We start from the raw sequence: 72,089 nt of genomic DNA, 5'->3' as shown, positions 1-72,089 counted from the left end.
ACACTATCTCCAGCATTTATTGTTTGTAGACTTTTTTTTTTTTTTTTTGCGGTATGCGGGCCTCTCACTGTTGTGGCCTCTCCCGCTGCAGAGCACAGGCTCTGGACACACAGGCTCAGCGGCCATGGCTCACGGGCCCAGCCGCTCCGCGGCATGTGGGATCCTCCCGGACCGGGGCACGAATCCGTGTCCCCTGCATCGGCAGGCAGACTCTCAACCACTGCGTCACCAGGGAATCCCTGTTTGTAGACTTTTTGACGATGGCATTCTGACTGCTATGAGGTGATACTTCACTGTAGTTTTGATTTGCATTTCTCTAATAATTAGTGACGTTGAGCATCTTTTCATGTGCCTCATGGACACCTGTATGTCTTCTTTGGAGAAATGTCTATTTAGATCTTCTGCCTATTTTTTTGCTCGTTTTTCTCATATTGAGCCATATGAGCTATTTGCAAAATTTGGAGATTAATCTCTTGTTGGTTGCAAATATTTTCTCCCATTCTGTGGGTTGTCTTTTCATTTTGTTTATGGTTTCCTTTGCTGTGCAAAAGCTTTTGAAATTAATTAGGTCCCATTTATGTTTCTTTTTACTTCCATTACTCTAGGAGACGGATCGAAAAAGATATTGCTGCAATTTATGTCAAACAGTGTTCTGCCTTTGCTTTCCTCTAAGAGTTTTTATAGTATTCAGTCTTATATTCGGGTCTTTAATCCATTTTGAGTTTATTTTTGTGCATGGTGTTAGAGAATGTTCTAATTTCATTCTTTTACATGCAGCTGTCCAATTTTCCCAGCTCCATTTATTGCAGAGACTGTCTTTTCTCCATTGTATAGTCTTGCCTCCTTTGTTGTAGATTAATTGACCATAGGTGCATGGGTTTATTTCTGGGCTTTCTATCCTGTTCCATTGATCTATATTTCTGGTTTTGTGCCAGGACCATACTGTTTTGATGACTGTAGCTTTGTAGTACAGTCTGAAGTCAGGGAGCCTGATTCCTCCAGCTCCATTTTTCTTTCTCAAGATTGATTTGGCTACTCAGGGCCTTTTGTCTTTCCATTCAAGTTAAATTTTTTTTAATTCTAGTTCTGTGAAAAATGCCATTGGTAATTTGATAGAGATTGCATTGAATCTGTAGATTGCCTTTGGTAGTGTAGTCATTTTTACAATATTGATTCTCCCAATCCAAGAACATCAGTATATCATAGTTTTCAGAGTACAGGTCTTTTGCCTCCTTAGATAGGTTTATTCCTAGGTGTTTTTTATTTTTCTGATGCAATGGTAAATGGGATTGTTTCCCTAATTTCCTGCTCTTTCATTGTTATAGTATAGAAATGCAACAGATTTCTGTGTATTAATTTTGTATCCTGCAACTTTACCAAATTCCTGGATTAGCTCTAGTAGTTTTCTGGTAGTGTCTTTAGGATTTTCTATGTATAGTATCATGTCATCTGCAAACAGTGACAGTTATATTTCTTTTCCAACTTGGATCCTTTTTTTTAATTTTCTTCTCTGATTGCTGCTGTGGCTAGGACTTCCAAAAGTTTGTTGACTAAAAGTGGTGAGAGTGGGCACCCTTGTCTTGTTCTTGATCTTAAAGAAAATGCTTTCAGCTTTTCACCATTGAGTATGATGTTTGTTGTGGGTTTGTCATATATGGCCTTTATTATATTGAGGCAGGTTCCCTCTATAACCATTTTCTGGAGAGTTTTTATCATAAATGGTGTTGAATTTTGTCAAAAGCTTTTTCTGCATCTATTGAGATGATCATATGGGTTTTATTCTTCAATTTGTTAATGTGATGAATCACAATGATTGATTTGAAGACATTGAAAAGTCCTGGTATCCCTGGGATAAATCCCACTTGATCATGGTGTATGCTCCTTTTAATGTATTGTTGGACTTGGTTTGCTAGTATTTTCTTGAGGATTTTTGTATCTATGTTCACCAGTGATATTGGCCTGTAATTTGTGTGTGTGTGTGTGGTATCTTTGGTTTTTGTAATAGGGATGGTGGGCTCACAGAATGAGTTTGGGAGTGTTCCTTTCTCTGCAATTTTTTGGAATAGTTTCAGAAGGATAGATGTTAACTCTTCTCCAAACATTTGAAAGAATTCGCCTGTGAAGCCATCTGGTCTTGGACTTTTGTTTGTTGTGAGTTTTTAAAGCACAGTGGCAATTTCACTACTTGTGATTAGCCTGTTCATATTTCTATTTCTTCCTGGTTTAGTCTTGGGAGATTGTACCTTTCTAAGAATTTATCCATTTCTTCTAGGTTGTCCATTTTATTGGCATGTAGCTGCTTGTAGTAGTCTCTTATGGTCCTTTGTATTTCTGTGGTGTTGGCTATAACTTCCCCTTTATCATTGCTAATTTTATTGATTTGAGTCCTCTCCCTTTTCTTCTTGATGAGTCTGGCTACAAGTTTATCAATTTTGTTTTTCTTTTCAAAGAACCAGCTTTTAGTTTCATTGATCTTTTCTGTTGTTTTCTTCATCTCTTTCATTTATTTCTCCTCTGATCTTTATGATTTCTTTCCTTCTACTAACTTTGGGTTTTGTTTGTTCTACTTTTTCTGTTTGCTTTAGGTGTAAGGTTAGGCTATTTGAGATTTTTCTTGTTTCCTGCAGTAAGCTCGTATCACTATAAATTTACCTCTTAGACTTGTTTTTGCTGCATCCCACTGGTTTTGGATCATCCTATTTTTGTTTTCATTTGTCTCTAGGTATTTTTTTATTTCTACTTTGATTTCTTCATTGACCAGTTGGTTGTTTAATAGCATATTGTTTAACCTCCACGTGTTTGTGTACTTTGCATTTTTCTTGTAGTTGATTTCTAATCTCATAGTATTTTGGTCAGAAAAGATGCTTCATATTATTTCAATTAAATTTACTTAGGCTTGTTTTGTGGCCCAGCATGTGATCTATCCTGGAGAATGTTCCATGTGTAGTTGAAAAGAATGTGTATTCTGTAGCTAGCAGATAGAACTCTGTATAGATATCAATTAAGTTGACATGGTCTAATGTATCATTTAAGTCCTGTGTATCCTTATTGATTTCCTGTCTGATCTCCATTGATGTAAGTGGGGCATTAAAGTCCCTCACTATTACTGTGTTACTGTCAATTTCTCCTTTTATATCTGTTAACATGTGCCTTATATATTGAGTTGTTCCCGTGTTGGGTGCATATATATTTAAAATTGGCATATCTTCTTCTTGGATTGATCACTTGATCATTATGTAGTGTCCTTCCTTGTCTCTTTTAACAGTCTTTATTTTAAAGTCTATTTTATCTTATATGAGCATTGTTACTCTGCTTTCTTTTGATTTCCATTTGCATGGAATACCTTTTTCTATCCCCACACTTTCACTCTCTATGTGTCTCTGTGTCTGAAGTGGATCCCTTGTAGACAGCATGTGTACAGGTCTTGTTTTTGTATACATTCAGCCAGTCTATGTCTTTTGGTTGGAGCATTTAATCCATTTATATTTAAGGTAATTATTAATATGCATGTTATTATTGTCATTTTGTTAACTGTTTTGGATTTGTTTCTGTAGGTCTTTTTTCTTCCTCTCTTTTGTTCTCTTCTCTCATGAATTGATGATTGTCTTTAGTGTTGTTTTTGGATTCCTTTTTTTTTTTCATGTGTATATCTATTATAGATTTTTCATTTGCGGTTACCATGAGGTTTTGGTACAGCAGTCTATATATAAACAAGATTGTTTTAAGTTGCTGGCTTGTTCGTTTCAAATGCATTTCAAATATCCTGCACTTGTACTCTCCTCTCATAATTACTAGTTTTGATATCATATTTGTGTGTGGATGATTTCCTACCTTTACTGTATATTTGCCTTTACAAGTGAGCTTTCCCATTTCATAATTTTCCACTTTCTAGTTGCAGCCTTTTCTTTTATGCCTAGAGAAGTTCCTGTAGCATTTGTTGTAAAGCTGGTTTGGTGGTGCTGAATTCTTACAGCTTTTGCTTATCTGTAAAGCTTTTGATTTCTCTGTCAAATCTGAGTGAGAGCCTTTCTGGGTAGAGTATTCTTGGTTGTAGGTATTTTCCTTTCATCAGCTTAAATATATTGTGTCACTCCCTTCTGGCCTGCAGAGTTTCTGCTGAAAAATCAGCTGATAACCTTATGGCTTTGATCTATGCCCTCATCTGCTCTCACCGCTACGTGGACTTTAATTACTTTTCCTGATTTCCATTGCTTACACTCTCTCTGTTTCTCGCCTATGGCAACATTTATTTTAGCCATTTTTTCTGCCCTTGCAGTAAAGCATCAGAACTAAGAAGGCTTCATGTGACAGAGGTTGTGGTAGGCAGTGTTAATGGTCAATAAAAAAAATTTCCCAAACCATTCTTTCTTTGCTGACTTGCAATTTAAAGCTGGAAAAGCACCTATTTATCTTCTCAATTGCTTGGGCAGTTAGAATTGGCCATGTGATACAATTCTGCTCAATGAGACTTGAAAGGAAGTCTGTTAAAAGGGTTTTGGAAAATAATACTATCTATCTCCCTGATAAGCAGAAAAGCTCCTCTTCCTCTAAATTCCATCCCACTCCCCATTCCTGACTTTCTGCCCCTGACTTACCATGCCCCTGGCATTGTAAGTGTCTGTTAACAACTTGGGACCCTGGGGTGAAAAGCAAGAATAAATTTAGCAAACAAGCATAGAAGCGCTTATGGAGGGAAAGGGACCAGGTCCTTTATGATACTGTTGGACAGCCAAGCAAAAGCCAAATATTTACACTTTTTTTTTTTAACTTTTGGGGCTTCGTTGCTGTGTGGGGGCCCTCTTCTAGTTGCCACCAGCAGGGGCTGCTCCTCATTGTGGTGTGTGGGTGTTTCATTGCACTGGCTTCTCTTGTTGCAGAGCACAGGCTCTAGGCGCATGGGCTACAGTAGTTGTGGCGCACAGGCTCAACAGTTGTGGCCTGTGGGCTTAGTTGCTCTGTGGCATGTGGGATCTTCCCGGACCAGGGCTCAAACCCTTGTCCCTTGCATTCGCAGGTGGATTCCCAACCACTGCACCACGAGTGAAGCCCTACACAGTTCTTTTAACGGGGGAATTATGTAGCGGAGAAACCCATTACATAGCCTTTATGGGGGAAGGGTTTAGCTTCCTTAAACAGAGAGAAATTGGCACCAAATATGGTCCTTTCAGCTTTAGCATATTTCTTTCTCTTTTGTTGCACAGAACATTTCACCCAAAAGTGGGGTTGGAAGGTGGGAGATGCCAGTGCAGTTTGACATTTTTCCAGGAACCACTCCTTGCTTCCAATCTGTAAGCTCTGACCCTTGAGTGTGGTCCATATAAAAATGCTCCTTCACATTATGAAAGTTTCTTCCTGAAAAGTTTTCTGAGACCTGTTATTTTTCCATCCAAAATGTCTTAAACCAGGTATAGCAGTATGTGTCTGAACCTTTAGAATAGCGTTTAAGCTCTTTTCCTTGAAATTGTGGGTCCCAGATGAATCAGAGCATGTGATTATACACGTACTGATTTTTCCAGTGATATATGATTATTAAATAAATGGCAACAGGACAGTATAGGTCAAACATTTGAAGTACAGAAGATACTTATGAACTATTAATTTTTGGTATAAATGAGTATTTTGAACATTATCTGATCAAGAGAGGAAGAAACTAGTAAGTTCAAATTACTCAGAAAAAAATGAGGGAAGTGTCTTGTGATTTTTCATTACAGAGAGAGATTGATCTATTAAGTTATTAAGAAGATGATAATCCAAAATAATAGACAAATAGGTTCAAGAAGGATCATTGGTGTGTTCTGATTTCAAGGAAGTTAGGAGACATAACTGCCATGCATTTATTTGAAAACAAACACTTACATATTACTTTCTTTCAAAAACTTTTCCCAAAAACTTTTAGACATACTCTTTGGGAACAAAAACAAAAGATTGAACCACCATCTTTTTCTGGGAGAATACTTTTTTGAAGCATTTTGGCCTATTCTAAAAATGCATAAAGCTATCTTTGATACTGAAGGAAGTTATGTATTAAAACTGAGAGAGATTGCATATAACATTTTATCAAGCATTATAAAATGTAATAATCCAGGAACATTTAATTTATATGTTTGAACAGTGAACCTAATGTCCTCAGTAATTTCTCAAATATATGAGGAAATGCCTGCATCCTACATATGGAACCACTAAAACATTCTTTAGAATTTAATTTTTCAATAAGCAGTTTTTTTGAAGTGGACTTACAAAGTAGGGAGAAGAAACCAATACATTTTGGCAGTAGCCCAAAAATGTAGTTAACATCATGGACTCCAGACCAAGAGAGAACTGCTAATAATTCTTGGCAGTTAGTCTGTTGGCAAATTTCCAAACTTCTAAACATCTCAGTTCCCTTATTTGAGGTAAGTAAGACTGATAATAGTTTCTGTTTCCCAATGTCATTGCAATGGTTAGGGCTTAGCACAGTGCCTGATAAGTGCATATAACAGAGCACTACCTAATGCCTATAGCATCTCATTTAAACTCCACAGGAACGCTATTAAAAAACTCTTATTTAGAACACATATTTTGGTGAAGAAAATGTTTTCCCAACAGAGCTATAGATATGCTTTTTTTTTAATTGAAGTATAGTTGATGTACAATAGTATATAAGCTACAGGTGTACAAATACAGTGATTCACAATTTTTAAGGTTATACTCCATTTATAATTATTATAAACATTGGCTATATTCCCTGTTATATATATATATATATATATATATATATATATATATATATATATATATATATCCCTGTAGCTTATTTTATGCATAATGGTTTGTACCACTTACACATATTGCCCTTGCCCCCTTCCCTCTCCTCACTGGTAACCACTAGTTTGTTCTCTAAATCTATGAGTCTGCTTCTTTTTTGGTTTTTTCCCTAGTTAGTTGTATTTTTTAGATTTCATATATGAGTGCTATCATACAGTATTTATCTTTCTCTGAGTTATTTCACTTATAATAATGCCCTTCAACTCCATCCATGTTGCTTCAAATGGCATTATTTCATTCTTTTTTAAGGCTGAGTAGTATTCCATTGTATATGTATATATATACACCACATCTTTTTCATCTGTTTATGGACACTTAGGCTGCTTCCATACCTTAGCAATTATAAATAATGTTGCTATGAACATTGGGGTGCATGTATCTTTTAGACTTAGTGTTTTTGGTTTTTTTGGATATATACTCAAGCGTGGAATTGCTGGGTCATATGGTAATTCTATTTTTAGTTTTTTGAGAAGTCTCCATACTGTTTTTCATAGTGGTTGCACCTATTTACATTCCCACCAACAGTGTTGGAGGGTTCCCTTTTCTCCACATCCTCACCAAAATTGTGTTGTTTGATGGTATCTCATTGTGGTTTTGATTTGCATTTCCCTTAGGACTAGTGATGTTGAGCATCTTTTCATGTGCCTGTTGCCCATCTGCATTTACTTTTGGAAAAATATCTATTCAGGTCTTCTGCCCATTTTTTAATTGACTTGTTTGTTTTTCTGATGTTGACTTTTATGAGCTGTTTACAAATGTTGGATTTGTAACCCCTTATCAGTCATATCATTTGCAAATATTTTCTCCCATTCAGTAGGTTGTCTTTTGTGGATGGTTTCCTTTGCTGTATCAAAGCTTTTAACTTTAAAAAGTTTTCTTTGTAGGCTCAACAGGAGACTCTGTTCCACATGTTTGCCATACTCTTTCTGGGACTGTCAGGCCACCTGAATATGTAATTCTTTTATCAATGGCAAAGTACAAGAGGGGAAGCACAATGATGTAAGAATTTTGCAAGTTTATGAACACGTCAGGCCCGCTAACATTATATTGGCTTAAGCATATTCCATGCCTAAACCCAAAGTTAAAGGGCAGAGAATACTCTGCAATTTCTAGATAATAATTTAATCCACACAGTTGTATTTTGAATTTACATCATCTTCCCCAAAGGAATTGCCCTCCCATGCATTCTAATGGATATCTGAGGTATTTAAGCACTGTGTTAATATCATAGTAACAGTAATTCTCCCTGTATCAAGAGAGAAGCTAGTATATCTTAGATTTCTATACTAGTTTTTGTAGAGTCATGTGATCATTTAGAGATATCAAGAAATGTTAAAGTAAGCTCTTTTTAAGTAAGCTCTGTTACTTAAAAAGGATTTTGCCAAAGGAGGTTATAGAGTCTTTTCAGATCCAACAAACATGTACTATACACCTATTGAATAACAGATTTTTGAAAACTTTATCTCGCTTAGTCATCATAACCATGTGGTCATTATAATTTCCATTGTATCAGTGAAGAATCCATAGTATCACAGTTTAATTGACATGAACAGAGCTGAAATCCAGGAATTACTCTTCTAAGTCTAATATTCTTTCCCTTGTACCAATCCCACTGCCCCATAAAGACCAATATGCCTTACTTTTTATATAACCTTTTTATATGAAGACTAAAATTTGAGGCTATAACTCAGCCTTGCTGATTCTTTTGGAAAGGGAGTTTGGCAGATTTACAGTGTATTCATTTAGTGAACAAATATTTGTTGAAAGCCTCAAATATTTGTTGAAAGCCTATTATTTGACAGACATTGTTCTACTTGCTGAGGATTTGGCAGCAAACAAAAAAATCCTCTTCCTCAAGGGTATTACATTCTAGTGCAGAAGGCAGATTATATGCAAATAAATGAACAAAAAAGTTCTATATTTATGTAATATACAATCTACTTACAAAAAGTAAATAAATACATAGTGTTCAAAAGAGACAGATACATACAGAGTAAAGTTCCATGTAAGAAAATAAAGCAGGATAAAAGAAAATAAAGGAGGGTAGCGTCACAGGAGTGCTACTTTAGATAGGCCATTTGTCAGGAAATTTCTCTCCTAAGATGTGACACCTGAGTATAAACCTGAATAGTATCAAGGAAATGTATCTAGGGGAAGGGTTTTCCAGGTGGAGGAAATAGGAAGAGGAAGTGAGAAAGGCCTGAGGTGGAAAGCAGTTTCCATTGTTTGAGCAGGTGTTTACAAAGTGGGGTCCTTGAACAAGCAGTGTCGCCATCATCAAGGAACGCGTTAGGCAAATTTTTGGCCTCAACCTACTAAACCAGAAACTCTGGAATTGGGCATTGCAATCTGTGGCCTAGGTGATCCTAATGTTACCTAATGTTTGTTGAGAAATACTGTGTTTGAAGAACAACAGGAAGCAAAGGTGCTGAAGCATGACAAGTGAATGGGAAAGTTTTAAGAAATGAAGTCTGGGCTAAATAATGGAGGACTTTGCAAGGCTCTTGTAAGTCCTTTGGATTTTACAAATTATCATACATTTTCCAATCATACTACAATAGCATATTCATCCTATAAAGATAATGTAAAGATAATCACATTCTTAGATGGCAACCCACATAGTGTGTGTATATATATATATACACACACACATACACACATATATAAGCAAAATTTGTAATGAAACATTATAACTGACTATTTGCATAATTTGAAAATAAGTTATGTCTGCTGAATTTATGATAAATACAGCTGATAAAAATTCTATATAAAGGGTTGAGTTGTAGGGAAAATATTTACGAAGAGTTAACATGTAATATAAAAACTTATATCATGGATACAAGCAAACTGACCATGGATAAATATTTGTGCATGAGGGTCAGCCTAAGAACGTACACTAAATTCTTGGATCTGGCATGGGATTTGTGTAGTTTAAAAGCACATTAAACAGAGTGAATGAGCACATGAGCCCTGGGGACCTCAGCTTACAACCGACAGCTTTAACTAGAACTTACATAAATCATCCAGTGTCAAGACAACCCTTTCTTATATGGTTGCACCTGCTGGCTGCCTAAAGAAGCAACTAATCTTTTCCTTTGTTTCTAAGCAAAAGCTAGTACCTTATAATTTCATAAGTGCAAGTTTATTTCCTAAAGTATGCCATCAATGAGTGTCTCCCAGGAAAGAAAGTAAAGAACACTGAAGCCACCCTGACAGTGTGAGAAAGGATTGATCTAAGTTCCATCACAGTAACATGATTTGGGGTTCTGTTGGTTTTGAACCGAATGCCAGAAATTACTAAACAGGTAACATAACAGCTATTTTAATGTCTCAAATTCCACCCTCTCTACTCCTTCATTTTATATAAGGGACTTGAGCATCTATGGATTTTGGTAGGGGGAGTGGGGTATCCTGGAACCAATCCCCTACCACCACCCCCTGTATACAGAGAGAAAATGATATTTTGGAATATCCATGACCCCATCTCTCTAGTAAAAAGGTAACACTAATTTAACTGCTATACCAGGACTGGGTAAAGTCCCTTTTGATAATAACTAAAAAAAAAAGTGCTTCTTCCAATAAATGTAAAGGGAATAGAAACCAGTTTTCATGCATAGACTGGCAACTACATATGATTTTTTCATTTGTATAGGGAGACATTACATTCTGTATCAATTTTTTAAACATGTTCCTTAGGAAATAGTTACTCTGAATTTTACTTTCCAAATAGACAGTTCTTAATACATTAAATATAACCTTTTTATTGTGCAAATGCATCACTTAAAAGGGGACTCTCAATCAGTCAAACTTTCCTTTCCAGGAAGAGAGGAATGAAAATGGAAGAAGAAAGAGCATGTAACAACACATTAACTACAGTAATAGTTACAGTGAAACAAACATAAGAAAACAGAGAAAAAGCTGAAGAAATCTTAAGTAGACATCTACACATGGAACAAATCCTACAGAGCACCTACTGAACGCTGGCAGAAGACCTCAGACCTCCCAAAAGGCAAGAAACCCCCCACGTACCTGGGTAGGGCAAAAGAAAAAAGAATAAACAGAGACAAAAGGATAAGGACGGGTCCTGCACCAGCGGAAGGGAGCTGTGAAGGAGGAAAAGCGTCCACACACTAGGAAGCCCCTTCGCGGGCGGAGACTGCGGGTGGCGGCGGGGAGGGGGGAGCTTCAGAGCCGCGGAGGAGAGCATAGCAACAGGGGTGCGGAGGACAAAGCGGAGAGATTCCAGCACAGAGGGTCAAGGCCGACCGGCACTCACCAGCCTGAGAGGCTTGTCTGCTCCCCCGCCAGAGCGGGTGGGGCTTCGGTCAGAGTGCAGGGAGAGGACTGGGGTTGGCAGTGTGAACACAGCCTGCAGGGGGTTAGTGCATCACGGCTGGCTGGGAGGGAGTCCGGGGAAAAGTCTGGACCTGCCAAAGAGGCAAGAGACTTTTTCCTCCCTCTTTATTTCCTGGTGCTCGAGGAGAGGGGATTAAGAACACTGCTTAAAGGAGCTCCAGAGACGGGCGCGAGCCGCGGCTGAAAGCGCGGACCCCAGAGACAGACGTGAGATGCTAAGGCTGCTTTTGCCGCCACCAAGAAGCCTGTGTGCGAACACAGGTCACTATCCACACCCCTCTTCTGGGGAGCCTGTGCAGCCCGCCACTGCCAGGCTCCCAGGATCCAGGGACAACTCCCCCAGGAGAACGCACGGCGCACCTCAGGCTGGTGCAACGTCATGCTGGCCTCTGCCGCCGCAGGCTCGCCCAGCACTCCGTGACCAGCTGCACATAATATCAAACGGCAAAAATCTCCCAGAGATCTCCATCTCGACACCAGCACCCAGCTTCACTCAACGACCAGCAAGCTACAGTGCTGGACATCCTATGCCGAACACTAGCAAGACAGGAACACAACCCCACCCATTAGCAGAGAGGCTGCCCAAAATCATAATAAGTCTACAGACACCCCAAAACACACCACCAGACGTGGACCAGCCCACCAGAAAGACAAGATCCAGCCTCATCCACCAGAACACAGGCATTAGTCCCCTCCACCAGGAAGCCTACAGAACCCACTGAACCAACCTTAGCCACTGGGGACAAACACCAAAAGCAACAGGAACTATGAACCTGCAGCCTGCAAAAAGGAGACCCCAAACACAGTAAGATAAGCAAAATGAAAAGACAGAAAAACACACAGCAGATGAAGGAGCAAGATAAAAACCCACCAGACCTAACAAATGAAGAGTAAATAGGCAGTCTACCTGAAAAAGAAGTCAGAATAATGATAGTAAAGATGATCCAAAATCTTGGAAATAGAATAGACAAAATGCAAGAAACATTTAACAAGGACCTAGAAGAACTAAAGATAAAACAAGCAATGATGAACAACACAATAAATCAAATTAAAAATACTCTAGATGGGATCAATAGCAGAATAACTGAGGCAGAAGAACGGATAAGTGACCTGGAAGATAAAATAGTGGAAATAACTAATGCAGAGCAGAATAAAGAAAAAAGAATGAAAAGACTGAGGACAGTCTCAGAGACCTCTGGGACAACATTAAACACACCAACATTCGAATTATAGGGGTTCCAGAAGAAGAAGAGAAAAAGAAAGGGACTGAGAAAATATTTGAAGAGATTATAGTTGAAAACTTCCCTAATATGGGAAAGTAAATAGTTAATCAAGTCCAGGAAGCACAGAGAGTCCCATACAGGATAAATCCAAGGAGAAATATGCCAAGACACATATTATTCAAACTGTCAAAAATTAAATACAAAGAAAACATATTAAAAGCAGCAAGGGAAAAACAATAAATAACACACAAGGGAATCCCCATAAGGTTGACAGCTGATCTTTCAGCAGAAACTCTGCAAGCCAGAAGGGAGTGGCAGAACATACTGAAAGTGATGAAGGAGAAAAACCTGCAACCAAGATTACTCTACCCAGCAAGGAACTCATTCAGATTTGATGGAGAAATTAAAACCTTTACAGACAAGCAAAAGCTGACAGAGTTCAGCACCACAAAACCAGCTCTACAACAACTGCTAAAGGAACTTCTCTAGGCAAGAAACACAAGAGAAGGAGAAGATTTACAATAACGAACCCAAAACAATTAAGAAAATGGGAATAGGAACATACATATTGAAAAAAGAGCTAACACCTGTCCTTCTCAAACTCTTCCAAAATATAGCAGAGGGAGGAACACTCCCCAACTCATCCTACAAGGCCACCATCAACCTGATACCAAAACCAGACAAGGATGTCACAAAGAAAGAAAACTACACGCCAATATCACTGACAAACATAGATGCAAAAATCCTCAACAAAATATTAGCAACCAGGATCCAACAGCACATAAAACAGATCATACACCATGATCAAGTGGGGTTTATTCCAGGAATGCAAGGATTCTTCAATATATGCAAATCAATCAACGTGATACACCATATTAACAAACTGAAGGAGAAAAACCATATGATCATCTCAATAGCTGCAGAGAAAGCTTTTGACAAAATTCAACACCCATTTATGATAAAAACCCTGCAGAAAGTAGGCATAGAGGGAAATTTCCTCAACATAATCAAGGCCATATATGACAAACCCACAGCCAACATTGTCCTCAATGGTGAAAAACTGCAAGCATTTCCACTAAGATCAGGAATAAGACAAGGTTGCCCACTCTCACCACTCTTATTCAACATAGTTTTGGAAGTTATAGCCACAGCAATCAGAGAAGAAAAGGAAATAAAAGGAATCCAAATCAGAAAAGAAAAAGTAAAGCTGTCACTATCTGCAGATGACATGATACTATACATAGAGAATCCTAAAGATGCTACCAGAAAACTACTAGAGCTAATCAATGAATTTGGTAAAGTGGCAGGATACAAAATTAATGCACAGAAATCTCTGGCATTCCTATACACTAATGATGAAAAATCTGAAAGTGAAATCAAGAAAACACTCCCATTTACCATTGCAACAAAAATAATAAAATATCTAGGAATAAACCTACCTAAGGAGACAAAAGACCTGTATGCAGAAAATTATAAGACACTGATGAAAGAAATTAAAGATGATACAAATAGATGGAGAGATATACCATGTTCTTGGATTGGAAGAATCAACATTGTGAAAATGACTCTACTACCCAAAGCAATCTATAGATTCAATGCAATCCCTGTCAAACTATCACTGGCATTTTTCACAGAACTAGAACAAAAAAATTCACAATTTGTATGGAAACACAAAAGACCCCGAATAGCCAAAGCAATCTTGAGAACGAAAAACAGAGCTGGAGGAATCAGGCTTCCTGACTTCAGACTATACTACAAAGCTACAGTAATCAAGACAGTATGGTACTGGCACAAAAACAGAAATATAGATCAATGGAACAGGATAGAAAGCCCAGAGATAAACCCACGCACATATGGTCACCTTATCTTTGATAAAGGAGGCAGGAATGTACAGTGGAGAAAGGACAGCCTCTTCAATAAGTGGTGCTGGGAAAACTGGACAGCTACATGTAGAAGTATGAGATTAGATCACTCCCTAACACCATACACAAAAATAAACTCAAAATGGATTAAAGACCTAAATGTAAGGCCAGAAACTATCAAACTCTTAGAGGAAAACATAGGCAGGACACTCTATGACATAAATCACAGCAAGGTCCTTTTTGAGCAACCTCTTAGAGAAATGGAAATAAAAACAAAAATAAACAAATGGGACCTAATGAAACTTAAAAGCTTTTGCACAGCAAAGGAAACCATAAAGAAGACCAAAAGACAACCCTCAGAATGGGAGAAAATATTTGCAAATGAAACAACTGACAAAGGATTAATCTCCAAACTTTATAAGCAGCTCATGCAGCTCAATAACAAAAAAAAACAACCCAATCCAAAAATGGGCAGAAGACCTAAATAGACATTTCTCCAAACAAGATATACAGACTGCCAACAAACACATGAAAGAATGCTCAACATCATTAATCATTAGAGAAATGCAAATCAAAACTACAATGAGATACCATCTCACACCAGTCAGAATGGCCATCATCAAAGAATCTAGAAACAATAAATGCTGGAGAGGGTGTGGAGAAAAGGGAACCCTCCTGCACTGTTGGTGGGAATGTAAATTGATACAGTCACTGTGGAGAACAGTATGGAGGTTCCTTAAAAAACTACAAATAGAACTACCATATGACCCAGAAATCCCACTACTAGGCATATACCCTGAGAAAACCATAATTCAAAAAGAATCATGTACCAAAATATTCATTGCAGTTCTATTTACAATAGCCCGGAGATGGAAACAACCTAAGTGTCCATCATCAAATGAATGGATAAAGAAGATGTGGCACATATATACAATGGAATATTACTCAGCCATAAAAAGAAACGAAATTGAGCTATTTGTAAGGAGGTGGATAGACCTAGAGTCTGTCATACAGAGTGAAGTAAGTCAGAAAGAGAGAGACAAATACCGTATGCTAACAAATATATATGGAATTTAAGAGAAAAAAATGTCATGAAAAACCTAGGGGTGAAACAGGAATAAAGACACAGACTTACTAGAGAATGGACTTGAGGATATGGGGAGGGGGAAGGGTAAACTGTGACAAAGCGCGAGAGAGGCATGAACATATATACACTACCAAACGTAAGGTAGATAGCTAGTGGGAAGCAGCCGCATAGCACAGGGAGATCAGCTCGGTGCTTTGTGACCGCCTGGAGGGGTGGGATAGGGAGGGTGGGAGGGAGGGAGACGCAAGCGGGAAGAGATATGGGAACATATGTATATATATAACTGATTCATTTTGTTGTGAAGCTGAAACTAACATACCATTGTAAAGCAATTATACTCCAATAAAGATGTTAAAATGAAAAAAAAAAAAGATGCTCAGACATTTCACCCTCCCTGATGAACACTCCTCGGGGCACCCCCTGGACCTTATTACACTAACAGAGTGTCCTCCTCTGTATTCATAACTTGGTGTGTTCCTGACCCAGGAGGAGGAGAAAGGAGGAAAGAAAAAAAAAAAAGAAATCTTAAGTAAAAGAGAATAATTAATGGTTCTAAATAATACTAATTTCAATAGAAAGCAAAAAGCCTCTCTGTTGGCAACCTATTGTGAAAATTTCCAATTCCAGCCAATGTTCTGGCTGGAATGTTCTACATATAGGTTTTACCAGTGTTGAGTAGATACAGCCTAATCATTCCTCAGGCTCTAGTACTTCCTGATGACTCATGATGGGGCACCTGTAGGAACTTCTTAGCACTGACATATAGGAAACCTGGAAATTTCTCCTGGAGAACTGATGTCCCATGGAGAAAACCTTGGTCAATAAAGAAACTCACTTTAAAGATAAAATAGATGAAAAGTAAATCTATGGGGCAAAGTATACCATGCTAATACTAAAGAAAGCAGGAGTAGCTATATTAATTTCAACCAAAAGACAGAGCAGATTTCAAACCTAAGAAAGCTTCATGGATAAAGAAGTTCATTTACATACTAATAAAAGGTTCAGTTCTTTAAGAAGACATAACAATTCTTACTGTCTGTCAATCTAACATAATACTGTCAAAATAAACAAGGCAAAAACTGTTAGAAATGCAAGAAGAAATAGATGTATCCATTATCGTGGATGGAGACCTTAGTCTTAGACCTTAGTGTCCTGTCTCAGAAAGGGACACAATTGGCAGGAAGAAAATCAGTAAGGACATAGTCCAACTCAATAATACCATCGATCAACAGGATATAATTAACATACATAGACTACTTCATCCAACAACAGTGGAATATACATGTTTGTCAAGCTCATGTGCAACATTCACAAAGATACACTACATTATGGACCATAAAACACACCTTAACACATTTAAAAGAATAGAAGTCATACAATGTCTGATCGCTGATCACAAAGGAATTAAACTAGAAATCAATAACAGACAACTGGAAAATCCCAAAATACATGGAGATTAAACAACACACTTCTAAGTGACACATGGGTCAAAGAAGAAATCTCAAAATATATTTTTAAACACATAAATATGAAGACAAACCTCACAGTTTATGTGAGACAGCAAAAGCAAAGCTTAGAGAAATTTTATAGCATTGAATGAATATATTAGAAAAAATCTAAAATCAGTCATCCAACTTTCCACATTAGGAAACTAGAAAATGTAAAGCAAATGAAATCCCAAGTAAGCAGGAAAATAATATAGCCAATATTTTATAATAACTATAAATGGAATATAACATTTGAAAATTGTGAATCACTGTTTTGTACACTTGATACATATACTATTGTACATCAACTATACCTCAATTTAAAAAAGAATTAGAGCATAATTCATGAAATTGTAAACAGGAACTAGAGAAGAATAACAAAAGAAAAGCTGGTTCCTTGAAAAGATCAACAAAATAAGCTTCTACCTAGGCTGAGGGAAAAAAACACACCAGTTACTAACATTAGAAATGAAAGAGGGGACATCACTACAGATACATGGAAATCAAAACAATAAAAAATGAATACTATGAACAACTCTAAGCCCATATTTGATAACCTAGACAAAATGGATTGTACTTTCAAAGACACAATCTGCCAAACTCACACAAGATCAATGACCTGAATAGAACTGCATTTATTCCATAAATTCAATAAATAAATATAACCTTCCAAAATAGAAGGCACCAGGCTAGATGGGTTCATGGTGAATTCTACCAAACATTTAAGGGAGAAACTATACCAATTCTCTACAATCTTTCAGAGGACAGAAACTGAGGAAATACTTTCTCATTCTGTTAGGTCAGCATTATCCCAATACCAACACCAGACAAAGATAATACAAGAAAATAAAACTTCAGACCAATATATCTCATGAACATAGACACAAAAATCCTCAACCAAATATTTGCAAATCAAATCCAAAAAAGTATAGAAAAATTATACACCATGACCAAGTAGAATTTATCCCAGGTATGAAAGGCTGGTTCAACACTTAAAACTCAATGAACGTAATCCATCACGTCAACAGCCTATAAAATAAAAATCACATGATCATATCAGTACATGCAGAAAAAGCATTTGACAAAATCTAACACCCATCCATAATAAGAATCAGTAACCTAGGAATAAAGAGAGACTTCTCAATTGGATAAAGACTCTTCAAAAGACTAATAGAAACTCAAAGCTTTCCCACTGAGATCAGATACAAGGCCAGAATGTGGCCTTTCACCTCTCCTTTTCAACATCATGTTGAAAGTCCTTGTTAATGCAAGAAAAGAGGGAAAAAGGAATACAGATTGGGAAGGAAGACAAAACTGCCTTTGTTTGTAAAACACATGTCATTTATGTAGAAAAGTCAAAATAATCAACAACAGCAACAAAATCCTGAAATAAGAAGTGATTATAGCAAGGTTGCAGGATACAAGGTTAATATACAAAAGTCAATTTCTTCCCTATATACCAACAATGTAGTGGTGGAATTTGAAATTAAAAACATAATTCCATTTATATTAGTACTCCCAAAACAAAATACTTAGGTATAAATCTAAAAAATAATGGATAAGATCTATATAACAGAAACGACAAAACTCTAACAAAATCAAAGAAGAAATAAATAAATGGAGAGGGCTTCCCTGGTGGTGCAGTGGTTGAGAGTCTGCCTGCCAATGCAGGGGACACGGGTTCGTGCCCTGGTCCGGGAAGATCTCACATGCCATGGAGCAGCTAGGCCCGTGAGCCATGGCCACTGAGCCTGCGTGTCCAGAGCCTGTGCTCCGCAACGGGAGAGGCCACAACAGTGAGAGGCCCGCAAACCACAAATAAATAAATAAAAATAAAATAAATGGAGAGATATTCTATGTTCATGGATAGGAAGACTCAATATTGTCCTGATGTCAGTTCTTGCCAACTTGATCTATAGATTCAATGTAATCTCAATCAAAATCCCAGCAAGTTATTTTATAGATATTTTATAGATATCAGCACATTGATTTTAAAGTTTATATAAAGAGACAAATGACCCTGAATAGCCAACACAATACTGAATGAGAAGAACAAGTTGGAGGACTGGTGCTACCCAACTTTAAGAATTTCTATAAAGCTATAATAATCAAGACAGTGTTGTATTGGTGAGGGAATGGACAAATAGATCAATGGAACAAAACAGCCCTGAAGTACAACTCCATAAAAATAGTCAAATTATCCTTAACCAAGAAGCAAAAGGCAATACGTTGGCGCAAAGACAGTCTTTTCAATAAATGATGATGAAACAACTGGTCATCCACATGCAAAACTGTGAATCTAGACATGGACCTTAAACCCTTCACAAAAATTAACTCAAAATGGATCATAGACCCAAATGTAAAATGTCTGTCTTCTAGAAGATACCACAGGAGAAAACTTAACATGCCCTTAGGTATGGTGACACATTTTTTGATACAACACCAAGGATACACTCCATGAAAGAAATAATTGATAAGTTGGACTTCATTAAAATTGAAAACTTGTGCCATGAAATACAATGTCAAGAGAATTAGAAGCCATAGACTGTGAGAAAATTTTTGCAGAATATTCATCGTTTATCCAAAATGGATAAAGAACTCTTAAAACTCAATAATAAGAAAACAACCCAATTAAAATGGTCTAGAGACCTTAATGGACACCTCATCAAAGAAGATAAACTGGTGGCAAATAAGCATATGAAAAAGTTCCCCACATCATATGTCCAGGGAAATACAAAATAAAACAACAATGAGATACCACTACACACTTATTAGAATGGCCAAAATCCAGAACACAAATAACACCAAACGCTGGCAAGGATGTGAAGCTCAGGAACTTTCATACATTGGTGGGGAAAATAGTCACTTTGGAAAACTGTTTCTTACAAAACTAAACATACTCTTACCACACAATACAGCAATCACACTCCTTGCCATTTACTCAAAGTAGTTGAAAACTTATGTTCACACAAAAACCTGCACATTTTATGGAAACGTTATTCATAATAGGCAAAATTTTGGGGAAAAAAACCAAGATGTGGAGGTAAATGGATAAATATACTGTGATATATCTAGACAATGGAATATTATTCAGCACTAAAAAGAAATGAGCTATCTGGCCATGAAAAGATATGGAGGAAACTGAAATGCATATTACTAATCTGAAAAAGCTACATTCTGTATGATTCCAACTAAATGACATTCTGGAAAAGACAGAACTATGGAGACAAAAAATATATATATCAGTGGTTGCCAGGGGTTGGGGTGTAAGGGGACAGATGAATAGGCTGGGCAGAGGATTTTTAAGTCAGTTAAAATACTCTATGTAATATTATAATGATGGTTATATATCATTATACATTCATCCTAAACCATAGAATGTACTATACCAAGAGTGAACCCTAAGGTAACTATGGATTTTGGATGATTACAATATGTCAACGTAGGTTCATCCTTGGTAACTAATGTACCATTCTGTTGACTGGTGTTGATAAAGGGTAAGGCTATGCATGTTTTAGAGCAGGGGATATATGGAAAAATCTCTGTACCTCCCTCTCAATTTGGTTGCAAACCTAAAATTTCTTTAAAAAAACAAAAAACAAAAATTAATTTTTGCATTGTTTTCAGAAAAAAATCAACATTGAAATTTAAAAATATTGTATATAACATCAAAAATATGAATTACATTGGGATATACCTGACAAAAGATGTATAAGACTTCTACAATGAAAACTATGAACACTGCATAGAAAAATTAAGAAATAGAATCACCTTGTCCATTTATTGGGGAAGACAATGTTGTTAAGACATTAGTTCTTTTCACATTCATCTATAAATTCTGTGCAATACAAATCAAAATCCCAACGTGTATATTTGTAGAAATTTTAAAGCAGTTTTAAAACTTATATACAAGTGCAGAGGACATAGAATAGCCAAACTAACAGTGACAAAAAAGAAAAAAAGTTGGAGGACTCATGATGCCTGATTTCAAGACAATATAAAGCTGTAGAAATCAAGACTTGTGAGAGTAGGAGGACACAGACTAACAGAGAAATTCAGGCCCCAGGGAATATTAATCAGTGTGAGCTCTCCTGGACGTCCTCATCTTGGCACCAAGACCCAGCTCCACTCAACAGCCAGCAAACTCCAGTGCTAGTGCCCCAGACCAAACAACCAGCAAGAGGGGAACACAGTCCCACCCATCAAAAAAATTAAGATGACAAAAAAATATGTTACAGACAAAGAAGCAAGGTAAAAACATACAAGACCAAATAAATGAAGAACAAATAGGCAACCTACCTGAAAAAGAATTCAGAGTAATGATAGTAAAGAGGATCCAAAATCCCAGAAACAGAATTGACGCACGGATGGAGAAAATACAAGAAATGTTTAAAAAGGACCTAGAAGAACTGAAGAACAAAAAAACAGTGATGAACAACACAATAATTGAAAAATACACTAGAAGGAATCAATAGCAGAATAACTGAGGCAGAAGAATGAATAAGTGAGCTGGAAGATAGAATGGTGGAAATAACTGCTGAGGAGGAGAATAAAGAAAAAAGAATGAAAAGAAATGAGGGCAATCTCAGAGACCTCTGGGACAACATTAAATAAACCAACATTCGAATTATAGGGGTCCCAGAAGAAGAAGAGAAAGAGAAAGGGTCTGAGAAAATATTTGAAGAGATTATAGTCAAAAACCTCTCTAATGTGGGAAAGGAAATAGTCACCCAAGTCCAGGAAGTGCAGAGAGTCCCACACAGGATAAACCCAAGGAGAAGCATGCCGAGACATATATTAATCAAGCTAACAAAAATTAAATGCAAACAAAAATATTAAAAGCAGCAAGGGAAAAGCAACAAATAACATAAAAGGAAATTGCCATAAGGTTATCAGCTGATTTTTCAGCAGAAATTCTCAGGCCAGAAGGGAGTGGTAGGATATATTTAAAGAGAGGAAAGGTAAAAAACCTACAACCAACATTGCTCTACCCAGCAAGGATCTCATTCAGATTCGACAGAGAAATTAAAACCTTTACAGAGAAGCAAACCTAAGAGGATTCAGCACCACCAAACCAGCTTTACAACAAATGCTAAAGGAACTTCTCTAGGCAGGAAACACAAGAGAAGGAAAAGACCCACAAAAACAAACCATAAACAATTAATAAAATGGTAACAGGAACATACATGTAGATAATTACCTTCAATGTAAATGGAATAAATACTCCAACCAAAAGACACAGACTAGCTGAATGGATACAAAAACAAGACCCATATATATTCTGCCTACAAGAGACCCACTTCAGACCTAGGGACACATACAGACTGAAAGTGAGGTGATGGAAAAAGATATTCCATGCAAATGGAAATCAAAAGAAAGCAGAGTAGCAATGCTCATACCAGATAAAATAAACTTTAAAATAAACACTGTTACAAGAGAACAAGGAAGGACACTACATAATGATCAAGGTAACAATCCAAGAAGAAGATATAACAATTATAAATATTTATGCACTGATATAGGAGCCCCTCAATACATAAGGCAAATGCTAACAGTGAAAAAAGGGGAAATCAACAGTAACACAATAATAGTGGGGGACTTTTAACACCCCACTTACACCAATGGACAGATCATCCAGACAGAAAATTAATAAGGAAATACAAGCTTTAAATGACACAATAGACCAGATAGATTTAATTGATATTTATAGGACATTCCACCTGAAAGCAGAATACACTTTCTTCTCACGTGCACACAGAACACTCTCCAATATAGATCACATCTTGTGTCACAAATCAAGCCTCAGTAAATTTAAGAAAATTGAAATCATTTCAAACATCTTTTCTGACCACAACACTATGAGATTAAGAATCAATTACAGGAAGAAAGAAAGTAAAAAATACAAACACATGGGGGCTAAACAATACACTAATAAATAACCAAGAGATCGCTGAAGAAATCAAAGAGGAAATTTAAAAAATTCATAGAAACATGACAATGAAAACACAATGACCAAAAACCTATGGGATGCAGTAAAAGCAGTTCTAAGAGGGAAGTTTTTGGGAATTCAGTCCTACCTCAAGAAACAAGAAAAATCTCAAATAAACAATCTAACCTTACACCTAAAGGAACTAGAGAAAGAAGAACAAACAAAACCCAGAGTTAGCAGAAGAAATCGTAAAGATCAGAGCAGAAATAAATGAAAAAGAAATGAGAAAACGAGCAGAAATCAATGAAACTAAAACCTGTTTCTCTGAGAAGGTTAACAAAATTGATAAACCTCTACAGCCAGACTCATCAAGAAAAAAAAGGAGAGGACTCAAAGCAATAAAATTAGAAATGAAAAGGAGAAATTACAATGACACCGCAGATATACAAAGGATCATAAGACACTACTACAAGCAACTCTATGCCAATAAAATCTACAACCCGTAAGAAATGGACAAATTCTTGGAAAGGACAACCTTCCAAGACTGAGCCAGGAAGAAACAGAAAATATAAACAGACCAATCACAAGTAATGGAATTGAAACTGTAATTAAAAATCTTCAAACAAACAAAAGTCCAGGACCAGATGGATTCACAGGTGAATTCTATCAAACATTTAAAGAAGCGCTAACACCCATTCTTCTCAAACTCCTCCAAAAAATTGCAGAGGAAGGAACACTTCCCAGCTCATTCTGCGAGGCCACCATCACCCTGATATCAAAACGAGGCAAAGATATCACACAAAAAAAGAAACTTACAGAGCAACATCACTGATGAACACAGACGCAAAACTCCTCAACAAAATAATAGCAAACAGAATCCAGCAACACATTAAAAGGATCATACACCACGATCAAGTGGGATTTATCCCAGGAATACAAGCATTCTTCAATATACACAAATCAATCAATGTGATACACCATATTAACAAACTGAAGAATAAAAACCATATGATTATCTCCATAGATGCAGAAAAAGCTTTTGACAAAATTCTACACTCATTTATGATAAAAACTCTCCAGAAAGTGAGCATAGAAGGAAACTACCTCAATATAATAAAGACCATTTATGGCAAACCCACAGCAGACAGCATTCTCAATGGTGAAAAACTGAAAGAATTTTCTCTAAGATCAGTAACAAGACAAGTATGTCCACTCTCACCACTATTATTCAACATAGTTTTGGATGTCCTAGCCACAGCAATCAGAGAAGAGAAAGAAATAAAAGGAATCAAAAATTGGAAAGGAGGAAGTAAAACTGTCACTGTTTGCAGATAACATGATACTATTACAGAGAAAATCCTAAAGATGTCACCAGAAAACTACTAGAGCCAATCAAGGAATTTGGTAAAGTTGCAGGATACAAAATTAATGCACAGTAATCTCTTGCATTCCTAACACTAACAATGATAAGGAAGAGAAATTAAGGAAACAATTCCATTTACCATTGCAACAAAAAGAATACCTAGGAGTAAACCTACCTAAGGAGGCAAAAGACTGGTACTCAGAAAACTATAAAACAGTGATGAAAGAAATCAAAGGTGACACAAACAGATGGAGAGATATACCATGTTTTTGGATTGGAAGAATCAACATTGTGAAAATGACTATATTACCCAAAGCAATCTACAGATTCAATGCAATTGCTATCAAATTACCAATGGCATTTTTCATAGAATTAGAACAAAAAATTTTACAGTTTGTACGTAAACACAAAAGACCCCAAATAGCCAAAGCAATCTTAAGAAAGAAAAATGGAGCTGGAGGAATCAGGCTCCCTGACTTCAGAATATACTACAAAGCTACAGTAATCAAGACAATATGGTACGGGCACAAAAAGAGAAACATAGATCAATGGAACAAGATAGAAAGCCCAGAGGTAAACCCACGCACCTATGCTCAACTAATCTATGACAAAGGAGGCAAGGATATACAATGGAGAAAAGACAGTCTCTTCAATAAGTGATGCTGGGAAAACTGGACAGCTACATGGAAAAGAATGAAATTAGAACACTCCCTAACACCATACACAAAAATAAACTCAAAATGGATTAAAGCCCTAAAGGTTAGACCGGACACTATAAAACTCTTAGAGGAAAACATAGGCAGAACACTCTTTGACATAAATCTTTTTTGACCCACCTCCTAGTGAAAATAAAAGCAAAAATAAATAAATAAAATCATTTGCACAGTAAAGGTAACCATAAACAAGACAAACAGACAACCCCAGAATGGGAGAAAATATTTGCAAATGAAGCAACTGACAAGGGATTAATCTCCAAAATATACAAACAGCTTATGTAACTCAGTATCATAAAAACAAACAACCCAATCAAAAAATAGGTGGAAGACCTAAATAGACATTTCTCAAAGGAAGACATACAGTTGGCCAAGAGGCACATGAAAAGACGCTCAACATGACTATTAGAGAAAGGCAAATCAAAACTATAATGAGATATCACCTCACACCAGTCAGAATGGCCATCATCAAAAAGTCTACAACCAATAAATGCTGGAGAGGTTGTGGAAAAAAAGAAACCCTCATGCACCATTGGTGGGAATGTAAATTGATACAGCCATTATGGAGAAATGGAGCCAGTATGGAGTTTCCTTAAACAACTAAAAATAGAACTACCATATGACCCAGCCATCCCACTACTGGGCATATACCCTGAGAAAACCATAATTTAAAAAGATACATGTTCATTGCAGCACTATTTACAATAGCCAGGACATGGAAACAACCTAAATGTCCATTGACAGATGAATGGATGAAGAAGATGTGGTACCTATATACAATGGAATATTACTCAAGCCATAAAGAGAATGAAAGTGGGTCATTTGTAGAGATGTGGATGGACCTAGAGTCTGTCATACAGAGTGAAGTAAGTCAGAAAGAGAAAAACAAATATCGTATATTAACGCATATATGTGGAATCTAGAAAAATGATACAGATGAACCAATTTGCAGGGCAGGAATAGAGAGGCAGATGTAGAAAAGAGACATTTGGACACCATGGGGAGGGATGAATTGGAATATTAGGATTAACATATATACACTACCATGTGTAAAATAGATGGCTAGTGGGAACTTGCTGTATAGCACAGGGAGCTCACCTTGGTGCTCTGTGGTGACCTAGATGGGTGGGATGGAGGGCTGGGAGGTAGGGGATATATGTATACATATAGTTGATTCACTTCATTGTACAGCAGAAACTAACACAACATTGTAAAGCAACTATACCCCAATTTTTTTTAAAAAAAGAAAATGGGCAAAGTGTATCCACAGTAAAATCACAGGGGAGAAAATGCAAATGCTCAACTTAACTCAAAATTAAACGAAAGCTAAGACAATAATGAAATGCTTTTTAACCTATCAAGTTGACAAAAAAAGTTTTAAAGTATCTGGTGTCAATAAGTGTGTATGGAAATCTATACTGGAGGGTGTGCAAATATGAGCAACCTTATTTGGAAGATAATTTGGCTACCCCTATTAAATTTTAAATGTTAGAAATGTGGTATATACATTCAATGGAATATTATTAAGCCATAAAAAAGGAAACCTTGCTATTTGCGACAACGTGGATGGACCTTGAGGACATTATCTTAAGTGAAATATGTCAGAGAAAGACAAATACCACATGATGTCACTTATATGTGGAATCTAAAAAACAAGAACAACAACAACAAAAAAATACCAAGCTAAGCAAGCAAGCAAACAAACAAAAACCCCAAGCTCACGGATGCCAGAGGCAGGAGGTGGTGGGGTGGGAAAAGTAGGAGAAGGGAGTTAAAAAGTACAAACTACCAGCTATAAAATAAATGTCATGAGGTTGTAATGTACACCATGGGGACTATAGTTAATAATACTGTATTGTATATTTGAAAGTTGCTAAGAGAATAAATGTTAAAAGTTTTCATCACAAGAAAAATATTTTGTAACTCTGTGTGATGATGGATGTTAACTAGACTTATTGTACTGATCATTTTGCAATATATAGAAATATATATTGCAACAAATAGTAATATTAAATCATTATGTTATATACCTAAAAAAATACTTGTGAGAGTGGCATAAATATAGCTAAATAGATTAATGGAACAGAAATAGACTCATATATACAGATAACTCAATTTCAACAAAGTGAAAAGGCAGTTTAGTGAAGAAAGGATAATCTTTTCAAGAAATGATACTGGAACAATTGTGTATCTCTATGTAAAAAAATAAACTTCAATCCACTTATAGCACTGTATATAAAATTAACTGAAAAATGGAACATGGAGCCAAATATAAAGCATAAAACTGTATACTTTCTAATGTATGGAAAAATAAAAGAAAGTCTTAGTGACCCTGTGATAAGTGAAGATTTTTAGATATGGTACCAAAGTGTCATCCGTAAAAAAACAATAAAGTTTACTTGTATCAGAGAATGAAAAGACGATACATAGTCTGGGAAAAAATATTTGCAAATCATATATCTGATAAAAATCACATCATCCATTACATATAAAGAATACCTAAAACTCAAAAATAAGAAAACAAACAACCTGAAAAAATGGGAAAAGATTTTAAGCAGACATCTTACCAAAAAAGATATATAGGTGGCATATAACAACAAATTCAACATTGCTGGTTATTAGAAAAATGTAGATTAAAGCCATGATAATATAACTTTTCATACCTCGTAAGAGATGAAAGAAAGGGAGAAAGGAAAAGAAGAAAAAGAAAAAAAAAAGGTAAAAGAAGCAAAACAAACTTGACCCTACCACATGCTTATGAGGTGAGGAGGAACTAGGACTCATTATTCACTATTGTTGGGAATTCACTCTTGTTGGGAATGTAAAATGTTACAACTACTTTGGACAACAGTTTGGCAATTACTTAAAAAGTTAAATATACATGTACCACATGATACAGCCATTCAATTCCTAAATATTTACTGAAAAGAAATTAAAGCACATGTTCATACAAATACTTGTGTGTTAATAACAGCTTCATGTGTAATAGCCAAAAACTGTAAACAACCCAAATGCCCATCATCAGTGACTAGTTAAACATACAGTGAAATAATACTCATCAAGTCAGAGATGAACTACTGATAGTGTCAACAATGTGGATGAATCTAAAAATTATTATCCTGAGTGAAAGAAGCCAGAAAAAAAATGCACACTCTTATGATTCCACTTACCAAAATAAAGTATAGAAAATGTAAATTAATCTGTAGTAACAGACACATCAGTGGCTACCTGGGAATGAGGGGAAGAGATGGGAGGGAGGGATTACAACAGGGCACAAGGAAATTTTAGGGGCAATGAGTATGTTATTACCTTGATTGTGATGATTTTTCAAGTGTACGCTTATGACCAAAATTGTCAAGTTGTACATTTAAAATATGTACAGTTTACTGAATATTATTTATACCACCATAAAATTATTAAAATTATATAATAAAGAGAATAAGTCACAGAAAAGAAGGCTTTTATGAAGTTATCCTAAGATTTGTTCCCCAAGTATTGTAGTTAAGCAAAGTTTTACTATACAATGTAACCAAATATAAACCCTTGCTCTCTACCTATTTATAGAAAGTTTTCCTACCAGAGTTTGTACAATCCCTGCTCCCTGATCTTTTAAAATTAATGTATTAATTTTCCTATATTATATTGTTTTAACTCCATGTTTTCTCCTAATAAATTAATCATCACATTTTCTTTATAGTTGTTTCTTCATGGGTAAAATTTAACACACTCATGTCATATTTAAGTGTAATCTTTCCCTCGTGAACATCAAATTTAATTGTTATTTGCATTTAAAATGATTATTTTAATATGTGCTCTTGCCTAAGCACTTTGAAAATTAGTCCTCTAAAGACTTTTGCTTTACATAAATTTATCTCCTGTGTTTTGGATAAATATTATTATATAGTAGAATGAGGTTAAAGGGGAAATATGCAATTAACCCATGCGCCTTATTATTAAAAACAGGCCCTATAAGGTAAGTTTTACTTCTGTGTCGATTGGATGGGGGATAGAGGCTTGCAATGAAGACTTTTGGTTTCCATTTTTTCATCAAGGTAATAAGAATGATCCAGATCAGTCATATCTTGACATTCATTAAGGCATGTTTAATTAATACATGGAGTTACTGTGCCTCAGTGGCACGAAACTTTGTTCCTGGCTCCTTTTTGCTCTGTTATTCTGATTCATCAGACTCTCTTCTGGTTTCTATCATCAGGGATCAGGGAAGGATCTACTATGGGGTAAAGGTTCTGCTTTCTCTCGCTTTCTCTCTCTCTCTCTCTCTCTATATATATATAGAGAGAGAGATCTCCTCCACCTATAAGCAAGGGGTCAAGTTAGTTTCTACTGCAAGTTTTCCTCCAATTCAAGGCGGAAGAATAAAAGTTCCCATTTTGGTTTCACATCTGACCTATGTCCTCCAATGCAGTTTTTACCAGAAAAACTTCATTTATTAGACATTTTACAGTTCTTTATAAACCAAACATTTATTTTCTCATTTGACTTCAGTTCTTTGCATATATACTTTTATTTGTAACAATTCCAAAGGGCATAGGAGAAAGTCCTAAATCTTTAACAAGGTATGATAAATCAAGTATAGTCATTAATATGGACAAATGATGACCTATCTGAACTATGGGGGAAAATGTATATTTTCGCTGTGCCTAGCACTATGCTGTACATTACACATATGCTGGATTTTACTTCATCAACTTTGTTATGCTGATGAGTATGTTTTGAGAATCCCCTTCTCAGTATTGTTCCACATAGGAGCTAGCCAAAAGAGGAACTTGTTTAAGGTTTTAAAGAGGATATTAAGCAGCAAGTATTATTATGTGAAGGCCTTTATGATCAAGCAAAGGAGGACTGATGCATGCAAATCTGTCTGGCGGATTTCAGTGTGCTCTAGCTTTCTTTCTTTCCACATCTACTTCTTTCTGATGGCTTGTCCTAATAAGGCTGCCACCAGCTACTTGACTGAGGATCCTCAGAGGTGTAGAAGCAGTCACTACACAGAGGCAATAGCCTCCCCTAAACCTCTCCAAAACCTCCTTCAGGACCCCACCATGGCAGCTAGAAGTACATCTGAGACAACTCTCAGATTCCCCTGTAAAAATCAACTTGTGTCCACAAAAACCTCTGGGTTAATGCTGGCTAGTGTCCCCTCATATCCTCTAACTTCCTCTTCTAGACCTTTTCTTGACCAGCTTCTTCCACAGTTGTTTAAAATCACTTAAAAAGGGCTTCCCTGGTGGCGCAGTGGTTGAGAGTCCGCCTGCCGATGCAGGGGACACGGGTTCGTGCCCCGGTCCAGGAAGATCCCACATGCCACGGAGCGGCTGGGCCCGTGAGCCATGGCCGTTGGGCCTGCGCATCCGGAGCCTGTGCTCTGCAACGGGAGAGGCCACAACAGTGAGAGGCCCACATACCGCAAAAAAAAAAAAAAAAAAAAACCTCATCCCATAGTCCATATACCAGTCATTGCATACAGACATTAAGCTTTAGTGTTTTGAGACAGCAGCAATTATTTCTTTTGTTTATAAATCTGAAATTTGGACAGATTTCATTTGGAATGACTCATCTCTGCTGCACAAAAATATCTGGGCCCTCAATCAGAATAATTCAAATGTCTGGGGCTTGGAATAGTTGGGGCCTGGTCATTAACCTCTCTCCTTTCTTGTAATAGCATTTCCCTCCATGTGGTATCTCTAACTCTCAGTCAATTCCCCAAGAGTGCGTACTTGAAGGAAGAAGTACAAGTCACCAATATCTTTAAGGCCAGGGCCCAAAACCAGAACAGCATCGCCCTGCCCTGTTCCAGTGGACAAAGCATTTCCAGAGCAGATCCACATTCAGGAGGAGAGACATAAATGCAGACTCTCAGTGAGAGCAGTGTCTTAAAATCTGTGGTTATTTTTAATCTGCCACATTCATAACAGTGGCTCTGCTTCAACAGAGTTTACAAGAGAGTTCATAAGAGTCAAGAATCCAACCAACTCTGCATAGAATCGGGAGCCCATTTTGAAAAACGTGTATGCCTGGCAACATGCTGTTTATGTTTACATGTATTCTCATTACATGCAAATCATTGAAATCTATACATCAATATTTTTTAGAGATGAAAATGTTAAGGCTCAAAAAAGAAAATTAACTGCCATTGCCTATTAGTCAATGAAAGAGCTGGAGTTCAAATCCAGCCCCCTCAGGCAGCAAAACTTTTCATTCAGTCCCTCAGCACCAACTTTCCCATCCTCACTGTCTGCTGCTTGGAAGCACATCATTTCCTGAATAGTCAGAAAGCCTTATCCCCCATAGAGCAGGGGAATATTTTATATGTATATATGATATCCTCTGAAAATAAATGTATATCAGTTTCTTTCCTTGGAGAAGATTAGGCAGAGATCATCTGGTCATTTCATCTCAGTCTCAAAGAAGGTTTTTCCTTGCCTTTGGGAAGAGCAGATGCCTGGCTTAATGTCTACCAAGCCTTGAGATCCCAGCTGCTTCCCCACCCGCTTTCAATCCACTTGAGAGAACAGGCTTCCCACTTGAGGAAACCGAGGGTCTGTGAATGAAGTAGTACAAAGAAGTCATTGAGAACACAAGATTTAATGAATCTGATACCTCTGTGATTTAGTAGCAAAAAAGTTATTAACCTTCTAAGGTTCCCTCAGTGAGAAGATCATGATAAAACTAACTTAATAGCATTGTTACAGTGTTAATTTTTATCAGTTAAGATTTTTATTGACTCCTTTGAGTATGAGGACCAAGAGATGAGTTCCACAATCTTTTCTTAACAAATCACTGGTAAGGGGGACATATTACTATGATTGACTTACGCTAATTTCTGGAATGGATATTGGGAACAACATCTACAGCGACTGCTCTACTGATATTTCAGTGTACTAAGCTTAATGCAAGGTGCCAATACATTACAAGGTCTTTGATCAAAGTTTGAAATGTTATTAAGCAGCAGCCATTATAGAACTGTATAAACAACATTGATGGAATAGAGATCAAGAGAATACAAGTCACTTTTTTAAAAGAATGGATAAATTGAGTAGCATAGAACTCACTCCTATGCAATTTTACAACTTTGGTTAAAGGTCTGTTCAAGTCTCAAATGTTTAAGCTAGTTATTTGTGTGATGCATGAATGTTGAATGTTTTTCAACTGTTCATTTTTCTGTCAATTTTTATCTAAAGTATTAAGACACCATCTTATCTTCTTTTTGTTTTAAACTACTTTTTTATCCATTTCTGGTTTGCCAAATAACATTTTAATTCAAAGAAAATAGCTAGAGAAGAGAAAAATTCTGTTTGTTTTTCTTGAATTCTTCATTGAATTAAGTTGTAATTGGGCTAATTTTCAAGGGGCTGGTGTCTGCCCTTGAGTAACTACAAAGCAGGAGGTGGAACATTAAATTGTGTGTAAAAATAGCTTTACAACAAATGATTACAAAGGGATTTCTGCCAAATCATTCATTTGGAATTGGAATCTTTGAGCCTTCCTACTGATGTTGGAGTTTAAGTTCTGACAAGAAGATACTGTCTGGTCTTGGCCTTTCTTTTCCATATACTGGAATTAATTCCATAAAACAATGACATTTGCAGCAAGAACTGCTGAGACTGGAAGTAAAATCTGTACAATGCAAGCCAAGGTAATTTCAAATGATTTGTAATTGGAATTTAGCAAAGAAAGATTTTACTTTGTAATAATTTTTCTTAACTTCAGCATAAAACAACTATGTGCTTTGATATCATTAAACAGTAAACATTAAGTATAGAAGTTTTAATACAGTTGAAAGGCAGGTTGGCTTTTATTATTAATGAGGACAAAGAATTTCATAAATCCCTATACTTATAGTGAGTTTTCTTCACCTGGACAAATTAAAGTCCATGAGCTCATGGAACCTGATACCTGACCTTGCCAGTTCTCTCATTAGCTATAAGGGCACTCAGAGAGTGTGTATAATTTAGCACACACTGTTAGTCTTGGGCTCACAGTAATATCTGGGTGCTTAGGACAAATAATATACAAATCAATGTTTCATTTTTATATTTGCATGTACACAGAGGAGTATGACATGGAGCTCACCTCCCCCCACAAATACATCATAAATACATCCATATACAGATTGATTCTCACAGAACATCTACTGATCACTGGAAGAAGACCTCAGACTCCCCAAAAGACAAGAAAATCTCCACATAACTGGATAGGGCAAAAGAAAAAAAAAAAAGAAAAAGAGAGAAATTGGGAAGGGACCTGTGCCCCTGGGAGGGAGCTGTGAAAAAGGAAAGGTTTCCATACCCTGGGAAGTCCCCTCACTGTCAGGGAGATCAGCTGGGACAGAGGGGGATCTTTGGAGCCTTGGAGAAGAGTGCAGCAACCAGCTTGTGGAGGGCAAAGTGGAGAGAGACCTACACCTATGGTCAGTGCCTACCGGCACTCCCCAGCCTGAAACACTCTTCCTCTGGGGTGGGCAGGGGCTGAGTGTTGAAGCTCAGGCGTTGGAGGTCAGACCCTGGGCAGAGGATTGGGGTTGGCTGTGTGGAGACAGCCTGAGGGGGCTAGGGTGTGGTGTGCCACAACCAAGGGAGTACAGGAAGGAGCCTGGGCCCACCAGAGAGGGGGCCCAGGAGGGCATTCAAGGAGAGGGGTGGGTCCACCATAGGAGCTTCTTTCTCTGTGCATGCTCTCAGGTAGCACAGCACTGCCTACATGAGTTCTGGGGGCAGCTGTGAGCCACTGCTGCCATCTCAAACTCCAGAGGCAGGTGTAGACTGCTGCCACCACCAAGGATCCTATGAGCAGGCACAGGTTGCTGCCCCCACCTTCCCGGGAGCATGCACAACCTGCTGCTGCTGCCATGGCCTGGAGCAAACTGCTGCCCCTGCCTTCCTAGGTGCATGCATGGGCTGCACACCTGCACACCTCCTACAAAGGGGATAATGGGCAGCACATGCTGAAGAAACAGATAGCAAGCATCCAAACCAAAAACAGTCCTCACACCAAAAAAAAAAAAAAAAAATTTACATATATTAAACCCACACAAGCTATGCAGGGATGCTACTGCATTTAAAAAGCCCTCCAAGACTACAGTAGAAAATTATTTCTGCTAAACTCACAGAGTAAGAGAAATATAAGCAAAATGAAGAAGCAGAGGAACTACTCCCAGTTAAAAGACCAAGAGAATTCCCCTGAAGGAACAAACAATGAAACAGACCTCTTGAATCTAATAGACACTGAGTTCAAAAAGGATGTAATGCAAATACTGAAGGAACTAAGAAAGGCTATTGACAGAAATTCAGATTACTGTCAAAAGGAACTACAAACTATAAGGAGGAACCAAGAAAAATGAGAAAATTTATTTGCTGAGACAAAAGCTGAGCTAAAGGCAATGAACAGCTGAATGAATAATGCAGAAGAAAGAATAAGTTGTCTGAAAGATAGAATAACGGAAGTTACCCAATCAAAACAGCAGACAGAAAGCCAAATGAATTTAAAAAATGAAAGCAATATAAGAGACCTATGGGATAATAAAAGTGGGCCAATCTACACATAATAGGGATTCCAGAAGGAGAAGGAAAAGAGGATGGAACATGTATTTGAAGAAATTATGGCTAAAAACTTCCCAAACCTAAAGAAGGAAACAGATATTCAGGTACAGGAAGCATAGAGAGCCCCACATAAGATGAATCCAAACAAACCAACACCAAGACATATTATAATAAAAATGGCAAATTTAAAGATAAAGAGAGAATTCTAAAAGCAGCAGAGGAAAACAATGAGTTAATTAGAAGGAAACTCTCATAAGGCTATCAGCTGATTTCTCTACAGAAACACTGCAGGCCAGAAGGGAGTGGCAAACTATATTCAAAGTTTTCAAAGGGAAAAATCTGCAACCTAGAATAGTCTACCCAGCAAGATTATCATTTAGAATAGGAGGAGAAATAAAGAATTCCTCAGACAAGCAAAAACTAAAAGAATAAAGCAATACTAAACCTATCCTGAAAGAAATATTGAAAGGCCTTCTCTAACGAGAAAAGAAGCAAGAAGATATAGGAAGGAGGAAATCACAATTGGAAAGTTAATCACTTACATTAGCCAGTATACAGATCAAAAAAGAAGAAGAACAACAACAAAACCTATTTGTGAAAGTGATGATAAACACAAGGAACAGCAAAAGAATAAACATGAAGATGTAAAAAAGGACATCAATATTATAAAATGTGGGAAAGGAGAATAAGAAAATGCAGTTTTTTTAAGAATGTGTTTGAGCCTATATGACTATCAGTCTAAAGCAAGCAGATATAGGAAGGGGTTAATATACTTGAAAAACAGGGCATACACATACCAAAAACATACAAGAGATTCACAAAAACCAAAAATAACACAAGCATAAAATAAAAGGACATCATCAAACCACAAAAAGAAAAAAAGAAAAAGGACCAAAGAAGAAACAAAGAATCAACTGGAAAACAAGGCAACAAATACATATGTATCAATAATTACCTTAAATGTCAATGGACTGAATGCTCCAATCAAAAGACATAGAGTGCCAGACTGGATAAAAAACAAGAGCCTATAATATGCTGCCTACAAGAGACCCACTTTAGGACAAAGGACACACATAGATTGAAAGTGAGGGGAGGAAAAAAGATATTTCATGCAAACAGAAATGACAAGAAAGCAGGTTGTCCAATACTCATAACAGACAAATAGACTTTAAAGCAAATGCTATAAAGTAAAAAAGGACACTATATAATGATAAAAAGATCAATACAAGAAGAGGATTTTACACTCATCAGCATATATGCACCTAATATAGGAGCACCCAAATATATAAAACAAATACTAACAGACATAAAGGGAGAAACTGATGGGAATACAATAATAGTAGGAGACTTTAACACCCCACTCACATCAATGGACAGATCTTCCAGACAGAGAATCAGTAAGGCAACAGAGATCCTAAATGATACAATAGAACAGTTAGACTTAGTTGATATTTTCAGGACATTACATCCGAAAAAACCCAGAATACACATTATTAAGTGCACACGGAACATTCTCTAGGACTGACCACATACTAGGGCACAAAACTAACCTCAGCAAATGTAAGAGTATAGAAATTATTTCAAGCATCTTCTCTGACCACAACAGCATGAAGCTAGAAATCAACCACAGGAAAAGAAATGAGGAACAAATGATTAATGGAGACTAAATAACATGCTACCAAAAAACCAATGGGTCAATGAGGAAATTAAAAAGTACCTTGAGACAAATGACAAAGAAACCACAACCATACAAAATCCATGGGATGCAGCAAAAGCAATTCTTAGAGGGATGTTCATAGTGATACAGACCTTCCTCAAGAAACAAGAAAAATCTCAAATAAACAACCTAACCTATCACCTAAAAGAATTAGAAAAAGAAGAACAAACAAAACCTAAAGTCAGCAGAAGGAAGGAAATAATACAAATCAGGGAGGAAATAAATAAAATAGAGATTAAAAGAAAAAAGAATCAATAAAACCAAGAGCTGGTTCTTTGAAAGGGTAAACAAAATTGAGAAACCTCTGGGCAGGCTCACCAAGAAGAAAAGAGAGAGGACCTAAGTAAACAAAATAAGAAATGAAAAAGGAGAAATCTCAACTGATACCACAGGAATACAAAAAACCATAAGAGAATACAATGAACAATTATATGCCAACAAATTTGACAACCTAGAAGAAATGAACAACTTTCTAGAAATATACAGCCTACCAAAATTGAATTAAGAAGAAACAGATGATTAGAACAGACCAATCAGTAGAAGTGAAATAAAATCTATAATAAATAAAAAACTTCCTAGAAACAAAAGCCCAGGACCAGATGTCTTCACAGGTGAATTCTATCACATACAAAGAACTTACACCAATTATTCTCAAATTCTTCCAAAAGATTGAAGAGGAGGGAATGCTCCCAAAGACATTCTATAAAGCCACCATCACTCTGATACCAAAACCAAAGACACCACCAAAAAAGAAAATTACAGGCCAATATCTTTGATGAATACAGATGCAAAAATTCTCAAAAAAATATTAGCAAACCAAATCCAAACATATAAAAAAGATCATACACCATAACCAATTGGGATTCATCTCAAGTTCACAAGGATGGTTCAACATATGCAAATCAATCAATATAATACACATTAACAAAAGAAAAGTCAAAAACCACATGATCATCTCAATAGATGCAGAAAAAGCATTGGAGAAAATTCAAATTCATTCATGATAAAAACTCTTACCAAAGTGGGTAGAGAGGGAACAGAACTCAACATAATAAAAGCCATTTATGACAAACCCACAGCCAATATAATATGCAATGGTGAAATGCTGAAAGCCTTCCTGCTAAAATCTGGAATGAGACAAGTATGCCCACTCTCACCACTTCTTTTCAACAAAGTATTGGAAGTCTTAGCCACAGCAATCAGACAGGAAAAAGAAATAAAATGTATCCAAATTGGAAGGGAAGAGGTAAAACTGTCACTATACGCAGATGATATGATACTGTATGTAGAAAACCCTGAGGACTCCACACAAAAACTGCTAGATCTAATAAGTGAATTCAGCAAAGTAGCAGGATACAAGAAAAACGTTCAGAAATCAGTTGTATTTCTTTACACTAACAATGAAATATCAGAAACATTACCTTTGAAAATCACACACACACAAAAACAAAAACCTAGGAATAAATCTGACCAAGGAGGTGAAAGACTTATATGCTGAGAAGTATAAAACATCAGTAAAGGAAATTAAAGAGGATTCAAAGAAATGGAAAGATATCCCATGCTCTTGGATTGGTAGAATTGATACTGTTAAAATGACAATACTACCTAAAGTGATCTACAGATTTAATGCGATCTCTGTCAAATTACCCATGACGTTTCTCACAGAGCTAGAGCAAATATTCTAAAAACTTATATGAAACCATAAAATACCCAGAATTTCCAAAGCAATCCTGAGGAGAAAAATGAAGCAGGAGGCATAACTCTCCCAGACTTCAGACAATATTACAAAATTGTAAATTGTATTGGTATAAAAACAGACATACAGATCAATGGAACAGAATCGAGAGCCCAGAAATAAACCCATACACTTATGATCAATTAATCTTCAACAAATGAGTCAGGAATATAAAATAGGAAAAAGACAGTCTCTTCAGCAAGTGGTGCTGGGAAAGTTGGACAGCTGCATGTAAATCAGTGAATTTAGAACACACCCTCACATCATGCACAAAAATAAACTCAAAATAGCTTAAAGACTTAAACATAAGACATGACACCATAAAACCGGTAGACAAGTTTTTTCCTAGAATTAGTTTCTCTACAAAACTACAATGAGGTATCACCCTACACTGGTCAGAATAGGCATCATTAAATAGTGTACAAATAATAATTGCTGGAGAGGGTGTGGAGAAAAGGGAACCCTCCTACACTGTTGGTGGGAACGTAAGGTGGTGCAACCACTGTGGAAAAGAGTATGGAGGTTCCTCAGAAAACTAAAATAAAGTTACCATATGATCCAGAAATCCCACTCCTGGGCATATACCCAGACAAAACTATAATTCTAAAAGATACATGCATCCCTATGTTCATAGCAGCACTATTCACAATAGCCAAAACATGGAAACAACCTAAATGTCCATCGACAGATGAATGGATAAAGAAGATGTGGTACATATATACAATGGAATACTACTGAGCCATAAAAAGAAGGAAATAATGCCATTTGCAGCAACATGGATGGACCTAGAGATTATTATACTAAGTGAAGTAAGTGAGAAAGAGAAAGACAAATATCACATGATATCACTTATATGTGGAATCTAAAATATGGCACAAATGTACCTATCTACAAAATAGAAACAGACTCACAGACATAGAGAACAAACTTGTGGTTGCCAACACGGGAGGGAGGGAAGGACTGGGAGTTTGGGATAAGCTGATGTAAACTATTATATATAGGATGGATAAACAACAAAGTCCTACTGTATAGCACAGGGAGCTATACAGTAAGTTCCCTACATATGAACCTTCAAGTCACGAACTTTCAAAGATGCGAAAGTGCCCCTGTATGCCAGCTGTTGTACCATGTTACTGTACTTTTCAAGGTACTGTACTACAAGATTAAAAATGTTTCCTTTATTTTTTCTGTTTGTTTTTTATGTATTAGTTGTATGACAAGTATTATAACTCTATTACAGTACAGTACTATATAGCCGATTGTGTTAGTTGGGTGCCTAGGCTAACTTTGTTGGACTTTTGAACAAATTGGACTTAAAAATGTGCTCTTGGAATGGAACTCATCTGTATGGAGGGGACTTACTGTATTCACTATCTTGTGATAAACCATAATGGAAAACACTATTAAAGAAAATAAGTCTATGTGTATAATTGAGTCACTTTGCTGTACAGCAGAGATTGGCACAACATTGTAAATCAACTATACTTCAATTTAAAAAAAAAGAAAACTGAAACAGATAATTTTGGTGATTCAAATCATGTGCTACAGAGTCAAAAGTTTAAATTCCTCCTATTCAATGCTTACATTTAAAGCTTTGCAATGTTTATGTTTAAAACTGTCAAAATCACTTTCATTTCTTCATGTCTCTTTAAATATCTATACTACCATCAAGCTTTTGTTCAAAGAAAAGACACCTGAAGAGAAATTTAAATTTATTTCTTCCTTAGTAGCAATTTGGAGAAAAAGATGAGACAAAAAATTATTCTGGTAATGTACAACTTAAGTGAAATGTAAGTGAAATAACACTATCTTCTCCAAAATCATGTTTGTGATTGAAGTAATTCTCTCAAGTGTAAAGTTTAAAGGATATATTTCACATGTAATTACACATGTTTAATAGTAAACAAAGTACGTTTTTGCACTAGAAATTTTTGGAATTGCAAAAAAAAAGAAGCCACTGAAGAAATTTGCCATATCTAGAAGAATCAAATTTATTTTTGTCTATTCTTTGTCTATTCTGATTAGTTAGTGGTAGATTCATTGTTTAACAAACTAAGTCATAAATATTCAGTATCATTAACTTCTCTTATCAGCAGAGAGGAGTGCCTTATAAAATACAGTCTCAACAACAATGTACTTTAAGTCCAAGTGTCTTGTTTTATATATTCATTAATTATTACTGAATCCCTGCTTAATGGGAGATTCACAATTCTAATATTATGTTACCTTTCCTTGATCAGAGAGAAGTTGTGTACTTTTTTTTTCTACTTTCTACAGAGACAAGAAAGACATTTCAACAAAAATTTCCACAACCCCTTACTAGCTGCATAGGAAAAATCTTTAATCACTCTGAATCTTATATTGAATAACTACAAATTAGAAATAATAATAGCATATTGCTCTTGGGTTAATTGGGTGAATAAGATGAAATATGCCCAGAGATAAAGTGCTTTGAACAGTTTCTGGAACCAAGTAAACAACAAATAATAGTTAACAATTATTATTTTTATTATATTACCCTCTCATTTGAAGATTTTCAGAATTTCCACTGGTTTTAGTACCATATACAGAAATTCCCTCCTGAGCACTCTGTGCCTTTGTATCACAAGGCCTGTGAAATGTGTATTGATGACATTTGCCTGATTACCAGAAATCTTAGAGCCAGATTGATGCCCAAATCCCCTAAACATATTTATATGAATCAAGAATAGCTAGGTTATTTTATGGTAGCAAAAAAATCAACTTTTCAGCGGTTTAATGAGACAATAGTTTATCTCTTACTCCCACAAAGACCACTGTGAACTCTGTAGAAGCTGGAAACCATAAGTTGTTTAAACATTTCAGGCTGAATTGATGTTATGGCTCTCTTTTGTACTGGAGCTAACTCATACTCTATCTCCAGCCAATTGTCAGTATTTCTTCCCCATTTCAAGTTCAGTGGCATAATGTTGGTAGCTTGCAATCAGGAGTCATTTACGCCTCGGATATCACTAAACACTACTAGAACTTTTTTTCTTGTTTCAGAAAGCCAGATGCTGAACATTTACCACCACACTTCACGTTAATAAGCACTCTCCTGAGCTTCCTTGCAAAGTTAGAGCATGGAAATTTACACACAGGCTTTTAACTGCTTCCAACTAGAATTTAAATGATTCAAAATAAGTAAAGATGGTTATGGAAGTAATAGTTTAGATAGAATGAGTAAGGAAGGCCTCTCTGAAAGGGACATATTTAAATAAAGTAATGAAGCAAGCCATTTGGCAAAAGGGAAACAGCAGATGCAAAGGCTCTAAGGTATGTTTGAGAAATAGCAAGAAGGCAGCCTGGCTAGAGTGAAGAGAATTACTTGGAGAGCAGTAAGAGATAAGGTCAGAGAAGTAGCCAAGGGCCAGTTCTGTAGGGCTTTGTATGTCAAACTAAAAAATCTGGACTTAATTCTACAGAAAATGAAGATTCACTTGACAGTGTTGAGAAGAGAAGTAACATTGTATCTTCATATTTTAGCAAAGTCATTTTTAGTTGTCCTTCTAAAGACTGATGTCTGTGTTTCTGGATTGAGCAACAGGAAAATGGTACGTGTAATTCCCTGAGCAATAAACACTGGAGGAAGAGCAGGGTTCGCAGGGCAGAGGTGTAGCTCAGTTCTTTGTAACTGTCAGACTAGGATTTGAGTATGATACAGAAATAGGAAACTAGATATGTTGATATATTTCATTCATGTATATTGGCCTACTTTGGTTTAAGAAACATACTGTGATGAGAATAAAAACTAGAAAGATTTTGAACATCTGTGCAAGGGGAAAGATTTGTATGCAGTATATTTAAGACAATTTCCTACAATGACCTTCACAGAAAAGGGAAAAGACTGAAACCAATAAGCTTGGAAACTCAGTGGCTCTGAGGCCATTCAATCAGGAAACAGACTATTTCAGATATGTCCCTAATAAGTATGCAGAATGATTCACCCTGTTAAACAATGCTTCTATGCCTGAGGTCCAGTTTTGGCTCTAACTAGTATGCTTTTCCCAATCCTCCTCAAAGAATTTTCTTTCACTAAAAAAAGAAAATAAAAACATTTCAGGTAACACCATCTAATCATTCCATTTATATGAATTTTATGAAATTAAAAAAAAAAACACTTTGTCTAGGGACCATTTTATTTATTCAAAGTACTAGTGGGAATATATTATCTAGATTCTTGTTTATGCCTAAACAACATCTCAGTGCTCCACTAAATCATTAAGCATTTTTGATGCTTTGGTAATCAAACAACTTACTTAACTCTTATAAATTGTCTGCTAGTCTCCCATACACTTCGGGAAATATTCTCAGGGTTTGCTTTAGTTTGTTGTTTGGATATGGTAGACAGACACAAATTTATTATTTATAGTTATTCACTTTAATCAAATCATTCACGAACGTGAAAGTTTTCTTTAGCTTAAAGATTTTCCAGGAAGACCTTCAAGATCGCGGAGGAGTAAGACATGGAGATCACCTTCCTCCCCACAAATACACCAAAAATACATCTACATGTGGAACAACTCCTACAGAGCAGCTACTGAAAGCTGGCAGAAGACCTCAGACTTCCCAAAAGGCAAAAAACTCACCCACGTACCTGACCATGTGGCTGACAGGGTCTTGGTGCTCTGGCTGGGTGTCAGGCCTGTGTCGCTAAGGTGAGAGAGCCTAGTTCAGGACATTGGTCCACCAGAGACTTCCTGGCTTGATGTAATCTCAAAAGAATAAAGCTCTCCCAGAGATCTCCATCTCAACACTAAGACCCAGCTCCACTCAACAACCAGCAAGCTACAGTGCTGGACAACCTATGCCAAACAACTAGCAAGATAGGAATACAACCTCATCCACTAGCAGAGAGGCTGCCTAAAATCATAAGAAGGTCACAGACACCCCAAAACACACCACCAGACATGTCCGGCCCACCATACAGACAAGACCCAGCCTCATCCACCAGAACACAGGCACTAGTCCCCTCCACCAGGAAGCCTACACAACCCACTGAACCAACCTTAGCCACTGGGGGCAGACACCAAAAACATCAGGAACTATGAACCTGCAGCCTGTGAAAAGGAGATCCCAAACACAGTAAGTGAAGCAAAATTAGAAGACAGAGAAACTCACAGCAGATGAAGGAGCAAGGCAAAAACCCACCAGACCAAACAAATGAAGAGGAAATAGGCAGTCTACCTGAAAGAGAATTCAGAGTAATGACAGTAAAGATGATACAAAATCTTGGAAAAAAGAATGGAGAAAATAAAAGAAACATTTAACAGGGACCTAGAAGAACTAAAGAGCAAATACACAATGATGAACAACACAATAAATGAAATTAAAAATTCTCTAGAAGGGATCAATAGCAAAATAACTGAGGCAGAAGAACAGAGAAGTTACCTGGAAGATAAAATAGTGGAAATAACTACTGCAGAGCAGAATAAAGAATAAAGAATGAAAAGAATTGAGGACAGTCTTAGAGACTTCTGGGACAACATTAAATGCACCAACATTCGAATTATAGGAGTTCCAGAAGAAGAAGAGTAAAAGAAAGGGACTGAGAAAATATTTGAAGATATAGTTGAAAACTTCATATGGGAAAGGAAATAGTCAATCAAGTCCAGGAAGCGCAGAGAGTACCATAAAGGATAAATACAAGGAGAAACATGCCAAGACACATATTAATCAAACTATCAAAAATTAAAAACAAAGAAAAATATTAAAAGCAGCAAGGGAAAAATAACATACAAGGGAATCCCCATAAGGTTAACAGCTGATCTTCCAGCAGAAACTCTGCAAGACAGAAGGGAATGCAATACATATTTAAAGTGATGAAAGGGAAAAACCTAAAACCAAGACTACTCTACCCAGCAAGGATCTCATTCAGATTCAACAGAGAAATTAAAAATTTAACAGAGAAGAAAAAGCTAAGACAATTCAGCAGCACCAAACCAGCTTTACAACAAATGCTAAAGGAACTTCTCTAGGCAAGAAACACAGGACAAGGAAAAGACCTACATTAACAAACCCAAAACAATTAAGAAAATGGTCATAGGAACATATATATCGATAATTACCTTAAATGTAAATGGATTAAGTGCTCCCACCAAAAGACATAGACTGGCTGAATGGATACAAAAACACGACCCATATATATGCTGTCCACAAGAGACCCACTTTAGACCTAGGAACACATACAGACTGAAGTGAGGGGATGGAAAAAGATATTCCATGCAAACAGAAATCAAAAGAAAGCTGGAGTAGCAATTCTCATATCAGATAAAATAGACTTTAAAATAAAGACTATTACAAGAGACAAAGAAGGACACTACGTAATGATCAAGTGATTAATCCAACAAGAAGATATAACAATTGTAAATAATTTTGCATCCAACATAGGAGCACCTCAATACATAAGGCAAATGCCAACAGCCATAAAAGGGAAATCAACAGTAACACAATAATACTGGGGGACTTTTAATACCCCACTTACACCAATGGACAGACCATCAAAACTGAAAATAAGGAAACACAAGCTTTAAATGATACATTAAACAAGATGGACTTAATTGATATTTCTACGACATTCCATCCAAAAACAACAGAATACACCTTCTTCTCAAGTGCTCATGGAACATTCTCCAGGGTAGATCATATCTGGGGTTACAAATCAAGCTTTCGTAAATTTAAGAATGTTGAAATCGTTTCAACTATCTTTTCTGACCACAATGCTGTAAGACTAGATATTAATTACAAGAAAAAATCTGTAAAAAAATACAAACACAAGGAGGCTAAACAATACACTACTTAATAACTAAGAGATCACTGAAGAAATCAAAGAGGAAATCAAAAAACACCTAGAAACAAATGACAAAGAAAACAAAATGACCCAAAACCTATGGGATGCAGCAAAAGCAGTTCTAAGAGGAAGTTTATAGCAATATTATCCTACCTAAAGAAACAAGAAACATCTCAAACAACCTAAATTTACATCTAAACTAATTAGAGAAAGAGGAACAAAAAAACCCCAAAGTTAGCAGAAGGAAAGAGATCATAAAAATCAGATCAGAAAGAAATGAAAAAGAAATGAAGGAAACAATAGCAAAGATCAAAAAAACTAAAAGCTGGTTCTTTGAGAAGCTAAAGAAAATTGATAAACCATTATCCAGACTCATCAAGGAAAAAGGGAGAAAACGCAAATCAATAGAATTAGAAATGAAAAAGGAGAAGTAACAACTGACACTGCAGTAATACAAAGGATCATGAGAGATTACTACAAGCAACTATATGCCAATTTAATGGACAACCTGGAAGAAATGGACAAATTCTTAGAAATACACAACCTTCTGAGACTGAACCAGGAAGAAATAGAAAATATGAACAGAACAATCACAAGCACTGAAATTGAAACTGTGATTAAAAATCTTCCAACAAACAAAAGCCCAGGACCAGATAGCTTCACAGGCGAATTATATCAAACATTTAGAGAAGAGCTAACGTCTATACTTCTCAAACTCTTCCAAAGTATAGCACAGGAAAGGACACTCCCAAACTCATTCTACGAGGCGACCATCACCCTGATACCAAAACCAGACAAAGATGTCACAAAGAAAGAAAACTACAGGCCAATATGCTGATGAACATGGATGCAAAAATCCTCAAAAAAATACTGGCAAAAAGAATCCAACAGCACATTAAAAGGATCATACACCATGATCAAGTGGGTTTTATCCCAGGAATGCAAGAATTCTTCAATATACACAAATTAATCAATGTGATACACCATATTAACAAATTGAAGGATAAAAAACATATGATCATCTCAATAGATGCAGAAAATGCTTTTGACAAAATTCAATACCATTTATGATAAAAAAAAAAAAACCCTGCAGAAAGTAGGCGTAGAGGGAAATTACCTCAACATTAAAGGCCATATATGACAAATCTACAGCCAACATCGTTCTCAGTGGTGAAAAACTGAAACCATTCCTCTAAGCTCAGGAATAAGACAAGGGTGTCCACTCTCACCACTATTATTCAACATAGTTTTGGAAGTTTTAGCCACAGCAATCAGAGAAGGAAAAAAAATAAAAGGAATCCAATCAGAAAAGAAAAGGTAGAGCTGTCACTGTTTGCAGACGACATGATACTATACATAGAGAATCCTAACGATGCTACCAGATAACTACTAGACTTAATCAATGAATTTGGTAAAGTAGGATACAAAATTAATGCACAGAAATCTCTTGCATTCCTATACACTAATGATGAAAAATCTGAAAGAGAAATTAAGGAAACACTCCCATTTACCACTGCAACAAAAAGAATAAAATACCTATGAATAAACCTACCTAAGGAGACAAAAGACCTGTATGCAGGAAACTATAAGACACTGCTGAAAGAAATTAAAGATGATAAAAACAGATCGAGAGATATTCCATATTCTTGGATTGGAAGAATCAATATTGTGAAAAAGACTCTACTACCCAAAGCAATCTACAGATTCAATGCAATCCCTATCAAACTACCAATGGCATTTTTCACAGAACTAGAACAAAAAATTTCACAATATGTATGGAAACACAAAAGACCCCAAATAGCCAAAGCAATCTTGAGAAAGAAAAATGGAGCTAGAGGAATCAGGCTCCTGGACTTCAGACTATACTACAAAGCTACAGTAATCAAGACAGCATGGTACTGGCACAAAAACAGAAATGTAGATCCATGGAACAGGATAGAAAGCCCAGAGATAAAGCCACACACATATGGTCACCTTATCTTTGATAAAGGAGGCAAAAATGTACAATGGAGAAAAGACAGCCTCTTCAGTAAGTGGTGCTGGGAAAACTGGACAGCTACAGATAAAAGAATGAAATTAGAACACTTCCTAACACCATACACAAAAATAAACTCAAAATGGTTTAAAGACCTAAATGTAAGGCCAGACACTATAAAACTCCTAGAGGCAAAGCATAGGCAGAACACTCTTTGACATAAATCACAGCAAGATCCTTTTTGACTCACCTCTAGAGAAAAAGAAATAAGAACAAAAATAAGCAAAGGGACCTAATGAAACTTAAAAGCTTTTGTACAGCAAAGGAAACCATAAACAAGATGAAAAGACAACCCTTACAATGGGAGAAAATATTTGCAAATGAAGCAACTGACAAAGGATTAATCTCCAAAATTTTCAAGCAGCTCATGCAGCTCAATATCAAACAAACAAACAACCCAATCCAAAAATGGGCAGAAGACCTAAACAGACATTTCTCCAAAGAAGATATACAGATTGCCAACAAACACATGAAAGGATGCTCAACATCCCTAATCATTAGAGAAATGCAAATCAAAACTACACTGAGGTATCACCTCACACTGGTCAGAATGGCCATCATCAAAAAATCTACAAAGAATAAATGCTGGAGAAGGTGTGGAGAAAAGGGAACCCTATTGCACTGCTGGTGGGAATGAAAATTGATACAGCCACTATGGAAAACAGTATGGAAGTTCCTTAAATATCTAAAAATAGAATTACCATACGACCCAGTAATCCCAGTGCTGGGCATATACCCTGAGAAAACCATAATTCAAAAAGAGTCACGTCGCAAGAGGGAAGATATATAGGGACATATGTATAGGTATAACTGATTCACTTTGTTATAAAGCAGAAACTAACACACCATTGTAAAGCAATTATACTCCAATAAAGATATTAAAAAAAAAAAAGTCATGTACCAGAATGTTCACTGCAGCTCTATTTACAATAGCCAGGACATGGAAGCAACCTAAGTGTCCATCGACTGATGAAGGGATAAAGAAGATGTGGCACATATATACAATGGAATATTACTCAGACATAAAAAGAAACAAAATTGAGTTATCTGTATGAGGTGGATGGACGTAGAGACTGTCGTACAGAGTGAAGTAAGTAAGAAAGTGAAAAATAAATACTGTATGCTAACACATATATGTGGGATCTAAAAAAAAAAAAGAACGGTTCTTAAGAACTTAGGGGCAGGACAGGAATAAAGACGCAGACATAGAGAATGGACTTGAGGACACGGGGAGGGGGAATGGTAAGCTGGGATGAAGTGGGAGAGTGGCATGGACTTATACGTACTACCAAATGTAAAACAGATAGCTAGTGGGAGGCAGCCACATAGCACAGGGAGATCAGCTCGGTGCTTTGTGATGACCTCGAGGTGTGAGATGGGAGGGTGGCTCAAGAGGGAGGAGATATGGGGAGATATATATATATATCTATATATATCTATATATATATCTATATAGATATATATATATCTATATATAGATATATATATATATATATAGGGGAGATATATATATCTATATATATCTATATAGATATATATATATCTATATAGATATATATAGATATATATATATCTATATAGATATATATATATCTATATAGATATATATATATATATCTATATATATATATATATATATAGCTGATTCACTTTGTTATAAAGCAGAAACACTTTGTTATAAACTAACACTTTGTTATAAAGCAGAAACTAACCATTGTAAAGCAATTATACTCCAATAAAGATGTTAAAAAAAGAAAAATTTCCAAAAACTGAAGTTATAATTCTCTTTGTTGTGAAGGAGGATAAAACACCACCTCACTTTTATGTAGCACAGCCTCTGTCTCTGCATGTGGATGGAGCTTGGAGTCTAAGCTGTCCTTTTCAAAAGGCTGCAGCCCTTGAAAAATGACAGCCCTCTGTCATTTTCCATAGCAGGGAAACTTGTCTGAGGATCATTTGGACATTGTTGGAGGCTTATGTTAGTTATTCTGTTTTGCTCTTTATTCTTCCTATGTGATTCAAAGACTATCCTTTCTTTCTATGATTCATTATTTTGAAGTATAAATTAACAGGAATAATGGATATTGGAGTTGCTTTTTTATCAGCAAATGTGAACATAATCATAGAAATAAATATATAAGCTGAGATTAATGAATTGATTCTAAGTGCCTTGAATGCTATATTATTTCTGAAATCAACCCTATGAAGTGGTTAGTATTAATAGTACCATGTGATAGATACTATAATGCAGGCATAAAATTAAACTTGTTATAGACCACACAGGTAGTATACAGGGAGTCCTAATTTGAACCCAGGAAATCTGACACTAAACTAATTTCTTAGCCGTTAGCGTGTAATGATTTACTCTATGCTATACTGAAATGCACATCAGAGGTAGAAAATCAACTAGGTGTCATATATTATGAGGAACTCTGGCAACATAAAAAAACTAGTAAGTCATGTTTTCACAAGTTTCTTAGTCCATGAATTGCCACCTCAACTTTTTGGCAGTAGAGTATATTTCCTGACCTCAAAACTAGTAAAGGGCTTCCCTGGTGGTGCAGTGGTTAGGAGTCTGCCTGCCAATGCCGAGGACATGGGTTCGTGCTCCGGTCCGGGAAGATCCCACATGCCGCACAGCAACTGAGCCTGTGCACCACAACTACTGAGCCTGCGCTCTGGAGCCTGTGAGCCACAACTACTGAAGCCCGCACGCCTAGAGCCCATGCTCCACAGCAAGAGGGGCCACCGCATTGAGAAGCCCGCACACCGCAACGGAGTAGCCCCCACTCGCCAGAACTAAAGAAGGTCCACGTGCAGTAACAAAGACCTAATGCACCCAAGAATAAAAATAAAATAAATACATTAAAAAAAAACTAGTAAAGTAGCTGATTCTTCTATTAAAGTGACTCTTATTGACTTCTGATAACATTTAGCAAACACACTTATTCCTTCACCTTTGCCCAAGGTGGGCTTTACTCACTTCCTAAAATTCATGTTGTCCTTTTACACCCTTGCTACCTTTCTTCAATTTGAGAAATAAAACAGCAACCCTGACGGCCTGAACATGTCTTGGCACTATCAGCTATACCTTGGTGTTGCTAGGAGCTGGTCTACAGCTAGGCCTTGGTGTTCTACTGAACATAAACCATTTCACATAACACCAATTCAGACAAGGCCATTCTGTGACTGTGATGGATCAAGAAAAAACAAAAGCACTAATCACAAAAATGAACAGATATCCCGTTACATCTGCTAATATCTGTGACTATGGCTCCTTTACCTTCTGTAGCTTTAGCCTAGCTTCATTCCACCAACCATTTACATAAGATTTATTCAGGAACCAATCGTGGACTTACCCCCACATCCTGACAGCATCCAATGCAAATCAAAGACCTACTTCTTGAACCCTCCCCCAAAATACCTAAGTTCAAATCCAAAAATAAGTACTTTCTAATATCCTCTCAATAATACACCCCTGGGATCCCTATATTACATATTCTCCATCATCGCAATGTGTCAGTAAACTCCATTTTGGTCAATTACAGGTGTGCTACAGGTGATATTTAACTTGAGGACATTAATGAGCTTCTAGTATATCTTTGTAATCTTACTATTTTACCTAGAGCAGCATCTGGAATACTTATCTCCTTAAAATCTACAGTCTCAATAAGGGATATAAAACCTTGCTGAGTAAGGTACCTAACATTCATACAAATTCATACACTCTGGTCCTTGCACACATACCTTTATGCAATAATCAAATTTCTACTAAAGTCATTTCTGAACTCAACTGAGGATTTACCTCATTTTTTTTTTGTATAGTTCAGGGGTTCCCACTACCCCATCAAGTTGGATAATTCAGTAGAATGACTCACAAAACTCAGGAAAGTTTATACTTATGATTAAAGTTTTATTCTAAAAGATAGAAATCAGAGCGAGACAAATGAAGAGAAACATAGGTTTAGGTTTAGAAGGTTGCCAAACATGAAGCTTCCATGTCCCAAGAACATGTCATCCTCCCAATAGATTTGTCATGACTCAGGTTGCAGAGTTTTTATTGGAATGTTATTACTTAGGCAAGATTGAGTGAATCACTGGCCACATGACTGAACTCAATTTCTAGCCCCTCTCCCCAACCCAGAGGTTAGGGTAATATCACCCACCTCAATGCCCCAACACTTTAATCACATGGTTGGTCTTTCCTGCATGGCCAGCCCCCATCCTGAGTCATTTCCTTAACATAAATCATGTATAGATATATAGTCCAAGGGACCCACCATAAATAACAAAACGTTTTATCACTCAGGAAATTCCAAGGATTTTGAGGTTACAACAGAGAAACCAGGGACAAAGGTTAGCTAAATGTTTTATTATACAACACTGGCATTGTACATATATATCCTAACATACTCACTTCAATTTACGTTATCTGTCTTTACAATTGCCATCAGAGAATGTTCCAAGTTATTATGACGCATAATGTTATTTATGCGTCATTTGAAATACTGTTGCTCTACTTTTCCCCCCATAAGCTCCTCAGCCCATCAGCAATATGGTAGCCAATGTTTCTTAACTGATTTTTGAAGATGAATAACAAAACTGAATGTCTGCCATATACCTAGAACCAGGGAATGTAAGGGTGAATTCATTAAAAACATCTATACCTGGTAAAGGTTATTCTATAAACACCAGACATATTTCTGGTATCAAAAGATTCTGAGTGGGCTACAAATATAACTGAAAATTTTATGGCAGTTTTCCATATCTATATCTGTATGTATCTATCTAATCTACCTATAATATATATAGTATATGTATATTCTGACTTCATTAGTTACTTACAAGGTGCCAGGAATAGTGTTAAAGTTTTTATATATAATTCATATATTTCATGTAAAAAAACTTATCAGGTAAGTCATATTAGAACCTTTTAGCAGATAATAACATTGAGCCTAAAAAACTGTGAAAACTGCAAAAAACCACACACCTAGGAATTGGCAAATCAAGGATTTTCTAATTACAAATCCAACATTTTTGGAATTTCTGCATAGAAAAGGAAGGTGCTAAATACACACAAACATTTCAAGCACAAATGCAAATATAAAAATATTTCCCAAGTTAAAGGTGTTTTCACTGCTTTGACTGTTTCTCCTTGCTCCTTCGGCTAGAATTTGAATGGGGCAACAGCATAAGGAAAGAAAGAGGAGTTAAAGTCACATTTCCTTGATATTACAGTAGGCAACACAAATTCTCTGAATTCTAAACCACTTTCAGGCTAGTCATTAAGCATATCCTTTTAACTAACAACATCTGGGCTAATTAACAGTAAAAATATTTGTATAAATGAAGTGCCCAGGGTGTAGAAATAGATGTCCTCTATCACTGTAGTCCTCCCAGACCACTGCAGTACATAATGGGAGTGAGGTGTTGCTTTTGATCCTGTCAGAGCAGAGCGGGGTCTCACAGGATGACGAAGTGTTTTTTTGCTACTGCATTGCCTTTCTTACTAAGTGCCTGAATTATCAGTCAAGAATAATTTAATAGAATAATACCTATAGGACCAACATATAACTGAAATGCTTATACCCATCACACTCTCTTAGTTCTTCAACCATGCTCAGTATCAGTGATGCCATAAGCCTTACCCAGGCAAAAGGAAACAGAGTCTGTGCTCAGGTGAGCTGAACTCTATCTATGCCTACATCTTTAAAGCTTTACAGAAAGCCCATAAATCCGCAATTCTATGCTCAGTTTTGGTTTAATCTCTTTTTTTTTTAGTATATTTATTTAGTTAGTTAATATCTGTATTAGAGTATAATTGCTTTACAATGTTGTATTAGTTTCTGCTGTATAACAATCAGCTATATGTATACATATATCCCCATATCCCATCCTGCTTGCATCTCCCTTCCACCCTCCCTATGCCAACCCTCTAGGTGGTCACAAAGAACTGAGCTGATCTTGCTGAGCGATGCAGCTGCTTCCCAAAAGCTATCTATTTTATATTTGGTAGTCTATATATGTCAATGCTACTCTCTCACTTCAGCTCAGTTTACCCTTCCCCTCCCTGGGTCCTCAAGTCCATTCTCTATATCTGTGTCTTTATTTCTATCCTGCCCCTAGGTTCTTCAGAAACTTTTTTTCTTTTTAAATTTCATATATATGTGTTAGCATACAGTATATGTTTTTCTCTTTCTGACTTACTTCACTCTGTAGGACAGACTCTAGGTCCATCCACCACACTACAAATAATTTCATTTCTTTTTATGGCTTAGTAACATTCCATTGTATATATGTGCCACATCTTTATCCATTCATCGGTTGGTGGACACTTAGGCTGCTGCTATATCCTGGCTGTTGTAAATAGTGCTGCAAGGATCAATGTGTTACATGACTCTGCTTGAATTATGATTTTCTCAGTGTATATGCCCAATAGTGGGATTGCTGAGTCATATGGTAGTTCTATTTTTAGTTTTCTAAGGAACTTCCATACTGTTCTCCATAGTGGCTGTATCAATTTACATTCCCACCAACAGTGCAAGAGGGTTCCCTTTTCTCCACACCCTCTCCAGCATGTATTGTTTGTAGATTTTTTGATGATGGCCATTCTGACCAGTGTGAGGTGATACCTCAGTGTAGTTTTGATTCGCATTTCTCTAATGATTAGTGATGTTGAGCATCCTTTCATGTGTTTGTTGGCAATCTGTATATCTTCTTTGGAGAAATGTCTGTTTAGGTCTTCTGCCCATTTTTGGATTGGGATGTTTGTTTTTTTGATATTGAGCTGCATGAACTGCTTGTATATTTTAGACATTAATCCTTTGTCAGTTGCTTCGTTAGCAAATATTTTCTCCCATTCTAAAGGTTGTCTTTTTTGTCTTCTTTATGGTTTCCTTTGCTGTGCAAAAGCTTTTATGTTTCATTAGGTCCCATTTGTTTATTTTTGTTCTTATTTCCTTTTCTCTAGAGGTGAGTCAAAAAGGATCTTGCTGTGATTTATGTCAAAGAGTGTTCTGCCTATGCTTTGCCTCTAGGATTTTTATAGTGTCTGGCCTTACATTTAGGTCTTTAATCCATTTTGAGTTTATTTTTGTGTATGGTGTTAGGAAGTGTTCTAATTTTATTTTTTTACATATAGCTGTCCAGTTTTCCCAGCACCACTTATTGAAGAGGCTGACTTTTCTACATTGTATATTCTTGCCTCCTTGATCAAAGATAAGGTGACCATATGCGCATGGGTTTATCTCTGGGCTTTCTATCCTGTTCCACTGATCTACATTTCTGTTTTTGTGCCAGCAGCATTCTGTCTTGATTACTGTAGTTTTGTAGTATAGTCTGAAGCCCGGGTGCCTGATTCCTATAGCTCCGTTTTTCTTAAGATTGCTTTGGCTATTTGGGGTCTTTTGTGTTTCCATACAAATTGTGATATTTTTTGTTCCAGTGCTGTGAAAAATGCCATTGGTAGTTTGATAGGGATTGCATTGAAACTGTAGGTTGCTTTGGGTAGTAGAGTCATTTTCACAATGATGAGTCTTTCTATCCAAGAACACAGTATATCTCTCCATCTGTTTGTATCGTCTTTAATTTCTTAATCAGTGTCATAGTTTTTATGCATACAGCTCTTTTGTCTCCTTAAGTAGGTTTATTCGTAGGTATTTTATTCCTTTTGTTGCAGTTGTAAATGGGAGTGTTTCCTTAATTTCTCTTTCAGATTTTTCATCATTAGTGTATAGGAATGCAAGAGATTTCTGTGCATTAATTTTGTATCCTGTTACTTTACCAAATTCATTGATTACCTCTAGTAGTTTTCTGGTAGCATCTTTAGAATTCTCTGTATATAGTATCATGTCGTCTGCAAACAGTGACAGCTTTACTTCTTCTTTTCCAGTTTGGATTCCTTTTATTTCTTTGTCTCCTCTGATTGCTGTGTCTAAAACTTCCAAAACTATGTTGAATAATAGTGGTGAGAGTGGGCATCCTTGTCTAGATACTGATTTTAGAGGAAATGGTTTCAGTTTTTCACCACTGAGAACGATGTTGGCTGTAGGTTTGTCATATATGGCCTTTATTATGCTGAGGTAAATTCCCTCTATGCCTACTTTCTGGAGGATTTTTCTCATAGGTGGGTGTTGAATTATGTTGAAAGCTTGTTCTGCATCTATTATCATATTCTTTTTATCCTTCAGTTTGTTAATATGGGGTATCACAAAGATTGATTTAAATATACAGAAGAATCCTTGTGTTCCTGGGATGAACCCCACTTGATCATGGTGTAAGATCCTTTTAATGTGATTTTGGATTCTGTTTGCTAGTATTTTGTTGAGGATTTTTGCATCTATGTTCATCAGTGATACTGGCCTGTAGTTTTCTTTTTTTGTGACGTCTTTGTTTAGTTATGGTATCAGGGTGATGGTGGATTTGTAGAATGAATTTGGGAGTGTTCCTTCCTCTGCTGTATTTTGGAAGAGTTTGAGAAGGATAGGTGTTAGCTCTTCTCTAAATTTTTTTATAGAATTTGCCTGTGAAGCCATCTGGTCCTGGGCTTTTGTTTGTTGGAAGATTTAAAATCACAGTTTCAATTTCAGTGCTCTTGATTGGTCTGTTTATATTTTCTATTTCGTCCTGGTTCAGTCTCAGAAGGTTCTGCTTTTCTAAGAATTTGTCCATTTCTTCCAGGTTGTCCATTAAATTGGCATATAGTTGCTTGTAGTAAACCCTCAAGATTTTTTGTATTTCTGCAGTGTCAGTTGTTACTTCTCCTTTTTTATTTCTAATTCTGTTGATTTGGGTCTTCTCCATTTTTTTCTTCATGAGTCTGGCTACTGGTTTATCAATTTTCTTTATCTTCTCAAAGAACCAGCTTTTAGTGTTTTTGATCTTTGCTATTGTTTCCTTCATTTCTTTTTCATTTATTTCTAATCTGATACTAATGATTTCTTTCCTTCTACTAACCTTGGGTTTTTTTAGTTTTTCTTTCTCTAATTGCTTTAGGTGTGATGTTAGGTTGTTTATTTGAGATGTTTCTTGTTTCTTGAGGTAGGATTGTATTGCTATAAACTTCCCTCTTAGAAATGCTTTTGCTGCATCCCATAGGTTTTGTGTCGTCGTGTTTTCATTGTCATTTTTTTCTAGGTATTTTTTTGATTCCTCTTTGATTTCATCAGTGATCTCTTGGTTATTTAGTAGTGTATTGTTTAGCCTCCATGTGTTTGTATTTTTTACAGTTTTTTCCTGGAATTGATATCTAGTCTTATAGGATTGTGGTTGGAAAAGATACTTGATACAATTTCAATTTTCTTAAATTTACCAAGGCTTGATTTGTGACCCAAGATATGATCTATCCTGGAGAATGTTCCATGAGCACTTGAGAAGAAAGTGTATTCTGTTGTTTTCAGATGGAAGGTCCTATAAACAATTAAATCCATCTTTGTTAATGTACCATTTAAGACTTGTGTTTCCTTATTTATTTTCATTTTAGATGATGTTTCCATTGGTAAAATGGGGTATTAAAGTCCCCTACTATGACTGTGTTACTGTCAATTTCCCCTTTAATGGCTGTTAGCATTTGCCTTATATATTGAGGTGCTCCTATGTTGGGTGCATAAATATTTACAATTGTTATATCTTCTTCTTGGATTGATCCCTTGATCATTATGTAGTGTCCTTCTTTGTCTCTTATAATAGTCTTTATTTTAAAGTCTATTTTGTCTGACATGAGAATTGCTACTCCAGCTTTCTTTTGATTTCCATTTGCATGGAATATCTTCTTCCATCCCCTCACTTTGTCCGTATGTGTCCTTAGGTCTGAAGTGGGTCTCTGGTAGACAGCATATATACAGGTCTTGTTTTTATATGCATTCAGCCAGTCTAAGTCTTTTGGTTGGAGCATTTAATCCATTTACATTTAAGGTAATTATTGATATGTATGTTCCTATTACCATTTTCTTAATTGTTTTGGGGTTTTTTTTGTAGGTCTTTTCCTTCTCTTGTGTTTCCTGCCTAGAGAAGTTCCTTTAGCATTTATTGTGAAGCTGGTTTGGTGGTGCAGCATTCTCTTAAGTTTTGCTTCTCTTAAAGGTTTTAATTTCTACATCGAATCTGAATGAGATCCTTGCTGGGTAGAGCAATCTTGGTTGTAGGTTTTTCCCTTTCATCACTTTAAGTATGTCCTGCCACTCCCTTCTGGATTTCAGAGTTTCTCCTGAAAGATCAGCCATTAACCTTATGGGGATTCCCTTGTATGTTATTTGTTGCTTTTCCATTGCTGCTTTTAATAGTTTTTCTTTGTATTTAATTTTTTTTTTATTTATTTTTTTTTTTGTGGTACGCGGGCCTCTCACTGTTGTGGCCTCACCTGTTGAGGAGCACAGGCTCTGGACACGCAGGCTCCATGGCCATGGCTCACGGGCCCAGCCACTCTGTGGCATGTGGGATCTTCCCGGACTGGGGCACGAACCCATGTCCCCTGCATCAGCAGGCGGACTCTCAACCACTGCGGCACCAGGGAAGCCCTGTATTTAATTTTTGATACTTTGATTAATATGTATCTTGGGATGTTTCTCCTTGGATTTATCCTGTATGGAACTCTGCACGTCCTGGACTTGACTATTTCCTTTCCCATGTTAGGGAAGTTTCCAACTATAATCTGTTCATATATTTTCTCAGTCCCTTTCTTTTTCTCTTCTTCTTCTGGGTCCCCTATAAATTTAATGTTGGTGCATTTAATGTTGTCCAAGAGATTCTGAAACTGTCCTCAATTCTTTTCAATCTTTTTTCTTTATTCTGCTCTGCAGTAGTTATTTCCACTATTTTATCTTCCAGGTCACTTATCCGTTCTTCTGCCTCAGTTATTCTGCTATTGATTCCTTCTAGAGAATTTTTAATTTCATTTATTGTGTGGTTCATCATTGTGTGTATGCTCTTTAGTTCTTCTAGGTCCCTGTTAAATGTTTCTTTTATCTTCTCCATTCTATTTCCAAGATTTTGGATCATCTTTACTATCATTACTCTGAATTCTTTTTCAGATAGACTGCCTATTTCCTCTTCATTTGTTTGGTCTGGTGGGGTTTTACCTTGCTCTTTCATCTGCTGCATATTTCTCTGTCTTCTAATTTTGCTTCACTTACAGTGTTTGGGGTCTCCTTTTCACAGGCTGTATGTTCGTAGGTCCTGTTGTTTTTGGTGTCTGCTCGCAGTGGCTTGTGTAGGTTTTCTGGTGGAGGGGACTGGTGCCTGTGTTCTGGTGGGTGGGGCTGGATCTCGCATTTCTGGTGGGCAGGGCTGCTTCCAGTGATGTGTTTTGGGGTGTCTGTGAAGTTATTATGATTTTAGGCAGCCTCTCTGCTAACGGGTCATGTTCCTTTCTTGCTAGTTTTTTGGCATGGGGTGTCCAGCACTGGAGCTTGCTGGCCGTTGGCTGGGGCTGGGTCTTAGTGTTGAGATGGAGATATCTGGGAGAGCTCTCACCTCTGTGGCTCTGAAGCTTCCCCCCTGCCCTGCCCACCCCCCCCCCCCCCGTCTTCGCCAGTGAAGGGGCTTCCTAGTATGTGGAAACTTTCATTCTTCACAGTTCCCTCCCAGTGGTGCAGGTTCCATCCCTATTCTTTTGTCTCTGTTTGTTCTTTTTTCTTTTGCCCTACCCAGGTATGTGGGGAGTTTCTTGCCTTTTGGGAAGTCTGAGGTATTCTGCCAGCGTTCAGTCCGTGTTTTGTAGGAGTTGCTCCATGTGTAGATGTATTTCTGATGTATCTGTGGGGAGGAAGGTGATCTCTGCGTCTTACTCCTCCACCATCTTCTGGACTAGTTGTGGTTTAATCTTTTACATGAGTGGCTCTTATACTCAGCTTGATTCTAGTACCATAATCACAGTATTATTTCTCTACAACTGATTTCAGTACATCTGCAAAAATACCCAGAGATGAAAATCCCAATGATTTAACTGTTCTTACTTTGCAAATCTCCTAGGCAATATAGTTAATAGCCTTGATCTAGAGCACAATTCTTTTGTTTTAGCTCTACTGAGCCCTTTGGTTACAAGTGATAGAAATCCTCTAAAATTAATTTATTGTTTATTATTTGGATGGAGATGACTTGTAATTCAGGAACAAGAAATGCAACTGAATGGTCACCTAATCTATGACAAAGGAAGCAAGAATATACAATGGAGAAAAGACAGTCTCTTCAATAAATAGTGCTGGAAAAACTGGCCAGCCACATGTAAAGGAATGAAATTAGAATACTCCTTAACACCACACACAAAAATAAACTCAAAATGGATTAAAGATCTGAATATAAGGCCGGATACTATAAAACTCTTAGAGGAAAACATAGACGGAACACTCTGACATAAATCACAGCAAGATCTTTCCGGATCCATCTCCTGGAGTACTGAAAATGAAAATAAAAGTAAACAAATGGGACCTAATTAAACTTAAAAGCTTTCTCATAGCAAAGAAAACCATAAACAAAATGAAAAGACAACCCACAGAATGGGAGAAAATATCTGCAAATGAATTGACCGACGGGATTAATATCCAAAATATACAAACAGCTCATGCAGCTCATTATCAAAAAAACAAACAACCCAATCAAAAATTGGACAGAAGATGTAAATAGACATTTTTCCAAAGAAGCATACAGTTGGCCAAGAGGCACATGAAAAGATGCTCAACATCACTAATTATTAGAAAAATGCAAATCAAAACTACAATGAGGTATCACCCCACACTGGTCAGAATGGCCATCATCAAAAAGTCTACAAACAATAAATGCTGGAGAGGGTGTGGAGAAAAACGAATCCTCCTATACTGTTGTGGGAATGTAAATTGGAATAACTATTATGGAGAACAGTAGGGAGGTTCCTTAAAAAACTAAAAATAGAACTACCATATGATCCAGCAACCCCACTCCTGGCCATATATTTGGAGAAAAACATGGTCTGAAAAGATATATGCACCCCAATGTTCATTGCAGCACTATTTACAATAGCCAGGACATGGAAGCAACCTAAATGTCCATCAACAGATGAATGGATAAAGAAGATGTGGTACATGTATACAATGGATTATTACTCAGCCATAAAAAAGAACAAAATAATGCCATTTGCAGCAACATGTATGGACCTAGAGATTGTCATACTGAGTGAAGTCAGACAGAGAAAGACAAATATCATATGATATCGCTTATATGTGGCATATTAGAAAATGGTACAAATGAACTTATTTACAAAACAGAAAGAGTCACAGATGTAAAAAACAAACATTATGGTTACTGGGGGGAAGTGTAGGAGGGATAAATTGGGAGATTGGGATTGACACAAACACAGTACTATATATAAAACAGATAACTAATAAGGACCTACTGTATAGCATAGGGAACTCTATTCAATACTCCATAATGACCTATATGGGAAAAGAATCTAAAAAAGAGTGGATGTATGTATAACTGATTCACTCTGCTGTACAGAAGAAACTAATACAACATTGTAAATCAATGATACTCTAATAAAAACTTTTTTTAAAATGCAACTGAATCTGAGAGCTGGGACTCTGCTGGGGAAAATAGAGGAACTTTTTCTTCATTTCTCATACATTAGGGCAGTATTTTTTTTTTCTCTCATCTCTGCTTATTTACCTCATCTTTTCTAATTCAGGTCTTCTGCTTATAATGGCCCAATAATATTACTAGCCCTAACGCTAAATAATTTTATGTGTGGAGTTAATGATTTGCTTTCTTTTGAGTCAGATATCCATTTTGGTCCAGTCAGCTGTGGCCAAGAGTTGTTAAATCACGCAGTGTAGACATACCTCAGAGAAGATGTTTGTGAGCAAATTCTCTATCTTTCAAAGCTTAAGTTAAACTTCCATCTTTAACGTTTGAATAGTGTAAAAAAAAAAAAAAAGGTGACTTCCACAGAGTATTCAGGATATTATGGAGATTACTTAAGGGCTAATTGGGAATATCAGGTAGTATAAAGCAATTATGCTCCCAAACATTCAACTTTATTTCAGCCAAAGACATCTACCACTTTTGCTTTCTAAGACTTCCTCATAATATTTTATTTGAAAGATGGTTTTTAACAGAAAAAACAAATAAAATAAAATCACCATTCTAAAGAAAAGGTTGTAATTCTTTCCCCTTATTTTGATTTTATTTTATACAATGTATAAACCATGTTGATAAAGTGTACTTGAAAATGATATATTAATAGAAGTCCCTTAACCTGAGAGTTATAAAGTGAAATCTTACTTACTCAAGAATACAAAAGTCAATATACTTGCCATTGAAATTTGTCCAGAGAGACCACCACATTTCCCATTAAAGATGATTATGGCCAATATCATTTCAAGTATTATAAAAGTGCATTTTAAATTTAATAGTAGTATGCATAGTGTGTACACTCAACTGTCTAATTACAGAACATTTAAAATATATATGATTTATTAATACATGCTTTTATTCTTTTATATTACTATAGGTATGTATCCACACATTGCTGAAGTTGAATAAAACTGAATGTAAAACTAATAAGCCCCATGATATTTCAGTATAAAATAATCTGATTCAGGTATATAATCAGGAGAAATAAATTCAAGAAAGCATAGAAAAGCACATGAAATATAAATATGGTTATGTTGAGAACATTTTCACTACTGTATTCTCTCCATTACCTGGAATATTGTTGGGCATATAGGACAACTAAAGAGGACAACATAGAGACAAAAATAATGTGTGCATTAGAAAACATGTGATCGTTTTTACTACTTACCACAGAACCTAGAACAATACTATATAGGTAAGAGTCACTTAAGAAACAGTTATGTGGAACCTAGAAAAACGGTGCAGATGAACTGGTTTGTAGGGCAGAAATAGAGACACAGATGTAGAGAACAAATGTATGGACACCAAGGGGGGAAGTGGCAGGGGATGAATTGGGAGATTGGGATTGACATATATACACTAATATGTATAAAATAGATAACTAATAAGAACCTGCTGTATAAAGAATAAAATAAAATTCAAGAAAAAAAAAAAAAAGAAACAGTAAGCCCCCTATATCTGTGGTTCAACTTCTGCAGATTCAATAAACCCTGGATCCATTCATTCAACAGATACCAAGGGCCAACTGTACTATGACAGTTTATTTAAGAGACTTGTGCATCCATGGATTTTGGCACCCCCCATGAATACAGTGGGACATTGTTGAAAAATTGAATAAATATTAAAAATATATAAAGGAGGATTTTAAGAATTTAATACATCCCTTGTTAAGTATGTGTTACTACATGATTTAATAAGCTTCAAGAAATTATTCCACATTTCATAGTATTGCTTCACATGGTATACTAAAAAAAAAAGGAAGATAGATAGGGTTCAAGGGTGGGAGAGAAGTGGTTGTGGTTATAAAAGATAAATAGATGATAGATATAAATATTTATTACATATGGATTTTTCACATGTATATGCTTATGTATTGGTATGTAAAAATTTAAAACAAATTATTCCTTCAATTTAGACATTCACATATATGTGTATGTATTGATAGATGTGTGTCTGTATGTACATTATATATTATACATATTACATACACTAAAAGAGATATACAAAAAGCACTATTCATAATAGTTCAAAATCAGAAAATGCAACACTTTACAGCAATGAGAACTACTGATACAATGCAACAGCATGGATAATTCTTAGACACGTAACATTAAGCAAAAGAAAAAAAGGAAAAAGAATACATACTGTATCATTCCCCTTTTGTAAAGGACAAAAACAGGCAACAGTGATTAATGGTGACAGAAGTCAGCTTCTTGACTACCTTGGGGGCAGTAACTGAAGGGGCAAGAGGGTGAACTTTGGGGTGCTAATAATGCTCTATTTCTTGATTTTGGTTGTAGTTCCCTGGATGTGTTCACCTTTTAAAATGTACAGAGTTGCAATCTTATGATTTGTATGCTTTCTGTATATTTCAAAAATTATTAAAATAAAGTGGTTTAAATTTGTATTTGCCTGATGGCTAATGGTCTCAAACATCTTTTATTATGTTTATTTGACGTCCATATATCTTCTTTGGTGAACTCTCTCTTCATGTCTTTTTTTCATGTTCAATTTGGTTTGTTTACTTTTGTATTATTTAGTTTTGAGAGTGCTTCATATAGTCTACATCCTAGACCTTTATCAGAAATATGGTTGAAAATATTTTCTTATACTCAAAACTTGTCTCTTTATCCTCTTATTGGTGTCTTTTATAGAGCAAAAAATTTAATTTTGATAAAGTCCAATTTTCAGTTTTTCCTTTTATGGATTGTACATTCTGTGTCAAGTCTATAAAGATTTTCTCCTACGCTTTTATCTTCTAAAAGTTTTATTGTTTTTACATTTTCATCAAGTCTGAGATTCATTTTGAGTTAAATTTTGTGCAAGTTCTTAGGCTTGTTTGCCTATGGATATCCAGTGACTCCAGCATAAATTGTTGAAAAGATCCTTCCTCCATTAAGGTACTTTTGTACACTGTCAAAAATCTGTTGGGCATATCTGTATGGGTCTATTTCTTTGTTCTCTGTTTCACTGATCTTTGGGTTTATCGTCTGTCAACACACACAGTCTTAATATAGCTATATAGTAAATCTTGAACTTTGGTAGACTAATTTACCCTCTTCGTTCTTCTTTTTCAAAATTGTTTTATCAACTCTAGTTCCTTTGTATTTCAATGTACATTTTAGAATAATATTGTCTATACCTACAAAAAATCTTACTGTAATTGTGATAAGAATTATATTTAACCTGTATATCAGCTTAGGGAGAGTTGGAATCTTTACTATGTTTTCTTCTAATCCATTAATACAGTATACCTCTCTATTTATTTAGACCTTTGATTTTTTTCCCATCAGTGTTCTGCAGTTTTCAGCATCCAACCCCTGTCCATGTTTGTTAGATTTACATATAAGTATTTCACTATACACCTGTTATATAGCTGTAATTATTTTAAAAATAGCAAAAATGCCCTATGCTGGCAAGGATGCAGAGAAACTGGATCACTCATAAATTGCTGGTGGGACGGTAGAATTGTATAGCCATTCTGGAAAACTGCTTTCCAATTTCTTAAGAAAATGAAACATGCAAATACCATATAACCTAGCAATTATATTCCTGGGAATTTATCCCCAAGAAATAAAGATTTATGTTCACACAAAAACCTGTACATAGAAGTTTATAGCAGCTTTATTCATAATAATCAAAATGTGGAATTAACTTAGATATCCTTTGACGTTAAATAAACTACAGTAGACTACAACTCAGAAGTCAAACATGAACAAATATACAAAACCACTGATGCAGTCAACAAACTGGATGAATTTTCTGAAAATTATGTTGTATGAAAAAGCCAGTGATAAAGGATCATGTAGTACATTATCCCATTTATATAAAATTCTTGAAATAACCAAATCATGGGAATGCAGAAGAGATTAGTGGCTGCCAAGGTTTGGAGGAGGTAACTGAGAGGATGTGACTGCTGCCAGTTGACCCCAGAGCTGGACCCAGGCAATCAGAGGATTCTCACCACCTCCCCTGTCCTTGGAATGTACACTCTGCCTACTATTCTCACAGTAGGAGCTATTCCAAAGATATAGCCTTGAGAGAGGAAGGTGTTGTTGAGACCATCTGGACTGTGTACATGACTGGACCCAGTTAAGACCTCTCTGTAAACTTTTAAGATTCTAGCAGGCTGGTGTAGAGATCTACTCATCTTGTAGTCACCCAAGACAAGCCCCATAAACAAGTCTCCCTGCTTATTAAACCTGCCACCTACCAATCAGGAGTGGTCTGCCTCTTTCATTGGTCTCTCGCTGTTCTCTGTGTACAGGGCCAGTTTGCAAACCAACATAGGAGTTGAGGAGGGTTTGAGGGTAGGAGAAAAGTGGGTGTGGCCATAAAAGAACAACATGAGGGACCCCTGTGGTGATGGAAATATTGTTTCTTAACCATATCAACGCCAATATCCTGGTTGTGATGTTGTTCTACAGTATTGCAAGGTATTATTACTGTTGGGAGAAACTGGGTAAAGGGTACTTCAGATGTCTCTTCTTTTTCTTAAAATGGCACGTGAATCTACAACTGCCTTTAAAGAGTTTAATTAAATAAAATGTGCCAATGCAAAACAAGAAAAAAGGAGAGAAGACACCAAAATGTAGAATGTGAATAGTGAAAAAATTAGAAAATGCAAGATTCAAAAAAAGCAATTGAAGAAGTAATGAATGTCCAGTAGTATCAGACTGCAAAATCAGCAGACAGGCATTGTTTCCAAGGTATTTACTTTGTATTACAAGGTATAGTCCAATAATCAACACCAACTATACACTGTAGAAATATTGTTTTAAATACTGAGCAAATGGAAGAATGTCAAATGCCTCAGAGAGGCAACTTGTATTCGGATTAAGGAGTGATAGACTTTGAAAATATTACTTAACAAATATTAGAAGGAGGTTAGTGATGTCATGCATTTAAAAGGGGAATAGTAAGTGAAGAATAAGAAACTGGGACTCAAACTAAATTCAAAAAAGTTTGCCTATGAAGAGTAGGGTGGAAATAGATTTTTGCTGAAAGAAAACATTGTTTGAAAAGTGTTTTTGATAAAAACATTTTCTGTGATTTCTCTGTATTAATGCATACTTTTAATCTGGTGTTAATATGGAAAGTAAGCAATAAGTTGGATATTTAAGTTGAAATTACAAAGATAAAATAGTACTGCCTGGATACCCTGTTATATCAACTTGATACCCATCATCTCACTGTTCACCTAATTAAAAGGTAATAAGAAGACTTACATGCAGAGAAGTCATATAATATAGTCACAACCACTCATTTACTGTGGGGCAGTATCAATACCTATTGTAGACTCCAGAACACATAGGGGCCTCAATAAATGTATGTTAAATGTAGAATGAATGGCAGAAAAAAAAGAACAAGAAATGTACTAACAAACAAATCTTTCTTATCATAAAGCCCATGGCTTTTCTCCTATGCTACTCTGTGTTATGATTAGATCTTCTTGTAAGGGAAATAACAGCCTCCCTAAGTATTCAGTAACATAGTTTAAAGTAAACGAAAAAAAATCAAAACCAACACCTTTTTTCTAAACCATGTTGGTACCTAAGATATGCTAATGTGAGAAATAGACATTCTGAAATCAATGTTTTTATTTTTTTACATACAGATTTCCTTATATCATCAGTTAATCTGCAGGTTAAATTTTATGCCATAAGCTTCAATTTATACACACAAGGCTAATTGTGTGAACCCTGTGTCCATCCCAGAGCTAATCAACTAGAGTCTACATTTAGAATAAGATTAACAGCTTTGTGGAAAGAAGGAAGCTTGGGTTACAGCAGCTCATCATTACTCATTAAATATTATAATAATATTTGTGTCTATGATGACTAAAGAAAGCAAGGTAAAAGATAATTAGTTTTATGGTCCTATGTATCATCTTATCGTTTTTCACCTTGTATAACTCACACAGTTACTTTATATCCGTTTACAGCTCATAATCTTAAAATTATAATTATTGCATAATTTAATTAACTATAACTAGGTCATCTCATTTAACTCTCATTACTTTGACATTTTCTAAACTCACAGTCCATTGGAATTAGTTTTCCAAGTCATTAGATACTTATGGATCCATTTTAGAAGTTTCTAAAACCATTACATTTAGAATCTCTCTTTTCTTTAATAACATCTCTGAAGCTCAAAACTTTTAGCTTTCATATATTTCTTTCTGTGTTCCAATATAGATGTTGACCTATTGAGTTTGAGCCTACAGATTGTTTATTTCTCTAAACCTTGAATAAATCCATGAGAAAAAAAGGAGTCTCAGTATATTCACATAGCAGAATAGATGGTTAAAAATGCACTATGCAGTAAGGTTCACCATTTGATAGTATCTGCATTTCCATGCCTCAGCAGTGCTCACTCCCTCCTGATTTTATTATTCCTCCCCTAAAAATCATTAGACAAAATCTTTAGAAAATATTGGCTCCACGATGTGACTTGCAGAAGGAGGAGTGCGGATCACATTAAAAGCAATAACCTTATCATGGTTCAGTTTCCCTTTCCTCAAATTCATCCCTGGATGTTTTCTATCAGTAGGTTTTGATTTTAACAGATAAACAATCTATCCATCCTCCTCCCGATGCATAGTGATGGAGTCCCAGGCACAATTCTTCCAGTTAAGTCTTTATGTCATTTACAAAAGCCTAATAGCAAGACTCTGTATTGCAGAACCTGATATTGATGCTTACGCTTTTTTTATATACATTAAGCTGAAAAGTATAAAATGTTGCAAGACGGTAGTAAAGGTAAATTCTCTAGAGCTGGGAAGACTCTGCTAAAAAACTTAGTTTGCCATTTCAATGTTTTTCATATGAAAATGTTATCAGAGTTCACTCACATCTATCATGTCACAAGGCAATTTATTGTTCAGTCTGTTGGCTTTAAACAAGTGAGCACACAACTGCACCTTGATCCAAAGGAGTACTCCACTGCACCTTGAAGTAATTAAAGCCAGAGTTTCATATCTGTTACTTTAACTCACAATTTACAATTCACAGTGTCCTTGAGTTACTCCTTACTGAAATGTTTGTGAGCCATTTATGTTTTCTTCTTTATTTCTAATTTGGTAATATCAGTTCTGCTGTTCTAAATAACCATGTAGCCATTTCAGAAAGTGCCTGTTACTCTGTCATATCCAAATATCCTCCTACTATGCTCCTCACCCAAGCAGCTGAACACGGTTACAGAAAAACACAAAATAATACTAACTTATCTCACTTTAAATTTATAACCCTATGAACACTCTTAATTATATCCAGAAGGCACACTGTATTTATCTAGTCCATTCACTCTCCCACTTTCCCAAATGACTGTCCCAAACATTATCATTTTTCTCCTAAAATCTTAACCACATCTTTTCTACTCTTCATTTTAATTGATGTACTTGCTTCCTAATTACTGAGAAAATTATACCACAGAACATTTACAGATACTCATCAACACATCCACTCACCTACTACTAGCATCTCTCCTCATAATTTCTGCTTCCTAACTGTGCTCATAAATTATGTGTGTGTATGCACGTGTGCATATTACTTCCAAGGCAAATTCTTGCCGGTGTGTTACTGATCCCATTTTCTTTCAGATACTCAAAGATATTGCTTCAATACTTTGCTCCTCTCTTCCCTTTGTTATTAATTACGTTTCTTCTTTACTGAATTATACCCTTCAGTTTACAGACATTCTGTTATTTCTTCCATTTAAAAAAAAGGCACACTTAAAGGTATGATTAGAAGGTGACTATCAAATCAAATAGCTGTGGACATAAATCTAGCCCATACATTTGCTAGTAGGTGACTTCAGGCAGATTATTTAATTATTCCAAGATTCAATCTTTTTCTAAAAGGCAGATGGTAATTCTTCTCTTACAAGGTTGTTGTGATGTTGAAATGGGATCATATAAAAGTGACTTTGGGGGGCCGTGAACCAAGATGGCTGAGTAGAAGGAGGTGCTCTCACTCCCTCTTGTGAGAACACCAGAATCACAACAAGTTGCTGGACAGTCATTGACAGGAAAACACTGGAACTCACCAAAAAAGATACCCCACATCCATAGACAAAGGAGAAGCCACAATGAGATGGTAGGAGGGACGCAATGACAGTAAAATCAAACCCCGTAACTGCTGTGTGGGTGACTCACAGACTGGAGAACACTGATACCACAGAAGTGCACCCACTAGAGTGAAGATTCTGAGCCCCACGTCAGGCTTCCGAACCTGGGGATCTGGCAATGGGAGGAGGAATTCCTAGAGAATCAGACTTTGAAGGCTAGTGGGATTTGATTGCAGGACTTTGACAGGACTGGGGGAAACAGAGACTCCACTCTTGGAGGGCACACACAAAGCAGTGTGCACATCAGGACCCAGAGGAAGGAGCAGTGACCCCAGGGGAGATGGAAACAGACCTACCTGCTAGTGTTGGAGGGTCTCCTGCAGAGGCAGGGGGTGGCTGTGGCTCACTGTGGGGAAAAGGACACTGGCAGCAGAAGTTCTAGGAAGTACTCCTTGGCATGAGCCCTCCCAAAGTCTGCCATTAGCCCCACCAAAGAGCCCAGGTAGTTTCCAGTGTGGGTCACCTCAGGCCAAACAACCAACAGGGAGGGAACCCAGCCCCACCCATCAGTAGTCAAGCAGATTAAAGTTTTACTGAGCTCTGCCCACCAGAGCAACAGTCAACTCTATCCACCACCAGTCCCTCCCATCAGGAAACTTGCACAAGCCTCTTATATAGACTCATCTACCACAGGGCAGACAGCAGAAGCAAGAACTACAATCCTGCAGCCTGTGGAACAAAAACCACATTCACAGAGAGACAGACAAGATGTAAAGGCACAGGGCTATGTACCAGATGAAGGAACAAGATAAAATCCCAGAAAAACAACTAAATGAAGTGGAGATAGGCAACCCTCCAGAAAAAGAATTCAGAATAATGATAGTGGAGATGATCGAGAATCTCAGAAAAAGAATGGAGGCAAAAATCGAGAAGATACAAGAAATGTTTAACAAAGACCTAGAAGAATTAAAGAACAAACAGAGATGAACAATACAATAACTGAAATGAAAACTACACTAGAAGGAATCAATAGCAGAATAACTGAGGCAGAAGAACGGATAAGTGACCTGGAAGACAGAACGGTGGAATTCACTGCTGCAGAACAGAATAAAGAAAAAAGAATGAAAAGAAATGAAGACAGCCTAAGAGACCTCTGGAACAACATTAAACACAACAACATTCATTTTATAGGGGTCCCAGAAGGAGAAGAGAGAGAGAAAGGACAAGAGAAAATATCTGAATAGAATATAGTCGAAAACTTCCCTAACATGGAAAAGGAATTAGCCACCCAAGCCCAGGAAGTGCAGAGAGTCCCAGACAGGACAAGCCCAAGGAGAAACACGCCGAGACACATAGTAATCAAATTGGCAAAAATAAAAGACAAAGAAAAATTATTGAAGGGAAAAACGACAAATGACATACAAGGGAACTCCCATAAGGTTAACAGCTGATTTCTCAGCAGAAACTCTAAAAGCCAGAAGGGAGTGGCATGATATACTTAAAGTGATGAAAGGGAAGAACCTACAACCAAGATTACTCTACCCAGCAAGGATCTCATTCAGATTCAATGGAGAAATCAAAAGCTTTACAGACAAGCAAAAGCTAAGAGAATTCAGCACCACCAAACCAGCTCTACAACAAATGCTAAAGGACCTTCTCTAAGTGGAAAACACAAGAGAAGAAAAAGACCTACAAAAACAAACCCCCCAAAATTAAGAAAATGGTCATAGGAACATACATATCAATAATTACCTTAAACGTGAATAGATTAAGTACTCCAAGCAACACACACAGACTTGCTGAATGGATACAGAAAAAAGACCCATATATATGCTGTCTACAAGAGACCCACTTAAGATCTAGAGACACATACAGACTGAAAGTGAGGGGATGGAAAAAGATATTCCATGCAAATGGAAATCAAAAGAAAACTGGAGTACCAATACTCATATCAGGTAAAATAGATTTTAAATAAAGAATGTTACAAGACACAAGGAAGGACATTACATAATGATCAAGGGATCAATCCAAGATATAACAATTATAAATATATATGCACCCAACATATGAGCACCTCAATACATAAGGCAACTGCTAACAGCTATGAAAGAGGAAATCGACAGTAACACAGTAATAGTGGGGGACTTTAACACCTCACTTACACCAATGGACAGATCATCCAAGCAGAAAATTAATAAGGAAACAGAAGCTTTAAATGACACAACAGACCAGATAAATTTAATTGATATTTATAGGACATTCCATCCCCAAACAGCAGACTACACTTTCTTCTCAAGTGCACATGAAACATTCTCCAGGATAGATCACATCTTGGGTCACAAATCAAGCCTCATTAAATTTAAGAAAATTGAAATCATATCAAGCATCTTTTCTGACCACAATGCTATGAGATTAGAAATGAATTACAGGGAAAAAAACGTAAAAAACACAAACACATGGAGGCTAAACAATACGTTACTAAATAACCAAGAGATCACTGAAGAAATCAAAGAGGAATCAAAAAATACCTAGAGACAAATGACAATGAAAACACGATGATCCAAAACCTACGGGATGCAGCAAAAGCAGTTCTAAGAGGGAAGTTTATAGCTATACAAGCCTACCTCAAGAAACAAGAAAAATCTCAAACATTCTAAGGTTACACCTAAAGGAACTAGAGAAAGAAGAACAAACAAAACCCAAAGTTAGCAGAAGGAAAGAAATCATAAAGATCAGAGCAGATATAAATGAAATACAAACAAAGAAAACAACAGCAAAGATCAGTAAAACTAAAAGCTGGTTCTTTGAGAAGATAAACAAAATTGATAAGCCATTAGCCAGACTCATCAAGAAAAAGAGGGAGAGGACTCAAATCAATCAAATTAGAAATGAAAAAGGAGAAGTTACAACAGACACCGCAGAAATACATAGCATCCTAAGAGACTACTACAAGCAACTCTATGCCAAAAAAATGGACCACCTGGAAGAAATGGACAAATCCTTAGAAACTTATAACCTTCCAAGACTGAACCAGGAAGAAATAGAAAATATGAACAGAACAATCACAAGTAATGAAATTGAAACTGTGATTAAAAATCTTCCAACAAACAAAAGCCCAGGACCAGATGGCTTCACAGGTGAATTCTATCAAACATTTAGAGAAGAGCTAACACCCATCCTTCTCAAACTCTTCCCAAAAATTGCAGAGGAAGGAACACTCCCAAACTCATTCTATGAAGCCACCATCACCCTGATACCAAAACCAAAGATACTACAAAACAAGAAAATTACAGACCAGTATCTCTGATGAATATACGCAAAATTCTCAACAAAATACTAGCAAACAGAATTCAACAACACATTTAAAGGATCATACACCATGATCAAGTGGGATTTATCCCAGGGATGCAAGGATTCTTGAATATATGCAAATCCATCAATGTGATACACCATATTAACAAAGTGAAGAATAACAACCATGATCATCTCAATAGATGCAGAAAAAGCCTTTGAAAAAATTCAACACCCATTTATAATAAAAACTCTCCAGAAGGTGGGCATAGAGGGAAACTACCTCAACATTATAAAGGCCATACACAATAATCCCACAGCAAACATCATTCTCAATGGTGAAAGCATTTCCTCTAAGATCAGGAACAAGACAAAGATGTCCACTCTCACCACTATTATTCAACATAGTTTTGGAAGTCCTAGCCGTGGCAATCAGAGAAGAAAAAGAAA

The sequence above is a fragment of the Pseudorca crassidens genome, chromosome 16 (genome assembly GCF_039906515.1).
Source record: "Pseudorca crassidens isolate mPseCra1 chromosome 16, mPseCra1.hap1, whole genome shotgun sequence".
Taxonomy (NCBI): Eukaryota; Metazoa; Chordata; class Mammalia; order Artiodactyla; family Delphinidae; genus Pseudorca; species Pseudorca crassidens.
This window is presented reverse-complemented; position numbering follows the sequence as displayed.